The sequence below is a fragment of the Cornus florida genome, unplaced genomic scaffold, assembly GCF_030987335.1.
Source record: "Cornus florida cultivar Cherokee Brave unplaced genomic scaffold, ASM3098733v1 CherokeeBrave_3.0.0_Hap2_Chr01, whole genome shotgun sequence".
NCBI classification, from domain to species: Eukaryota; Viridiplantae; Streptophyta; class Magnoliopsida; order Cornales; family Cornaceae; genus Cornus; species Cornus florida.
The window spans coordinates 73,682,823-73,735,855 of NW_026775571.1; the positions used below are offsets into that span (position 1 = coordinate 73,682,823).

A 53,033-nucleotide genomic window follows, 5' to 3' on the forward strand; every position below is an offset into this window, starting at 1 on the left:
AATAAATAGAAAAAAAATTTGTTTTTTCTTTTTTTTTTAACAGGCGTGTTTTTTTGGTTTTGAATCATTAAAGGGAGAGTGGTGTGGTGGTTTGATTTGAAAATTATTTTACAATGTTTATTAAATAAGAATTTTGACTAAATTATCCTAAGCTGGTCACTAATTAAAAAACCAACTTTTGAGTTTTGCAACTACTTTCTGTATTTTTTTTCTTTTTAGAGGTCACTAAAAATCAAACAATTTTTTTATTTTAAATTTGGGTCACCAAAATCTAATTTTTCCAATAATAATACAAATTTAATATAGAAAAAAATAATAAAATTATATTTTGGTAACCAAAATTGAAAAACTTCTCTAGAGTGACTTAATTTCAGGAAAAAAATAAATAGTAACCAAATTAAAAAAAAAAAATCCACATCCTCACTTAGGACATAAAGAATGGATATAATGTGTAACAGATGCCACTAGAACACCAATTTGCTGGAAAAAAAAAAAAAAAAAAAAAAAAAAAAAAAAAAAAAAAAAAAAGGTTGACGACAAACAATTGTGGAATAATATATACACAAATAAAATATGAAATAAGAACCCGAATCTTCTGTGTACTAGACCTAACTATCAAGTAATTGTAACGACCCGAACTCGAAGGTCCGAACAGTTAATCTGATCCTTATCCGAACCCGAGGACACCTAAGTCAATCCACATCGTGGCTAGTGTCAACACATCTACATGGTGCCCAAAACATGATTCAACAGGATTTAAACAACTTGCCATAGCTCAGAGATAAACCAAACAAAAAATGAGGAACAATACACCACTACAGCAGCTAAACCGGCTGACCGAAGTGATGCTTCAGCCGACCGAAATAGCACCTGCACCGGTCGACCGAAGTGGCCATTTTGGTCGGCCGGTTGTGATGTAAATAGTCACTGAAGTTACAGGATGGATCAGTCGACCAAAGTGCTCATTTTGGTAGACTGAAATGGTCCCGCGAGCAATAAATTCTGCAAAAAATATACAACCTTCACCTAAGATTTATATCAACACGTGTATACATGATCCTTCACAATCTTTAACAAAACACAAAGCTTATAAAATTTACATTTCCCAAAAGTTACACTAGAACACTGCGAAGGACCTAAGCTCCACATACAATGTAACATCAACAAAAGTCCCAATCCCGTCTAAAATGGTGGTGGGTTGTCGTCCGCCATGTCTTTTCCCAAACCTGAAAAATGTTAAATAATGGGGTGAGTATAAGCTCAGTAAGAAGTGTCTAAGACACATTTCTTATAACCCCGTGAATCCACCCAAGGACTAGGCAAAAAAGAATGGAATCATACTATAAGGAATATATTTCAACAACTACAATATCGAGTGTAAAACAAATGTCGTCCTATCACAATCACACCACATATGCAAATAGGGTGCAATGTTATGGAAGTGCCGCTCCCTATTTCCGAAATAATTCCGTTTCAACTACCAAACCGTTAATGTAATCCAACCCAAGGCACCTCAAGGCGTCACGAAAGGAAGGTTGGCTAACTATCCACGACCATAAGGCACCTCCAAGGCGTCGCATTCGGCCTAGTTAACTCAACCACATTCCCTTCTAGACTACACTAATATCGCGAACCACTAGGCGCCTCCTAAGCGTCCAGTTTCGCAAACACTTCTAGAAAATCTTTTCTCAAAACAATTTTCATTTGTTTTAAAAAAAACACTTTTCATTTGTTTTAAAAAACACTTTTTCCCCATTTTCTTTCCCAATGAAATGCATGAATGCTTCATGCCTCAATTTATCAATTCAATCATAGAAGTTCACATATACTTTTACAAATAAATTACTAGAATACATAACTCATGCTTTCATTTCACATTATTCCAGCATATTAAGTATACAAAACACAAATTTCATTTCACATATGTATGCTTGATCACAACATATCAATTAACACCTTGTCACAACTTCATATATTACATTTAAGCAATTTCCAATAACTTATACCAACTAAGCATGCAATTTAACAATTTATAAGAAATTAATTCACAAAAGTATAAGAAGACCATATATTAGAGACTCCTACCTCGATAAATGAGAAAAGCCCCAAATCTCCCAACACCAAGCCCAAATTTCAAAATCTCAAGGTTGGCAAAAACGGTGCTCGGCTCCTATCAAGTCAACGGCCTCGACGAGCTCAACAATTTTGCTTCACAATGTTCTATCAAATTCTTAATAGAAGAAGCAAGATCAAGCCTTGAAAGCTTGAAGGGAAAAGAAAAAAAAAAAAAAAAATGAAGAGGGAGAGAGAGCTAGCCAGGGAGAGAGGAAGAGAATGAAGCCAATTTTGGTCTCTTAGCAACCTAAGTCAGAAAGAGCGGGAGCGGGAGTACGAGAGCGGCAAAGTTTAAAATTAGGTGAGAGCGGGAGCGCTGTGAGAGCGTGTGTATATTATATATTTTTATGTTTATATATTTATTTTTTGTGAAATATGAATATATTAATTTAAGGAAAAAAATATGACTATATTAATTTAATAAATATTTTTTTGTTGCTATTGTATTTCAAATATATTATTGTCTACTAACATTAATATAAAGAAATATAAATATAATATATGTTTTTAGGAAGGTTAGGCAGTTTTATAGATAGTTGGATAAATATATATTAGGCCATCAGGAGAATACATTTAGAACAAAACAAGGCCAACAATAAAGGCCTAGAAACAAGAGCCCAAACGACCCAAGAAAACTTCATCTATATGCATATATGCGTATAGCAATTTAGCACCAAACAAACCACTCAACCTCAATAGAGGCTAGGGCACAACGGCGGCAGAACAAAGGCTAGGGCACAACGGTAGCACAATAGAGGCTAGGGCGATTTTTGCTTCCATTCAAGTTCTCAAGCCTCTGGATTAGAGAGGTTCTTTGATGTCTTTATATACCTTAAGCTTTGCCAAGCCTGCAACAATCATTCTTCTTCTTCCTCCTCTCTCCAGATGCAAAAAAACTTTGTCTACTTCTCCATATGCGAACTTCAAATCTGAATTCGCGAACTTCAAATCTGAATTCGCGAATTGCAAAACTTGAATTCGCGAATTGCAGCCATATCCGCTCCCAAAGCGTTGATTCATGTTCGGAGCTTTGGAGTGGCACCCTATACAGCGAATCATGTGACTTAGTGGCCAACAAAGATCTTAGTGGTGGGTCCCACCACTAACTAAAATCCCACTTAATTGATTTTTCACCACAAAAATATATACACATATGTACCAAATACTACAACCACACAAATTAACTTACAACATTAAAATTATACACAAATAAATATGTATGATATGCAAATGGCCCAAGACACAACTTCCGAACACAACAATACCGGTAGCGGGTCCCACCCGGGACCGTCCGGCCTGAAAAACGAAAAAATGCCGAAATGGCAACCGGTACAATTCTAAGAATTCTAAACTCAAAAAAATGGCCCAACTAACTCTCGAACACTCCCGACACACTCCACGGTGCCCGGCACACAGAACGTGAAAGACGAAAATACCCATCCTAAAAAATGAAAAATGACGAAAATAAAAAATATTACAGTAATATTGTCATTCCATTGTATTTGGAGGGTTTTTTTTTTTTTAGTTGAGACTCACACACACTGCCTCCATTAAGGTTCGAACCATTGACCTCCCTTTGGGAAGTACCGTTAGATCACATGTCTGTTGTTTTATATTTGTTGGAAGTATTATAATCCATGAATTACTAAAAGTGAAAGGAAAAATATATATATATATATATATATATATATATATATATATATAAGTGTAAATATGGAATTTACCAAACAATTTTAATAAATTATTGAATTTTAATGGTTTATATAGCTATTAACTTGCAAAATTTTCGCTTCTAATTTTGCTTTGTGACTACGTTGATGATACATATTTTCAATAATTTAAATACAATAGATTATACAAAGTACTATTTGATCTTAAAATTACAAAGTACTTGAAAAGTCCTATAAAAATATGAAACAATTTTTGTTTTTTAATCACACATCACAACAATTTCTACAATAAAACTCAAAAAAATATAATAAAATCAAATCTTATTTCTAGCTAGGCTCGGGTTTGTTCACACTGGATAAAAGTTAAAAGTCAACTAAAGTTCAATACAAATTACAATATGCAAAAAAATGGCTAATCCAAAATTAGCTGGAGTAAAAAAATGTAGTTCAAACTCGTAAAAATCAAGATAGATTTTCTTTCAATTTTTTAAGAAATACATTCTCACTCTCATTCACAACACATTTTTTGCCCACACTCGGACTCAAACCCCTCTCCTTTTTTTTGAAGACGAAAAGTTATACTATTAAGCTACATACCTTTGGTAAATTTTTTATTTGAGCTGCACCCTTGTTACAAAATGTTATTATATTATCACCTCATGCAAAATTAAGAAAAAAAAAATATGAAAAAAATGTTATAATTTAGATGAGCATAAGAGCTTGGAAAGGAGTATATAAAGGGTTTTTATTTATTTTATTTTATTTTTTTATCATACAATATGGTTGTATTTGTAAACCATTAAATTTAACATAAACTTGGAGAGTTTTATATTCTTATAATCTCTGTATATAACACAATTACTAAGAGTATTTGGTGAGTTCCATTTTAGAGTTGTTTTTACGTTAGTTGGAAGTATAATCTTTCAATTACTAAAAGTGAAAAATAAAATATAAGATGCTTTCTTACCTCCTTCCGCGAACACACGTGTACATATATACAAACATTAAATTGACATATATCTTACGTTGTAAAACTGAATTGAAATTAGGCTTAGTGTGTGACAATGGAATAAATTATTGAGTTCTACTGGTTTTTATATTAGTAAGGAGCTACCAGAAAAGATTTACTGAAAAAAATTTCACTTTAAATTTTGCTTTGTGAATATGTTGATCAACATATTTTACATGATTATACAAAATACTAGTATTTTATCTTAAAATTACAAGGTACTTGAAAAACCTCTAAAAATATGAAACCATTTTTTTTTGGGTCAGGCATCACCACAATTTCAAGAATCAACTACGAACAACCTTTATAAAAAATAAAATAAAATAAAAATTGTTCTAATTAGGCTAGGGCTAGGGCTAGGGTTTGTTCACGTTGGCTAAAAATCAAGATAGGTTTGAATTTTTGGTTTAAGTTGGCTCATTCAAAAAGTTGCACCCTTAATACAAAAAGTTAATTTTATCACCTCCATAAAAATATATTTTTAGTAAATTTAGAAGGTTTAAAATATTTTATCTGCTTTTAATAGGTACATAAAGAAAAAAAAAAATTCATTTTTATCAAAAGCGAAACAGAATTTTTTTCTTTAAAAAGAAAAAACCCATCATCGCCGTTAAAAAATATTTATCTGCTTTTGATAGGTATAAATAGGAATAAAAAAAGATTTATTTTTATCAAAAGAGAAACAGAAAATTTTTAAAAAGAAAAAACCCATCACCGCTCTATAAAAACCCTCTCTTCTCTCTCTCTTATTTCTCCCACTCTCTAGAAATCGATAGGGTCATGGAGAAGGATTTCGATTCCGATACTTGACTCTGAGATCGAAGGAGGCACTCAACGCATCGTTGATGAGAAACCCTCCGATTTTCTCTCTCTAGAACAACCATCGTCTGCCATCGGTTCTTCGACGAAAGACGACGGAGAATCTCTCCGAAGCAGTTCTGATTTCGCCTCCGAATCTTGCAATGGCCTCCCGAAGAAGGACAAGTGTTCTTCGTCTGATGAATCTGAGACCTCCGCTGCTGTTCAAGAGAAGCAAGAAACGGTTCATGACGTCTTGGCTTTGGTCTCTGAAGGTGTGAAAGTGAATCAAGAAATTGATGAAGACAATTCGGGTACTGTTAACGATGTCGTTTCGAAGGTCAATGGTCATGAAGGTCGGTTGGTGAATGAAAAAGACAGAGATTTGGGCAAGTATGAATTGGGTTTTGCTGGTACTCGAGAACTTGATGAAGTCCATAAGAGTTCAAGTTCATCGTTTTGTGTCTTCACAGCCATTGAAGATCAGATGGACTCTGTTGTTCGACATTGCAACACGCGTTTGGTCACTTCTTGTACTGCTTTTGATGAAAATGAATCTGAACTGTTCTTGAGAAACAAAGAAAAGCAGTGTTTTGTGAATGAAAAAGACATAGATTTGGCCAGGTCTGAATTGGGTTTTTCTGGAACCCAAGAACTTGATGAAGTCCAGAAGAGTTCAAGTTCAAGATCGTCTTGGGTCTTCACAGCCGTTGAAGATCATATGGACTTTGCTGTTCAGGATAGCAATTAAGGGTTGGTCACTTCTTGTACTGCCTTTGATGAAAATGAATCTGAACTGTTCTTGAGAAACAAAGAACAGTGTTTGGTGAATGAAACAGACAGAGATTTGGCCAGGTCTGAAATGGGTTTTTCTGGAACTCAAGAACTTGATGAAGTCCAGAAGAGTTCTAGTGCAAGATCGTCTTGCGTCTTCACAGCCATAGAAGATCAGATGGAATTTGCTGTTGAGAATAGCAACAAAGGTTTGGTCACTTCTTGTACTGCTTTCGACGAAATTGAATCTGAACTGTTCTTGAGAAACAAAGAAAAGCAGTGTTTGGTTGAACCTGAAGTAGAAATCTTGTCTGATGCTAAGAACCATGTTCTAAAGCCTACCGATTCTGAGAGTTCAAGAACAGTCGTGGATGTTACTATGAAGATCAAAGAAGATTTTGAACATTCTTTAAATGAAGAGCCTGGAACTGAGAAAAGGGCGGATACTGATGAAAAGGGAAAGAGTTGTCAAGAAACACAGCAAATTGGGCAGAATGAGAAGTTAGCTGGTCTGAAAGGAATTGGTGGGGCTCTTAATCGTTCATTGAAGATCGAAGTAATTGATGAAACAGCGGTAATAGAGACTGTTCCTGCTTCTAAGGTTGGACTTGGCTGTGGAAAGGAGAAAAGATTTATGGGTTTCACCAACCATTCTGAGAGGAATGGAAACAAGAAAAATATGAAGAAGAAGCTGATGAAAGGAAGGAGAAACGGTCCAGAAGAAAGGGGAAAGGAGGGAAAAAGGCTTCAGGGGCCAATGAAAAGGAAAAGATTTTGACCCAGATTGCTGAAGCTCGAATTGCCTGTGAAATTTAAGAGTGGCAAAGCCAAGAGAGTGTACTCAAAGAAGCAAATGGAGTCCCTGAGGTTTGTAGATGTAGAAGCTCAACGGAAGCAGTGGATGGAGGTATACTGTGGGCTTGGACCTTCTTTGGCGAGGGAGTTTGATTCCCTGGTTGAGTGTAATCATCAGAAGCACATCCACGTCAAGTTTGATCCTCAGAGACAATTTGGGAAGAAGGCTGAGGGCTCTGGAATTCTCAGTACGTCTCTTCTTTCTGTGACATGCTTTTTTTAATTTTTTATTCTTTTGACCATTATTGTTTATTATTTTGATCTTAGCATAAAATTATCATGCTTGGATCGTTATGGAACATCATAATCTATGGCAGCTATACCAGGCTACCTATATGTTAATTCTGCAAACTTCCTGTTTGTTTTCACGCTATTGTAATCACATTTGAACAACAGATTATGGACTTACTTTTTTGAATATTTCCTGATGGTGCTGTACTATTGAAATGAATTGTGGAAGCTAATAGTCTGCAGTGACCAAAGACCAAAATCTAGGGCTGGCAATGTTACTCTTATTTCATGGTGTGTCAGGATTGTAGTTAAGCTTGTTTATTGATATGGCATATTAGGATCAACTTACTGTTTTTAAATACATCTCAAGCCTTCCGCATTCGAGGGGGGAAAGCAATTAGTTATTGTATAGGCAGATTATATTGGACTGAAAAATGATATTTTATTTTTTAAGGTATAGCAGAAATGCTTGCAATTTTTCCTTCAAACTGTTTAGATCTTCTTTACTGCTCTAAAAGCTCGTGTAAGAAATAAAATTTGGCATGTTGCCATCTTTGTTCTTAAATGCTTGTCAAGATCACATAATTGTACCTAATAACGCTTTGTTATTAATGTTTGAAATGTCAGATTCAGATTTAGAAATCTTCCCTATGTTTTGACCGACATTTGTTTCTCTGATCACCATGCATATTGTAGATTTTTACTATATTTCAACGTGGTTATAAAATTTCATTTCGAACGGCTGAAAACATATTCAACTATATTGTCAACATTTCTTGATTCCATTTTTATTATCAATAAGTTATTTATAAATAAAGAACCTACACTGAATTAGTGATGTGGGTTAACTTTTGTAGTGTGTACTGTGTTGTTTAACTTAATGTTTTAGTTGTCAATGTGGTTATATTACTGTTATGTACTGTGATGTGGCTCAGCACATCCTTTTCAATGGGCCTTTCTAGGACTGGGAGCCAGGAGATTGCAGATTTTTAACTATTTTGCATTCCGAGACTTTAGAGAGGAGTATTTTTGTTTGGGGGGGGGGGGGTGGGGGGGGATGGCTTTATGTTGAAGTTTTCTCTTCTGGGTTCTTCATATGTGGGTTGTCAACTTGTCATCGAACTTTGCGAGAGATATGTGGCAGAGGAAAGCTCCTCCCAGCTTTGCATTTGGATGTGCAGTATATTCTAGGTAAATACTGACTTTTGATAATCTTACGAAGAGGAAATATATCCGTCAATTGGTGTTGCCTGTGCAAACGGACGGAAAATTAGTTGGTCACTTGTTTTGCATTGCCATGGGGCCAAAGAATGGGGCATCATTCTATTTGCTTGGTTGACGAGGATGCTGGGTAGTTGGAGAGGCTGCAAGATATGGAGGAGGGTTAGAGATATGTGTCAGGTGGCACTCTTCTGCCTTTGGTTGGGCATTTGGGCTGAGAGGGATAGTACATTCTATTTACTCTTTCTTTGGGTTACTGGAAACTTTTCCTCCATGTTAGATTCCTTGGTTGAGGGTTTAGGTGAGATGTGAGTGTTGCCTTATGCAGATATGTTGTTGACTTCCTTTGTATATGTATTTGAATAAACAGCAGAAAGAACAACAACAACAAATCAAGCCTTTTTGAATACTTGTTATTATTATTATTTTTTAAAATTTATTCTTTTCTTGAATGATCAGTTGATCAATTTATATTTCTGCTATTCTGCTTTATCTTCTTTCCAAAAACTCATTCTTGATAACAAGGTTTGCTTCCTTTCAGATATTCTTTTGGGCTGGTTTCTTGATTTTGTTTATTGTTTCGCCATTTTTTGGATATAATCAACGTTTCTGTTATCAACTGATTATTTGAAAATTTAATACCATTTTAACAGCCCCCCTCCTCCTACTTCATTTTCTTGCTTTTCTGATTTTTAGTCTTCTTCTTCTTCACTCTCGTGGCCATTGTTATAACTTCAACGAGCTTCTTGTGAAGCCTTTCCGAAAGCTCTGTCATTATGGAAATAAACTCATTCATAATTTTGGAAAAATTGAGTCTATATTGTTTCTCAGTGTTTCTTCTCTCTTGGATGTTTGGTTCTGATTGTGTCAATTTGATGGGTTCAATTTCTGTGCACACAGGTGCATTTGCTGCAAAGGGAAGAGGGAACTATCTGAATATCTTTGTGCATTGAAGATTGGCTTAAAGGAATCTGTCAAAGGCATTATGTGCAATATACCCAAATTATCCCAAAATTTGACCCTTGATTTGTATACTTGGGCACATCATGGTTCAAGTTTCTGTGTGCTACTTGTATACAATCTCTGTACATGCATTTTATTGCTGTTAGTATAGATGCCTTCTGTGATTGCAATTGTAAATGGAAAGTAATTAGTTGATGATACTACAAATGAAACTCTATTAATGAAATTCAATATTAAAATTGTTGTACTTGAATCTGTGAAAATGCTCTTTCTCTTTTATCTACCAACTGCTTGGGCTTCCTGGATGGTGTGTATATTGTTTAAATATTTATGCTGGACTAGTACTTCAGGTTTTAAGACTGTCCGATTTTCTGGGACTAAATTTGCTGATACCTTTCAGGTGAAGAGTGTTCCCAAAATGGGGATAATGAAATTGAAAACATGAACCCCCGGGACCCTGCTTGTGGTCTTTGCGTGAGTGATTTAGATGGCTGCACTGTTGTAGAGGGAGAGTGCAGCGAAGATGAAAACGGTGATGAAGATTACAGTAGCATTCAGTGACCTGCTTTCTTTGTTACAGGAAAGCCCAATTTTGATTCTGGGTATCCAGAAGATGGATTTGAGTATCTTAGGCGTGTAAGGTATCATTCTATTTCTTGAAACTTTTTCCTCTTTTATCTTTTTCATTCACCAATGATTTTTTTTCCCTATGAAATTGATTTTGTATTCCTGCTTAGTTGCTTTCAGCAACTCTGGTATACAGTGTTATTCAAATCTTACATTTCAATTAGGAGATTGATGATGTAGTAACTAAGATTGGAGTAGGTTGGACAAGATGGAGGCAAGTTAGTTATATCCTATGTGTGACAAATGAATATCAAATAAATTAAAAGGAAAAATAATGTAGGACGATTATTAGGCCAGCTATATTATATGGAGTAGAGTGTTGAAAGTTGAAAGAACAATGCATCCATGTAGCGGAAATGAGGATGTTTAAAATTAGAGTAAGTAAATTGTTAATAAGAAGGGATAAAATTGTTAATAAATGAGTGAGGGAAAAAGTAGGAATAGTGCATATTAATGATAAAATTAGAGTAAGTAAACATAGGTGGTGTGGTCATATAAAACGTAGGTCTGAAGATGCACCAACTTGAAGAGAAAGGATTGTTTCTCTAGAAGGTAATCAACAAAGAAGCCAATCAAAACTTACAGGGAATGAATTAATTAAAAATAAATAAATATTAGAGGAGACATGGTATATAATAGGAAAGAATGGAAAAGGTGAATTCATGTGACCTACCCCATCCATATGGCACAAGGGCGAGGATGATGGTGATGAAATCAAAATTTGTCTTGTTTTAATAATTTTTTAAAATCTAAATGCTGACTTTTCAATTTTCAGTTATGACGATTGAAACCACCACCCCCCCCCCCGCACGCGCGCCACCACGTTACCTACCCCATCCATATGGCACAAGGGCAAGGATGACGGTGATGAAATCAAAATTTGTCTTGTTTTAATAAAATTTTAAAATCTAAATGCCGACTTTTCAATTTTTAACAACTTTTATTTTATTTTATAGTTTTCATGCCCATGAAATCCTCCAGATACCATATGTTTTTGGTGCCATATGCCAACATTGGATTTCTGTTCAACACCTTTTCATAGCATTTGGTATCTTGCGTTGTTGAAGGTCTCTTCTCTTGTATATCAACCTCAGTTCTCTGTTGTATTCACATGCTCAAACTTACCAATGATGTGGGCTTCCTTACCTTTATTTGCAATATATCGATTGCTGCACCAAAACTACCAGCAAATCTTAGTCAGATTCACTTCTCTTTTACCAATGCTGACATAAGCTTTTAACTTTGCTACTGCTCAAAAACCAACTGATTCAGGTCAAAGTTCCATCTCTTAGAAAATTTAGCAATTTAACATTTCATTTGCTCTTCATTAAATAAAGTAATTAAGTTATTCAAAACAACGGCTTTCAAACAACTAACAACATAAAATGAGTAACGAAAAAAAGAAGCGGCGACCATTGACTGCACAAATCCAAGAAAGTTCTATTATAAGTAGTAGCAGAAACAAGTTACAGTTAGGATGGAAAAGTTGATCCATGTTAATTTTAGTTGTATGATGGAGGTAGGGAAGTGGCTCTATTAATTTCTCCTCCAATAGCTAATTACAAATTTGAGTTAAAACATACTATTTTGTCAATGCAAAAATCAGAAATTTGAAGAGTTCTTAAATTTTGTGCGGATGGTAGCAAGTGTGAATAGCCATCGTATGTAAATTTTCCTCTCTACGTTGTCACTGCTATCATCATGTTACTGCCATTAGTATGCTGCATCCATTATAATCTTCCTCTTTCTATCAACGTTGTAACGTTGGTAAAGCCCTAGATTGTGTATGTAAGACTTGTTAGTTTGTGCTGTTGTCTCGCTTAGATAGAATTAGTGTGGCTATTCCTTCCCATTACTGCAAGCTATGTTATACTTGGTAAAATTTTGGTGTTAGGATATAAGGGGCATGATGGGTTAATTGGATAACCTGAATATGTTTCAATTACCTGAGGGTCATGGGTTCGAGACTGGAAATAGCTTCTCCATGCGGAGGTAAGGCTGCGTATATCTGACCCTCCCCAGACCCCGCAATGGTGGGAGCCTTGTGCATTGGGCTAGCCCTTTTTATACTTTGATCAATCTCAGGCCATAGCCTCATTCAAACCTCTGTTATCATCATATTTTTCCTTCCTAACTTTACCTATGGTAATTTTGATCTTCTCTTTCACTTTACATTACCCTCAATATGGAGCATGTCACTTTTCTTAGCTGGTGCATTTATAGTAATCTTATTTGTACATGTACAAACTATCTTACTCAATTATCTATCATTTTATCTTCAATGAGTGCCACTTCAACTGTCTCAGAGATGTGTTCCTTACCTGTCGTGGTGCTCATTTTTCTTCGCATTTTCGCCACCTTGTTTGTTTATATATTGTTTCTTGGCTGCTCAACATTTTGTCATATAAAGTATGACTGATTGACTGGTCCAATAGCTTTTTATTTTTATAACACTTCCCTATCATTCTTAAAGGGATTTACCAATCACAATTAAACCCACCATGCCTTGGTTCTATGATTAACATTTTATCCTATTTCTCCTTCTTGTGAAGAATTGAGCCTAAATAACGAAAATATTCACTTTTTGGTATCCCTTGATCCTTGATATTCGCATCATCTTCATGATTTACTAAAGTTACACCTTTTGCATTCAGTTTTATTCCTATGGGTTTAATGCTGATTCTTATATTCACATCATCTTAAATTCTTTTAATTTTAGAGTTTCCTTCCAAGCTGCCAACTTAGCACTTACTCCTCTAGTTTTAAAATAATATACATTATGAAATCTTACTTATCAAAAAAATATACATTATGAAATCTCATCCTGAATGTGTCTCATTAGTTTATCCAAAACTCATCATCAGCTGCCTTTATCCCGTATGAACGGGGTTGTCCACATGAATTGTCCTTTTCCATTCTTTTCTATCATAATTCATTTCATCTATTAGATTTAAATTTAAAAAAATCATTTTTCATTACTTCATTCCATGATAATTATGGTCTTCCTCTCTCTCTTACCATCTATCTAATTGTTGAGGTAAGCTTATTTTTTTTGATATGTAATTGTTGAGGTAAGCTTATAGTAATTGAAAATTCACTTGTCCCACCTAAGGCATTCTAACTTCTAACTATAGTCACATTCATTATTGTGGCCCTTTTTTTTTCTTCCCCCCAGCCCGCCAAAACCCTTCATATTAGATCTCTAGATACTCTCTATCCCACAAGCTTTCTCCAAAATTTTAAAAACCACATGAAGATCCTTGTTCTCTCTATATCTTTCTACTAGTCTCCTCAATAAATAAATAGCCTCCATCATTGACTTCCCAACATAGATCCAATTCAATTTTCCTACACTCAAGTTTTACATCTCAATTATTATTCAATCACGCTCTCCCAAAGCTTCATAGTATGAATCATACCACGGTATCTAGTTCAACTTTGTATATCCCCTTTATTTTTAGTTATAGCTACCCAAATACGTTTGTGCCACTCATTAGGCACTCTCTTAGTTGTTAATATCTTATTAAAGAAGCCGGTAGTAGGTTTAGGTGAGTATGCCCCACTAGCTGTATTAAACAATTTTGTTAATCATGACACATCATCATCCTGGAAACACTTCCAAATCTCAATAGGATTGCCATTTGGTCCTATAGCCCTTCCTCATGTAATTTTTTTAATATATATTTTTACCTTCCATTCTTGGATCTTACGAAATAATGTCTTCTCTATTCTCCCTGAGGTTATCTGAGTCTAAACTTCTTAAGTGGTTTTCATTCAACAATTTCTCAAAGTAATTTTTCATCTTTCTTTAATTTCAGCATCATTTACTGTTACTCATGATACATTTCATATGATTAAAATTCTTATTTTTCTCCCCCTTCGTTTAACAAGTTCATATATATTATTCCCCTCATCTTGTGATTCAGAATAGAAATCATCATATGGCTTTATTTAGTTTATCTCATTGTTTTTTTAACTTCCTTTTAGCTTCTCTGTATTTTTCAAAAGTTTCTCTATTTCAAGTTTTTGTTTACAGCATCCCCTTTTTGTTTTTATTATAGTTCGGACCTGTTCATTCCACCACGAAGTAACATAGATAATGGCCCTTTTTCTTTTGATGATTTAGAATGGGTGCTTGTTTTCCCTTTCTTTTTTCAAGGACGCCTTTTCCCTTTTTCTATGGATTCCTGAAGGACATCTTTCCCTTTTTCTTTTGATTCTTCAAGGACATCTTTTGATACTCGTTTAATACATTCACTCATATTACATTAAATTAGTTTCATCTTTTATACTCCATTTGCTCCTTTTAGCATACTGTTCTTAAATAATTCTACTTTCTCCCATCTTAAATTCCACCATCTATTTCTTAAGTTTATAATATCCTTTCTCCATTTTGGTTGTCCTTATACACACACACACACACACACACACACACACAGAAGTATTAGTCTTTCTTGTGAAGTTAGGCTCTCTCCTAAGATGTCCTTACAATCTTTGCATGTTAATCAATCTACCTTTCTAGTTAGAAGAAAAATCTTTTTTACTCATTTTGACTATTAATTTTTCATCTCTCTTCTTTTTTTATTTTTTATTTTTTTATTATTATAAAAATATTCATTCCCAATTATAAAATTATTGTGACCACAGAGTCTAAGATATAATCCCAGCCTCATTTTTACTTCCAAATCCATGTCCAACATGTACCATCTCATACCCTCTACAATGTTTGCCTACATGACAATTAAAGTCTCCTCACATGTAAACACTTTCTAATTCGGGTATCATTTAAATTAATTCATCATATGTTCCCAAAATAGCGCTTTAGTGTGTTCATCTAGTTCTTCTTGGGGTGCATAGGTATTAACTATATTTTCTCCCATACAAGTTTTACTAATATTATCTTATCATTTATTTAATAACAGCTACAACATCTTCTATAAATTCCTACAACAATTATCCATACTCTATTTCTATGTCCATCATTTCCGGTGTAATAAACTTTTTAAATCCTGTGTTCTCTCAATTTCTCTAGTTTTTTTTTTCCTACCCAAATAGTTTTTTTTAGATATGCTATGTTAACATTCCATCTATATATCGTGTCTACCAACTCCTTTTCTTTACCTGTCAATGCTCCTATATTCTAAGTCCCTAGCCTAGTCTTACAATACTGGACTAACTTCTTTATCCGTGCTCGTCCAAAAAAACAGAACTGTTGCCTACTTTTTACCACATCCAGATGACGATGTCCCTTTCCAATTTTTTGAGTATAGGAAGCTGATGTAACACGTTGCTTAAGGGAAGACCAACCATCATGACCTGAATATGTATATGGATTTATATACTGACTGAAACTCAGGGTCCTTCTGATGAAGTATCTCTTGATTATAATGGAAACTTTTTTCTGTGAAGGTTTCTCTTTTGGTCATCCCCACAGGCAAGACTTCTGAATTTGAAAATTTACATTTTTGACATTTATAGATATGATTTGAAATTCACCAGCATGTGTGCATCTATTGCCTTTGTCAAGTATGAAAGAGAGGCCCAGGCTCTTAGTCACACGCACATGTCAAACAGGGATTGTGGAGAGCTTGGTTTGAATAAATATTAGAATTGAAACAGCCTGTTCAGTTTATGACATGATCTGTTGATGCTTATTGACAAACCATTGCTTCAAATCAGCACCAACTGGAGCATTAGCTTGTTTTTGTATTTAAATTTTATAACTGATTGAGTGACAAAGTCTATATACATAAAGTTGTGGCATGGTGAATGCCAATCATTTTGAATTATATTATTTTCATTTGGCTTTCTGATTGTCATTTGTTGTTTCTATAATTGATTTGTTCTGAAATGCCATGAATCCTTGATTTAGTAATGACTCATAAAGTGTTTTATTCTGCATTGGTGGGAAGCTGCACGCATTCCCAAGGTGAAGGTTGCCAAGCTTGAAAGAAAGAAATTAGACAAAGAACAGACTGTTTATATGCCCGAAATTCCCGATATTGCAAAGTGCCCAGAGCACTTACTGCCACTGAAACAGTGGGAGGATGGATTTCTTGCTGATTTTTCAGAGCTAAGGCTGGTATGTTTTTCTTCAACCACCTTCTATGGTTTTTAAAATTTGTTGAGGGGAAGAAAAAAAAAGGGAACAGATATAATGAGCATATATCTTATCAAGATATTAAACTCTTATGAAATTTTGAAAAGAATGATATATTATTCTTAAATTATTTTAGTGTTCTATTTTCTGAGCCATTTTCCAATGGCATATAATGATATAATGTCCTCTGAAATGAGAAGGTTTTACTGCTTTCCCCATTTATATTACATGAAAAATCTGAAAAACCAAGGCTGATACAGGAAATTGGAGTACCAAAATGGTGATCCTTACATGGTGTGATTAGGTCAGTTAAAAATGTAGAATGTTACTTGTTGAAACTGTGCAAGGAAGGAACCTCTCACCCTTAACGTGTCTGTACAGATGCACCAAAAGCTGCCGCATATCCTGATCCATGTTGCACCTCACGTATATCATTTTTGTTCAGTTGACCATTGGTATGCGGCATGCGAATGATTAAATGCCAGTAGTTTGGTCCTTTTTTTGTGTTCTTAGAACCTATAGTTTAAATATTTGGATTAAAAATTGTGTATAAAAGAACTTTTTAAAAAAAAAAAGGTTGAGGAAAAGAGTTAACCATAGGAACATTTTGTCATATACATATAAACTTTCTCAACAACATTCAAGTGTGCCGCTGGGGGTAATTGATTATAAGAAAATGATTAAACAGTGAAACATAAGGATCAGAGTCCTAGTCCCTGGCAAATGACTTAAATATCTGATAAGAAACATGAATTTAATCAGACTTTTCATAGCTCTTTGTTAGTCAATTGACTTTTCAAATCATTGGCATGTGCTCATTTCCTAGTCACAGGCATAAATATACACATGACAGGTGGTGGAGCAAGGTAGGACGACATCCTCTTGCTCGGTTAGAAGCCACCAGCCATCAGCCAAGTATTGTCCTTATGTTATCGTAAGCATTAAAGGATCTGAGTTTTGTCTCTGGGTTTTCCTGTACAGGCTCTGTCACGTTATGAGGGTTCTTGCGCTAAAATTTCTGATAAGGTGCAATCATTGTCCATTGTTCATGATGAAGAAAACTCACAGCGGCTTCCTGACAGTATGATTCTTGAAAATTTTGATAATTTAACCAGCTGACAGAGTTGACTCCTGTCAAGCTCTTGACTGCTCCGTTCCTGAATGCCTTAGTGACCCTCTATTGCTCTCAAATGCTGATGCAAAATGATACCTCCTCTCACACTCCTGAAAATTCCAGTCATAAATCAATTCCCGATGGATGTTTCAGCAACAGTCCTACCTTGTCTGCGATTCTAAGGATGGACTCAGTAGGTCGAATTTCAATGTTGAGAAGACGCAATAATGACAATGAGCTCTCTGTCAAGGAATGATTGCGCATGGCTATATGCTCTGTGTGAAGCAGTAGACACTCCACTAGATGGCGACACATCTGCAGCCCTTCGTTGTCTGCTCAGGAAGTCTGCAAGCTTACGAGCTGAAAAGTCTGAACCGGACGATGAAGTTATAATGCTTAATATTCTGGCAACAATCTCGGGCAGGTACTTTGGGCAGTCAGATAACTGAAGGTTTTCATTTGCATCGAACGACTTCAAGGACAATGGACGAATTATTTTGCAGTTTTCCCTGTTATGTTTGTGCCGGAGCCATGAACATGTTCCAGGCTTCAATGTGGAGTCACTCTTGTGTTTTTGGAAGTGGTTATGAGAGGAATGAACATGTTTGATATGGAACATTTCATATTGCAAAGAAGTCTACACTATATAGTATGGTCATGCAAGCAGGTCTCTTACAAGATTATTTATGTGTTGTAACGTAAATTACCTCTGAAAGGACCTTTTTGTCATTATCAGGAACGTTTTTACCCTACTTTATTTATTTGTGTTTCTACAAAAGTGAATGCATATTTTTAAAGAAGTATAAACTACCTTATAAAAAGTGGACAGTTCTACAACATAATCAATACAAAAGTTAACGTTTTTACATGTTTCAGCACTAAACCAACTGTTACTGTAACAAAAAAAAAAAAAAAAAAAATTCTTAAATGACATTTTTAAACTAACCATTACATTTTTCAAGTTTGCAACATTTTTTTTACCAAATATGTTTTCATGTTTTTGTTTCAAAAAATCTTGCAACAAATGATCGTAATCAAACATACTTTATTGATGTCAAGAAAAGCTTAGATTATGATTCAATTAATAAGAGGTAACCAAATTTCAATTACCACCATACTAGTTTCAAAACGGTATTCATACTAGTCCTCACAATTTGAAAATAGGACTAATTTTGTAAAATTTTCAATGAACTTAAAAGGTTAGTCCTATTTTGTAAAATTTTCAATGAACTTAAAAGGTAAAACTCTGTTAAGAACAGGGCAATAAAATGTATAAGGAAAAATGTATATATTTATATAAGGAAAAATGGGGCTGAAGGGGCAAAAGCCCAAACAGAACAAGGAGAAAAAGCCCAAACAGAACAAGGCACGGGCCCATACAAATCCTAAGAGCCCAAGCCCATTTTGTTGAAATTCTGTTGAGAAGAGTAACGGTAACAAAAATTCAAACAAGCCTCTTTTGAGGTTCTTCAGAACGGAGAGTTCCATCTGTGATCACTCACAATCTCTTTAGCGAATGGGTAAATATCACCAAACTCAAATCCGATTAAACCAACAACAAAACTTATAAAACAAAAAGTTATCTATGTAATTATTGATTCTGTTGAGGAGAGTAACGGTAACAAAAATTCTGTTGAACTCTCTGTTGAGAACAGAGACTTCCATCTGTGATCACACACAATCTCATTACAAAACTTAAACTTGATACAACAAAAAGTATTTTGTAGAAACAACATCTGTGATCACACACAATCTCATTACATAATAAGCATTTGACTGTGTGGAAACAATTACATTGAATTATATACATAAATCATTAGAACCCTAAATTTGCAGATAAGAATTGAAATTGACCGGAATCGACAGCCGATTGTTGCCCTTTTTAAGGTCGGTGGCGAACAACCCCTTCTGTATCACCACAACTATACCGGAACCACCCATGTGTTGGATACGATTCCTCATGCGTGAAGGCAGTGGTGGTGGGTTCAGACCAATTTCTGCGTTCTTGGCATTTTTCTTGGAGTTATTCTTGGTTTGATGATGATCAGAGCCTGCAAGAGTTTCCATGTTGGGCAGGTTCAGGAAGTGATTAATGGCCGGCTTCTTGAGAGATGGGGATCGTTTCTTCATCGGCCATGGCGGCTGTCGGAGCGAAGAAGAAAGGGGAGAAATACAGCTATTGTTATGAGAGAGAGAGAGAGAGAGTAGGGAATGTTTGGAAGGCTAATTACGAGTTGTCTTAATTGGGATTATCAAGTATTGTCTAATAATACAAAGTAACCTGGACACAGAATTGACAACACTAATACTACTGTAGATAGAGCAAAAGCAACAGCACGAGATATTATTCATAGAAAATAATGGCAACATATTAAGCCTTTAAAGGGGGCTCAACTTTCATAACTTGCAAAACAACTGAATCTCCAGATTACCATTTACAATTAGAAGCAACAAACTAATATAAAGCACAATTTACAAGTGATAGACAAATGACTTCGACATAACCAGTAACTATACAAAGGTCATGTTAATTAATATAGCCAAAAGTTTTCTTGGAGTTGATCGATGTTGCCGATTGAAAGTGATGGCTCATCATCATTCATAAGAAATTCAGATAAAGCATTGAGTTGCTCCTGCATTTCTGGATCAGTGTCCTCCAAAAACGAGTCTTCTGCTGCTATTGTATATGCATGAGTCTCACCATCATCATGTGGTAGCAGCGGCTGATTATTGGAGGTTGCAGTTGCATCTAAGTCGTCAAAAAATGAGTCTATCTGCTGCATATCACAAGAGTTGATTGTGATGTTGGATAGATCAAAGACTGTTGCAGTCTCATCATCATCATGTGTTGGCAGTGGCTGAATATCAAAGGGTGTATTCTTGGGTAGTTTCGGTGGAAGCAACTGATCAGGATGACTGTCCATGATTGTTACTGTGGACACAGATTGATCAATGTTTTGTGGAGTTGTAGAGACCTCACCATGATCATATCTCATCTTCTTACGACATCTGGGGTTTTCTTCTTTGGATACTTCATGAGCATGATGCTTTGGTGCTCTCTTGAGATGTTTAGAATCATCTCTTTTGATTTTGCAAACTACATAATCATGAGTGCCTTCTTCTAACCCATTCAAACTCACTCCGCCCAATGAATACTCGTGCATAGTCCAATGACCTTTTGGCATGATCAAGAACTCATCTTTCTTCACATCTACTTCAAAACTCAACATCTTGTTGAATCCAATAAGCTCTTTCTCTTTATTGTAAATGTTCTTGATACCGGTTTGGCCATCCCATGTCCCACATCCGGCTCTCCGAACAATTCTCTTCTTTTCGCGGTCAATTTTCTTCAATTGGGTAAAGACGTAGATAACAAATTCATTGGATTTCAATGAATGCCATGGATCTTCAGCCGTAAATATATTCCAAGGTGCCTCGCCATAAACATCGCGCTCCAAAATTACACCCTCGTAAGGCAACGATTCTTGCTTCAGTTTTCTTCTGAGAAAGTGTGTGAGGAGTTCTTCTTCTGTGGGGATAAACCGAAATCCTAGAGGCACAAACATATTTGTGCTAGATAAAAGAGGCGGTGATAAGGATTAAGAAAAAGGAGGCCGAAACCCTGGAGGCTGAGGCGCTGCGCTGATAAAAGAGGCCGGAAAAGAGACGCGGCGATGATGAAAAGAGGGCTGAGACGCGGCGATGATTGGTGAATAAAAATGGAAACAGAAGAAGTGGGACAGACTTAGCGAAGAAGAAGACGAAGAGGAGGAGCGTGATTGAGGCGGTACGTTTTTGGAAAGTGGGTTGGGAAGAAGGAAATATATAGATGGAGGCGGCGGCTAGTAACTTGGAAGGAAAGTAAAACAGATATTGTAATCATTGAAAAAAATCTAAAAAGATATGATCAAACATATCTTTTTACAATTTAGTTAAGAGAGAGAGAGAGAGTAGGGAATGTTTGGAAGGGTAATTACGAGTTGGGTAATTACGAGTTGGGTTGATGTCTGCAGATTCGGGTAATTAAATTGGGGTTATTAAGTAATGTGTAATACAAAGTAAGTTATGTAACCTGGAATAGACTTATTATACATATATCATCTATATATGGATAATCTTGTTGTTTTCTTCAATTTCAGTGATAAATGCTCAACTGCCCAAGGAAATTAGCACACTTTTATTGAACTCAAGCAAGAGCTTTGAATCTGATTCAACTAACAATTAATTGGTGGTCATCAAATTTAATATTAGTGTGTGAATTAATCCCATAAAAACTGGTTATTAAGTAATATTATAGTGAATTAATAATCCCATAAAATTGGGTAAACTTCCAATAAAAGAGCCATTACAACTTCTTGAAACTCCTTTTCCCACAACATAGATACAATGATTGTACTTAGAATTTGCAATGAAACATGTCCTTTTACACATTTAACTACTGAATCATACCAAATAATTAAACTCTGTTGAAAAAAGTAGTTGCTTTTTCTGCAGCAAATTAGACCAGTTGACAATGCATTATGGTAAAGATTCATACACTCTATACAGCAAATATCTGGTATAATCAAACATTCTCTGGTGAAAAAAAAAAAAAAAAAAAAAAAAATAATTCCTTAATGGAATTTAAGAATTTCATCAGTGCAGCAATGGAAAAAAGTGTCTGACTTTCTGAGTTCCTTGTGTCACAAATCTTCTTTGCTACCAGAGGAGAATTAGGAAAAGCTGCAGTACTCATTCAAGGATTTGATTGATTGTCCAGTTGCTAAGAAATGTACACATCCAGAATTCAGGTAAGGCTAGCAGCCCCCGTTCATTGAGTCAAGAGGTTGTGAGTGTTTTGTGGGCGTCTCATGATGCAACGGATAAAGGCATGAGTTCTTGCTGAGACCACCACCATTATAAACTAATTAATTTTGAAATTAATTTGTTAAACCGTAGTTAAAAATAGATCTCAATTGACAACATAGAAGATGCAGCTCTTAGGAATCTTGGTGGAGCTTTATCATGGATGAAATCTATGGCTGAAGCCTCCTACAACTTTGTGCGAAAAAAAGATAAGTGAAGAAATACAATCTGAATACAGTCTATCTGCAACTTATTTGATATAATCAAACAAGTTCTAATGGAATTTAAGAACTTTATGGGCACAGCAATGGAAAAGTGTAAAAGGGTCACTTACAAAATAATGAAGGTGTTAACACACCAATTACAAAATACAGTCTACACTTCTCTGCAATCAATAGGATAGAACTGTCAAATCAATATGCAGCTTCACTTGATGAACAAACTAGGTTTCCAAAGCCTTGTCACAGCCAAATACACTTGCTTGAATGGAGTACACAGTTAGATAAGAAAGGTAACTCAAGAACAGCTCCCAATAGGCTTAAACCCTAAATTTAAGGGTAAAAGGGTCACTTCACAATGCAGCTCCAAGAATGATCTGCAATTGCCTTCCACAGCTCTATATAGCTAAGATACGCTTTCTTACGAGATAAACTCAGTGAAACCAGCAAGATATAGCAATGTCAGAACACAACAACCTTATAATCTTCAAAACCCTAATTTTAGCTTCTCAAGGGTAAAACTGGAATTTCACCTGAACCTGAAGTTAAACCTGGTTTCCACAGCCTTGATAACTTAATACATACTTGCTCAGCAGGTTGAAACAGTGGATGGAGCAAAATAAAATAATCTCAGTTCACAATAGGCTTGAAACACTAGCTTTCAAGCTCTTCAAGGGTAAATCTGTCAAAACACATGAAACATGTGCTAATACAGGTTCTCACAGCTCCACACAATCATTTTACTTTTTCACAGATGATGTTCTCAATTAACTCAGCAAGGATGGAACAATGTACCATAAAACTATAACCAAAAATAGCTCTCAGCAGGTTATGTTTTGCAGCTCCTGTAAAGCCTCTGATCCGAGGGTATAAAAGTAATTCTGTGATGTATCAGGCCTAAACAATGCTCTATTAGTCTTGAATCATCATTATAAAAATGGTCAGATAATCATTATAATGATTCAAACATGATATCTCAGGCTTAGTTCACATATCACAGAGATTAGGCTTAAAACCCTACTTTATGAGGTTCACTATACCAGAACTTGAATGGGCCACTTTCTTGGTCAAGTATCAGATTTATTAGCTTCAAATCAACAATGTATTCATGCTCAGATTGTGTACATGATGTTCACAGCATGAATTCAACATGTTATACATATTTCAGTTGTCTTTGCACCAGAAAACACATTATACCGAGGTTAGAGACTTGTAAAACAAATGCGGCTAGGATGTGAAGATAAACATGATTTCTGCAATGTAAATAGATGAAACGAACTTGCCTCAACCTTCACTTGGCACTAGAAATGAACCAAACCAGAGTTGCCCTTTCAATCCAGAATTCTGCACCAGAAAATCAGCAACAACTGTCCCCTTCTTGATCTTCATATGAAGCACTCAAGATAGATTATTTCTGGGATTAATTTTTGTTCTCTAGGTTAATTAAAATCCCAGAAATACTTGAGACCTTTTTCATTCGAGAGGAGCTTAAAATCATTTTACTTGAGGTACTGAATTTTTTTTTTTTCAATCAAATGTTATGAAATGGTAGCTGATCTGAAATATGACTTTCCCTCAAAGAAAAATATATAAGGCTATGTGAGAGATCATAAAAAACATAGCCTTCAAGCGAATATGACTTTCCCTGAAAGAAAAATATAGAGGAGTATTTAAGTGCAAACAATAACTTCCCAAAATTGTTAGAGGGACGCACTTCTTTGTTTGAAAATTTTACTTAGTGACACAATCGAAAGTCTTTTGAAAGGAAAAACTAATCATATGAAGATTTCTGTAAGACTAGCACCCCTCGTTCATCGAATCAAGAGGCTTTGTTGCATGCGTCTCATGATCCAACGAATGAAGGTGCAAGCTCTTGGTAAGACCGCCACCATTATAAACAAATTTGTTTTGAAATTATTTAAAACCTTATCCAATTAGACTCCATCTGTACTAGCTCATTCCAACAACATACTTAGACCAATTGACTATAAACTATTGCAAAGATTCTTGATGACCCTTCAATTCACTAACCTTAGCATTTCCCCACTCAAGAACAATATTTGATGTGACAGTGACACTTCTATGTGCTAATTAATTATGGGACCTTAGTCTTTCCCAACTACAACTATATATAGGACGTCTCACATAAACCAAATTCATCAATCTGTTGCTTAATCAGTACCTCTCAATGGACAACCTAAAAGATGCAGTTCTTAGGAAGCTTGGTGATGTCTAAGGTTGCAACCTCTTACAACTATGTGCAAGTTCAAATGAAGATAAGTGAAGCAACAAAATCTGCATACAGTCCACTATACTACAAATTATCTGTAATGAGGAGAGGAGAGGAGTGCAGAAGAAATTTTCTGCTCAATTGTTTTAGCATTCAGTGGATTAAACCCTAGTTAAATCCTCATCCTATTGGACTCCATCTGTACTAGCTCATTCCTACAAGTTAGACCAATTGACTATGCATTATAGTAAAGATTCATTATTCATGCTGACCCTTCAATTCACTAACCATCACATTCCCCACCCAAAAACAACTATGTGCTAATATTTAACTATGTGCCTTCCCAATTACAACTGTATATAGGTCTCACATAAACCAATTTGAACAATCTGTTTGATTAATAGTACCTCCCAATGGACAACATAAAAGATGCAGTTATTGGGAAGCTTGGTGATGGTTGGATTGCTAATTGTGAGGCCTAATAATCCCTTGCAGCCTGGCTTGAGTGTCTTTGAGGCCTATGCCAAAATGAATAAGCTATGATCAATTACTGATATGAATGTTGTTTTCCTTAGTATGCTTTCGGATTTGGTTATTAATTATTGGTGTGCTACAAAGTAAGTTGTGTAAACTAGAATGAACTTATTACTATATATCAACTATGTATGGATTAAGTGTTTGACTTTCTGAGTTCTTTGTGTCGCAAATCTTCTTCTCTACCAGGGGAGAATAAGGAAGAGCTGCAGTACTCATTCAAGGGTTTGATTGATTGTCCAGTTGATAAGTTTTGGGAACTGTTAAGTGGCATGAATTTTTTTTTTCAGAGTGCTATGAAATGGTAGCTGATCTGAAGGGGAGTGAAAAATAAAATTTCATCTCAGTATACTCAAAGGTTGGAGAATTACTTTGATTATTAATGATGGTTGGATTGCTAATACTCCCTTGAATAAGCTATGATAAATAGCTTATATGAATGTTGTTTTCCTTAGTATGCATTTGGATTTGGTTATTAATTATTGGTGTGCTAAAAAGTAAGTTATGTAAACTGGAATGAACTAACCAATTATACCAACAAAACTCAACACAATGCACACATGCACTCCCCCTGTCCCAAGCACCCTTGCTTGGACTCAATGAGCTCTCATAGCTCTCTCAACAAAAGAATGAAGGTGTTACCACACCAATTAAAAAGTACTTAAGCTATTACACAAATGATCAAAATAATTGTGCAGCTCAAAACTCCAATCTACAGCCTCTGCTGCCCTTTCTGCAGAAGCTAGGGGTTGAGGGGTAAATCTAGAAATCTGAGACCCAAAAATCTGAAATCACAATACAGCTTCAATGGTAGCTCAAATTAGGTTTCCAAAGCCTAGTCTCAGTCAAATACACTTGCTTGAATGGAGTACTCACTTGGATAAGCAAGGTAACACAAGAACAACTCCCAATAGGCTTAAACTCTAAATTCAAGGGTAAAAAGGTCACTTCACAATGCAGCTTCAAGATTGACCTGCAATTGCGTTCCACAACTCTATATAGCTAAGATACACTTGCTTAAGAGATAAACTCAGTGAAGCCAGCAAGGTATAGCAATGTATGAACACAACAGCTTTATATTCTTCAAACCCTAGATTTAGCCTCTCAAGGGTAAAACTGGAATTTCACCTGAACCTGAAGGTAAAGCTGGTTTCCACAGCCTTGATAACTCAATACATACTTTCTTCACAGATTGAAACAGTGGATAGAGCAAGATAAAATAATCTTAGTTCACAATAGGCTTGAAACACATTAAACCCTAGCTTTCAGGCTCTTCAAGGGTAAATTAGGAAATTCACCTGAAACTGAAGTAGAACTTGCTTCCAACAGTATTTATATAGATAAAAAATCTTGCTTATATGATGAGAATCAAGTGTTCAGCATGGTATCAACAAGTAGAGAGCAAAACAGCAATATTAGGGTTAAAACCCTAGTTTTCAGCATATGCCAAACACATCCTTAAGATAATTCAAATTCTCCTCAACCAAAGGCTCCCTCAGCTTGAAATCAATGGATTACACTTGGTCTGAAGCGTGTACAAGGTACACCAACAAGGACTCAACAATGTAGCTCACAAAGCATCAAATAATAGCTTACAGCAGGCTTATTTTACTGCTACAGTAATATTATGGTAAAAGGGCAGTTCTGTAAATCCGTGACTGGACCTCCTTGAATTTAGTTCTCACAAATTTCTTTCATCACATTACACTCAATCAAACCACCACTTCTCAGTATATGGAAAGATAATATCAATTTTCCACTCAATATCAGCCACTCAAAAGTTTTCTCACTTTTCTGCAATAGTGCTGTTCTTAGGGACAGAATTGTAATTCTGCAGCAGCACAGCTCAGTTCATGGTTCTCCCATTCATATATTATCAATTTACATATGCTCAGATGAAAGTCACAGAAATAACTTGGTGATATTGTACTCACAGTACACACAGCAGGCTGGTGAACATTAATAAGCCTAACTAATGAGGGCTACTATACCAAAAACTGAAATGGTCAGTTTCTTGACCTTGTCTCCTCTTAATTAGCTTTATATCACCAAATTAAACATGGTCAGAAGACAGACAATCAATAAATAGCTTGAGTCTAACAAGTTAAACTCAGATATAAAGTACTTAAACCAGAAAATCAAGTCATACTAGAGGTTTGAGATGTGAAGATTGATACCAGCTTCAATGGGTACAAGCTTATATAGAAGGCTATGTGTGAGCTAGGCTTAGCCTTTGAGCAAATATGACTTTGTTTTCATATCGGTTATGTTCAAAGGTTGGAAAATTCATGGGATTAATAATAATGTTTTGATTGCTAATAATCCTTTGAAGCTTGGCTTCAAAATGAATAAAACATGATCAATTGCTGATATGAATGTTGTTTTCCTTAGTATGCTTTTGGATTTGGTTATTAATTATTGGTGTGCTACAAAGTAAGTTGTGTAAACTAGAATGAACTTATTACTATATATCAACTATATATGGATTATCTTGTTGTTTTGGAATGAATGTTAAGGTTTGTTTATGTGAAACTCTGTTACTTTTCTTCAATTTCAGTGCTTAATTCAAAACTGCCAGAGGAAATGAAGCACCCTTTATATTGAACTCAACCAAGAGCTTAGAATCTGATTCAAGTTTTCAGTTAACATTATCAAATATAATTTATTGATTTTTTTTCTTGGTACAAAAAATGAATTTCAATCTGTTGAAGAAAGTAGTAGTTTCCTTATGTATTGATTATTAAATATTGGTGTGCTACAAGGTTTGGAACCAGGCTAAAGGCCATATTTCCTCTGCTGTTGACCCTATGAATCCTGAGTTGATCATGCAAGAAAAGGCTGCAAAAGAGCAGCTGGAGGATGCCCTTCTCTGTGAGGAAATTCTTTGGGCCCAGAAGGCTAGACTAAAGTGGTGGCAAGAAAATGATACTGAGACAGTCTGGTCCTGGTTCCATGGCCTTAAAGGTGGATCTTCAGAAGGCATATGATTCAATATCTTGGTTTTGGTGACAAATGGATTGGCTGCGCCAAGAGTTGTATCTCTTCTGCAAGGTTTTCTATACTGGATAAATGGTGTTCCTGCAGGCTTCGTCAAGGATGTCCTCTATCTCCTCTGCTATTCAGCCTAGTTACAAGTGTACCATGCAGGGATGTCAAGAAAATTGCCAAGTGAATTTGTTTATACAGACTCTAAAGGTATAGAATTTTGAGTAGATGCATATTCAGAGCAAATAATGGTAACATATTACGCATTTAAAAAAATAGAGGGGCTCAACTTTCATCATAACTGGCAAAACAACTGAATCTCCATATTACCATTTACAATTAGAAGCAACAAACTAATGTAAAGCACAGTTTACAAGTGACAGACAAATGACTGTACAAAGGTCATGTTAACTAATATAGCCAAAAGTTTTCTTGGATTTGATCAATGTTGCCGACTGAAAGTGATGGCTCATCATCAGTCATAAGAAATTCAGATAAAGCATTGAGTTGCGCCTGCGATTCTGGATCAATGTCCTCCGAAAACAAGTCTTCTGCTGCTATTGTATAAGAAGAGTTCATTAATGTGATGTTGGGCAGATCATCAAACACTAGTCCTGCATGAGTCTCATCATCATCATGTGCTGGCAGTGGCTGAATATCAAAGGATGTATTGTTGGGTAGTAACGAAAATGATTTTTGGCATGAAGAAGGGCCTCTCTCTTTAAATCATGAGCATCCAGCCTTAGTAGTAAGGCCATACTCTCATAATCTCTTTCCAGTGGTCAGTGGCAAATGCAGCTCATTCTTCATATTTATCACTAGGGAATCTTCCCCCACTGCTTGCACCTTGTGTAACAAGAACGCGGAGTCACATTGTCATCTCTTCTTCAATTGTCCGTACTCTTACTCATACTTTGCCCAAAAACTGAACCCGGAATTGGACAGGATTGGAAAGCTTATACCCTGTTTCAAAAGGTTCGGAAACTCACTCTTGCAGCCATGGTTTACTGCACTTGGAAGGAGAGAATCTAGAATTTTCGATCGGTCACTCTTCCAGGGAAGCCACAGAGAACACAGCAGATATAGAAGGCTATGTGACTTTGTTTTAACTTGGAAAGAGCTCTGGATGAATTTTCAAACCAGCAGAATAGAAGTTGATCACAACCCAAAGCCATTTCCGTGGGAGGCTGAAATAGGTGAAAGCTGCTAGCATGAAGTTGGAAACCTTGCCTTTCTTTTTCTTTTTTTTAACCTGGTAGGTAAATCACACACACACAAACACACACACAACTCATTCATATTATGTATATTTAAATCCCAGAGACAGATTTAATAGAAAATGAGAATAGACTTAGAGGCTCTTCAAGTCTAATGATGGCTATGTATAATTGTGGAAGTTCTTGCAGCGTGATTTGTTCTTGATAAAATCAATTCTTAGAGAGCAAAATGGCCTTCCCCTCAAGATGGAACATCTCATGAAATTACTGTGTCATACTTTGGAACAAAAAAACAAAGAAAAGGAAAAACAATAAGGCTAGCCCAGGCTCCCGCCACTACGAGTCTAGAGAGGGTTGGGTTTACGCAGCCGCCTTACCTCTTAACAGTATCTGCAAACTACAAGCTCTTTACAAACACTTAATGGATGCACACCTTCAGGTAAATTGATATGAGATAGATACTATATTGAGTTTAAGTTGAGAGTTTCAAAATCCTGTACAAGATAAAACTAAAATACAAAACTGAGAGAGAAATGAAAATTGTTGAAGGCTAACTTTGGCCGGCAACTTATTTTTTAAAATTCGATTTCCATCAGGAACTCAGCACAGGAGATTTAAAGTAAATCTGGCTCCTCGAGTTCACCAAGAGTCCTCATTTTTTTCCGGCGCGACTGTGGAAACAAGAGCTGCTGGATCTGTTTTTTGGCAGAATCCTCAGTTTTTGCCTGCAGAGAAACACATATCGAAGCCTTCATTAGAGTTTTTAGAGCCATTTTCAGTGATGAGTTTTCTTTTGATGGTTAAATAATTATGGATAGACAACAAGATGTGCATAACAGTGCAAACACTAGTTCCGGCAACTATGGAAATGTCCACTTTATTTGGTTCTAAATCTAGAAAGTCATTCATAATCTTTTGACAATGCCAATAAAAAGAAAAGAATATGTTATAAGGTGCACATAAATTCTCATTAGAAGACTAAATTTACCATAATCCGGAGCACAATAATCAATATTCGTACCATATTGAAGTCAAGGTAGAAATGGGCATTAAAAAATATAAGTTGTGGGAAGATCTCATTATTTTGGAATGGGAAGTTTCTGCTGGTTTTGAAAACCTTGGGGGAGGTCTGTCCGTTTTACCTTACTTCATATCAGGGCGTTTATTGAATATTGCTTCATATATAAATACGTACACATAGCATGCATTTATAAGACAAAGTAGGATTAGTCCAGAAACAATTGTGACAAGAAGGCAATAGACCGTGCACTGGGTAGAAAAACCAATGGTTGACATGTGAAATAAGTATCAATATCAAGCAAGCAGACAAGGATGGATAAAAAAATTGCCACTTTACTCAGATTCCCTTAGCATAATTAGAAGCACATTAATCAATCTTTCTACCATATTGAGTCAAAAGATGATGAGCATTTGAAAGCACAAGTTGTGTAGAGATGTCATTTGGATTCCCAGGAGGTTTATGCTGACTTGGAAATTTTAAGGGACTTCTGTCCATTTTACCAAACCTTATATCAGCCCATCTATTAAATGTTGCTTCACATATGAATATATATACACATATATACATACATATATAAGACAAACGTACATTACTCTAGAAACAATTATGACACATGAAAGAAACCAATGGGTTGACATATGGATCAAGTATTAATATTAAGCAAGAAGATAAGGAGGGTTATCAACATTAAGTAAGCAGATAAGTGGGGTTAAAAATTTTCCACTTGTGAGGATTAGAATCTGGTATTGACAAATTTCGTAACAAAAGCCGGAGTCTGTATTTTTATGTTTAGGTTTTAATTAGATTTTCAAAAGTCAGTTTAGTTAGTTAGTGGTGGTACCTATGTTTGATGGTAGAATCAGAAAGTAAAATCACCTCATGAATAACTAACTTACCAATTAAGGTTCATAATCATGAATTCTTAAACTCATTTTAGGACACAATACGTACACGAATCAATTCATGAAAAAAATGTTTTAAATGCATGAAATTGTTTTTAGATAGAATACATACAAACAATAGATAAATTTAAAAAACAGTAATTAATCAAAAATTTCCAGAAAAGTTTTAGCGAGGTCAAGAATGCTTCAACCAAAGGCTCAATCGATTCAAGCAATACATTAATCAATGAATGTATGCGCGAATTGTTGTGGAAACTGGAAACTCTCTTAAATCAGAATTCTAAAAGTTAATCTTTTTCCCTGATTACAACTAAGAAACTCTAATTCTTTTAGATCCAGAGCACAATATATACACCCCTTTGGCTATCATAATAGACATAGAGATCCCTCTACATATTCTTGAAAGAATACATATACATCCAGAGAGAGATTTTTATATAGAGCATCGACGCACATAGAGTGTATAGTTTTTTTTTCATCATCTCAAATCTTGCATTAGATAATGAGTTATTATTCAAAATCTTGATCATCATAATGCTTTTGCTATACAGAAAGTTCGAGACCGAAGTATTTCTACACAATGAACACGGAACCTGGACAACTAGACAAGGAGATTAAAGTTTTTGTTGTGAAGTGGATCTGTTGACAGATCAGATGGCCTGGAGACTCAAGTGAGAGTCTGGCTTCAGTCTAGGGATCTGTTGACGGATCAGATGGCCCGGAGACTCAAGTGAGAGTTTGGCTTCAGTCTATGTCAAGAGGTAACTAGGGGTTTTCTAAGATTCGGAAAATTAGTAACCTATCTCTTTTTAATAGTTGATCTGATCACCAACAGGCCAGTGGCCTAGCGGTACCATACCCCTACTTCCCAAAGGGAGGTTACGGGTTCGAGTCTCAGTGGAGGCATGTGTATGTGAGTACCAACTAAGAAAAATAGCGGATCTGATCATCCTGGACTAGCATCACATGATTTTTCCTCGTTTGGGTTTTCCACATAAAATCGTGTACTTGTGTGATTCCTTAATATGTATGTTTTTGCTCTCGATACTTAACTGATTGATATTGTTGTGTTTTAAATATAATTGATAGATTTAAAAATCTGTTATTGGTAGTTAAAATCAGATAGATCTATTCACCCCTCCTCTAGATCTATTTTGGGCTTTGCGCACTCCAGCCAACAAAACTTGCGTTACAGTCCCAGATTTCTCACCACTTTTTGCTCAGAACCCCCCATAAACAACTGTGAAAAGAAAAATAAAAAAAGAATTATATAAGAGTATAAATTGGTCCTTTTTGTAAAAAGAAAAAGAAAAGAATGAACATTATGGTTGCTAAATTCTGGACAATGTTTCCTTTGTAGGTTTTATAAACAACACTTGCAAATCTGTCATATACTCGAACTGGAAAGTTGGGCGAGGATAAATTTGGACACGACAGACTCAACAGTACCTCAATTAAGAATAAAACCAATATAGGGAGCATAGATATCTCATGACGAAAAGTATTGAGGATCCACAAAGTTTCATCACATAAGAAATGAGGGTGCTATAAGGAGGTGGAAGGCTTCCAAAAGAAAAGATGATGATTGAAGGGAACATTGATGGAAGATTGTCAGAGGAATTGAAATTTTATAAGTTAATCAAAGGCGTGACTCCAAGTACAGTATATATGGGCAAGCTGATGTCCGAAATTTGCACCCAACGGAACCCTAGGATTATGATAAAAGTAACCAAATTAGGATGCAATAATAACTACCTCCAGAATAAGCTGATGACACTGTATCACTAAAAGAACAACAATGTACGAGAACGATAACAGAGGAGAGAGATAATATCCAAAGCCTCCTATTATCAATCGAGAAGTATGAGTCTTATAATAATCCGGGTAACTTGCAGCACATAAAAAAGTCAAAGAGTCATAGACTGCCAGCATTCCTCTAGTACCATCAGCCGATTTTCTGGGCGAACAGATCAACATAACAAGAAATTCAACCGCCCAATGCATGGGAACAAATTTTGGGCCTTTCAACTTTTAAAATGATAATTAAGAATCAGGTGGGTCAAACAGTCAAAATTATAGAAAGGCCTAGCCCAGTGCTAAAAGCTCCCACCATTGCGGAGTCTAGAGAGGGTTAGATGTACGCAACCTTACCTCCGCATTTGGATAGACTGTTTTCTATTTCAAACCTGTGACATCCAGGTCAAAATGGAGCAAACAAAACATTGCATCAAAGCCCAAAAAGTCACAATTATATTAGATTGGTTTTCAGGAAAGGAAATCTTGTAGATAAAATTTTACAGATTGAGCCAGATCCCACAACTGGGGGAAATGGTCCTTACTTTGTGGTTATACGGGAATCAAACAGACATACTGAGATGCTAGAATATCATTTAACTCAATAAATAAGTTTCTGACGTATGATTCGACACTTGATTAATCTAACCAAATTACGAATGTGATAATATTCCGAAAGCCAGAAACAGAATGCATTATGAATTTCACAAGTCAGTGACATTACATTCATTGCTTACCCTGACTTTGAAGGGAAAACGGAAGGTTCGTACTTCAATCCCAGAGCAAACTCTAACATCCATGCCAAGACTGTCGACTCCAATCAGATTAGCTCCCTACAAGAGCAAACTGAATCAAATATGGCGTACAACAAAAATACACAAAGAAACAGTAGGTGCGTTGTGCATGCCCATCCAAAGTGTTTAAGAAAGCAAACCTTGCTGCACATAATGTTTCATTCTTTTTAGATCAGGCACTTACATTTCAACTTTGTGTAGAACCATATTTCCGGTATTTCAAAATTGTCATAAAATTATTAAAAGCTCATTTCCTTTTGAAAAAATCAAGTAATAATTGCCAAAAGTGACAATTAACAGCATTTAGGTATTCAATCAAAAAAATTACTATTCCATTGCATTACCACAGGTACAAGTAAATCATATGCCATCCCAGTTTCAAAATACTTACTAATTCCCAATTCCTAAAAATTTGCTAATAAACATATCAGTGCACATGACATGTTTTGGTTCTAGCTGTCTGTCCAGATCTACATTTGGCTGACTAGCTACAAACTTTCCTGGAAATAATATTAGTATCAGAAAGAGTCCAAATAGTATTTATGCAAGCAGCACAAATCCTCCAAAGTCCAAACTCACTTTTTACTCTTTCAAATCAAATACTTTCACCAATCAGGTCCTGTAGACTTGGTTATGTGTGCACATGTGCAAGAACTATTAACATTAAACCTACATGCTTTTCTTTGTTTGAGTTTTTGTTCAAGGAAAAGATCAATACAGTATAGTAAAAATATTTTGAAAGTTCAGCAAATGTGAGGTGCTAATTTAGAGTACATCAGTGTTACACCTCATCAACAATTCTGGTTTAAACCAACAGTTTAAGGCAAAAAAAAAAAAAAAAAGGTAGAAAAATATTTTGAAGGTGACTACAACTTCAATATGACATGTATTTAACTATTGCCTTTTTTTCTCTTTCCCTTAGTTTTCTAGTTTTAGGTGCTCAGTGACCATTTAAAGAAAGAGCAGATGATGGCATTTCCTTGCCTGCAGAGATCACCCGAGCCACCATTTTTGTAGCCTCCCTCTCCCCCATTTCATTGAATTCTACAGCATGCATAGAACCACTTAATCACCTTCTATTTTGAGCCATTAAATCATTAAAAAAAACCTACCTCCTAAAGCCGCAAACCATTATCCATCAGGCCATCACCTTTACCCATCATTATTTTGTGATGGCAACCATATAGAATTACTACTTCTCATAGCTGATCAAACATCAAACCTGTCAAAACCACATCATCATCTTCACCCATTCACCCTGAAGTTTATTGGATTTCAATTTGGTTATAAATATATGCCCTATTACATGATTACTGTGCACTGCTAACACTATAGGGTGCTGGAAACAAGCCTACTAATAAGATCCTTATGAAATCAAACTCAAGGAATTTTATAACAAGTTGTGTCTAGAAGCCATATTGCATTGTGTTTCACATCTTATATGCATTAATGTAAATGAAGGTGAACACTTCTGCTAGTATCCAAATTAGTGCTTAAACCAGTTTCAGATTGTTGAAAAGTCTCTGATAAAGCATTGGTCGTGGCCTGTGGGTATAACCTGTATAGGTGTCCCATAGAGCACAACAAAGGTGTACTGAAAAAATTATTTGATTCAACCCATCAATCAATTATCACCTCAACATGGAGTCCCTTCTTGTTGCAGAGATCTTTAAGAGCACAGCTGCAGCTCACTCCCTTCTCACAGAATCGCTCTACAATTGCTGGAGTAGAGTGTACAAGAGCATCAGGCACAGCATCTTGAAATTCATCCACATTTATTGCTGACTGCATGATATTAAAAGATATGGAGTTAAATTCTGAGGAGGTTGATTCTTGTACAACAAGAATATATATATATATATATATTAAGTACTTCCCAATGTTAAGAATAGTCACACCTATTCCAACAAGATATTTCTTAAGCTTTTCACACTTCTATAAAACCGACAATTTTAAAGAGATATGATGTTTGTGTTGGACACCATTAGAGTTTTTCAGTGAACATTTTTTGGCACAGGTCATAAGCAATGACCACAAGTAGATGCTGTTTCCTTTTCATATAGAAATAAAATATTGTTGTAGGAAAGGAATAATACCATAACAGGAGTATAGATGATATATACTTAAATTTATATATGATACCATATATAATTTTCTTTTTTGTTGATACGCTGAGTATTTCACTAACAAAGGCGCCAATATAGTGGCAACCCCTTTACAAATACTCATAAATACACAAAATAATTATATAAAAAAAAATTAAAGAATATATTTGAATACATGTTCTAGCATTTAGTAATCTATATTTTATGAAAATCTACCATATGACCTCATACCATATCATATTCGTGTATCTGTTCGTATCAACGCATTAGATTTTAGTGTATTTGTCAAAAGAAAAAAGAAAAATACTCCATAAAGCCCAACCCAAACATATGACCACTGCAAGTGCAATGTACATGCCTGAACACCGTACACAGAGAACAGCTCTACTGTCATGATCTCCAACCTGTAAACAGTTGAACTAGTGCAGTTTCTGTCATCTTTGGAACTAAAGCTCAGCATTCCGCCATCTACATAAAATTAAGATGTGTGAAACGAGTGAATCCCACAGATAATTGAACATAGTAACTTGCAACTACAACAAAAACTAATTCAAGTTAGTAACAATAGCATCAGGAAAAAAATTTATATTTGCCAAGAGTTTAACAATCATAAGAGGTGGAATCTAGAAGGGTCGTCTACCCTACAGTTTAGGAGCAGCTCAGTTTCAAGCAGATGGAAGCAATGTAGCTAAATAAATAAGCCCCTTATCACCATCTTGCATGGATTCAACTCGACCAATTTCCACCATGCGGAAGGAAATATCAAAATGAATGGAAATTCTTAATCAGAATTTTGAAATTGAAGGGGCTTCTAATTAATAGAAAAGAACTTGGTGGCGAAAGCCACTTTTAAAAAGTGGTTAAATACCAGAAAAGGGAGGAATGAGGACAGGTGTTTAATTCTTACCATTGATCAAAACTAGGAAAGAAGCTGGGCAGTTCTGTGTGTGTAGTCAGAAATGCCATGAATAAGATGGAATATGTCTGAACTGGACAAGTCGTCCCATTTGTGGCTAAAAAACAGCTTGGACACTCCACTGAAGAGCACTAGCTATGAAATGAAGGAAGACGAAAGAATGACTTGATGGATATCTAAAATTAAAAGGCACTAATTGGTAAAAGGCATATAAGCCCTAACTCGAAGACAACTCCATCAGGGATCATCAAGGATTGCGCACTTCAAATTTATGAAACACAAGGACATTCACCATTCATCAAAAACTATTTTTTAATCTAAAATCAGCTGATTGTAATGTTTGGCTTTCTGGTGTGATTCACTTAATTTGATGAACCCCAAAAGGCCCAATAACTTGATTCTGTGAAAGATCTAGATCCTGACTTTAAGAAAAGGAAAATATAAAGGGGACAAAAAAGAAATGGAAAGATTTAGCTCCATTATGTCAATTCAATACTAAAGCATTCCCCATACCTTTCCAGTCGGAGGTGTAGCTATCACTATTTTCACTGCTGAAGAGCCTTCGTATATGTAATTCATCATCAATAAAGGCAGGACTGAGGCATCCCAGAATTGAGACACCATTTGAAGGATGGTCCATTTTTTTAGCATATTCCATATTAACGGACTACAGAAGAACACATATCAATAAATTATTGCAATATGGAACTATTAGTATTTGAAGCATTTGCAAATCAGAAATGAGTAATTTGTTTAAAGCTTTACACTTGCAGTTGAATATACTAAAGCATAAAGAAAGAAATACAATTGAACATTGATCCTGTAATAGATGCTACATCAAATAAAGATGGATGTGCTGCTTTTTAAAATGTAGTAGAATTTTCCGAATAAAAAAAGGTGGAGAAAAATCAATGCATTCCTTGAATTCAATCATAAGTTGGCAAGATTTCAATTTCATAAAATTTATATACATGATCCTGCAGCAATCTAAATAAAAATAATAATAATAATAATAATAATTTATGCCTTTAAATTCAATGGACAGAAGAACGAATAAAATCATATTGATGCCATAGAAGGTTAAATCTTAGTTGTGGTAATGCGGATGTGGGTGTAATGAACATTAGTAACGACATGTGAACAATGGGAGAATGTGTGTGCTTTCCCCGGTTAAACAACTCCCTCAAATAAATATTAGGAAGACACACACTTCAACCAACATCCCATGAATCAATATTTTTAATGATTTTTTTGTGAATTTTATGCAACTTATAACATTGTAGTTAAGAATTAAGAATGCCCTTACACTAAGATACTATATTACCCTAGGAGCTAGGCAACAAAGAGTAATTAATAAATAAAGTAGACATTTAAAGTCTAAGTTAAAGGAATCTTCAGTCATCATAATAATTCTCATGTAAGTAATTGATAATTCCCCTAGCACAATCATCATAATTACCATAATTGGTCAAAGAGCACCATAACCAATATAATTTGAACATTCAACTTAGTCGGCCATAAATAAAAAGGAATAATGAAAATTTACCTTAAATCTAATAAAATCTGAAACAGATAAGACTACTAATTTGTTAATACAAATATATAAGACGGACTGGAAAGAATTCTGAACAAACTTTAAAGCATGTAATTTTTAGATAGGCACTTGGGTTTCAGATGAAAAAGACATAATAGAGGAGCTCAAATATCCTCTCAACAGCAGCAAAACAAAGAGATAGAGAACCTTCAACTAATTAACAAAACTGTCCAGACAAAAAATAACACTTTTAAAGTAGCAAGATCCACTTACATGGGGGTGTTGAAATAACATAATCCCTCTATCCCATAACTCTTGTTCATCTTTCCATTTATGGTTGTCCCAAAATTTTTGTCCCATTTGAAAGTCAACGTAAAAAGATTATAATTCCCAAGATATCCTCAACTTTTGAAAATCATCCCAACTTACCCTGTATTTTAAATAGGTAGTTTTGGATTGTAGAAGGGGACAATGCATTAAATGCATGTCCCCTGAAAAAGTTGGAATTTCAACAAGGGATAAAAAATTTAGGAAGCAGGGAGTATCTTTTAAATGAAGAGGCACTAGCCACATCATCTGCCACTGCAATTGAGGTGCTCACTTAGGCGATGCCTCAGCAAACTCACCTAACTAAGGTCTTCCAAGGCTCTAGGAGTAATCTTTGCTATGCTTTAGGGAGTAGCGAGTGTCTGGGAAGTTTTCACTAAATTGTCCCATGAAGATGATTTAGTTTAAAAAAAGGGCTAGCCTGGTGCATGAGGCTCCCGTCATTGCAGGCTTAAGGAGAGTCAGATATACGCAGCCTTACCCCCACATGAGAAGAGGTTGTTTCCCATTTCAAACCTCTGACCTCCGGGTTCCAATCGAGAAACCTTACCGTTGCGCCAAGGCCTGCCCTCGTGATTTAGCATTACAAATAATTCTTTAATTGCTTTTCTAGCCGCTTCACGTGTCAAAAGCTATTTTACCTTTGGAACCTCGAGTACTTTTAGGTACTTTTAGCAGCCATAAATGCTCTAGATATATAATATATATATATATATATTTATATTTGAAACCAGATGCAATAAATGTTTCAATATAGAAAAGTCTTAATCTAATGAGATAGACTAAAAAAAAGGGCTAGCTTGGTGAATGAGGCTCCTGCCATTGCAGGCTCAAAGGAGAGTCAGATGTACGCAGTCTTACCCCTGCATGCGAAGAGGCTGTTTCCCGTTTCGAACCTCTGACCTCCTAGTTCCAATTGAGAAACCTTACCGTTGCGCCAAGGCCCGCCCTCATGATTTAGCATCAGGAATAATTCTTTCATTACATTCCTAGTCGTTGTAGGTGTCAAAATCGATTTTTCCTTTGAAACCTTGGGTACTTTTAGTAACCATAAAAGCTATAGAAATTTCTTTTTTTTTTTTTGGAAAGAAGATGCAATAAATATTTCCGTATAGAAAAGTTCTAATATAATGACATAGACTGAAAAAAAGGAATAGCCTGGTGCACGAGGCTCCCGCCATTGCACGTTCAGAGAAGGGTCAGATGTACGCAGCCTTACCCCCCACATGCGAAGAGGCTGTTTCCCGTTTCAAACCTCTGACCTCCGGATTACAATCGAGAACCCTTACCGTTGCGCCAAAGCCTGCCCTCATGATTTAGCGTAAAAATAATTCATAGATACTTTTTCTGAAAGAAGATGCAATAAATATTTCAATATAGAAAAGTCTTTATCTAATAAGATAGACCGGATATAATAATAAAAAATAAAAAAAGGCTAGCTTCCAAGGCTCCCACCATTGCACACTCAGAGGAGGGTCAGATGTATGTAGTCTTATTCCAGCATGCGAAGAGGCTATTTCCTGTTTTGAACCTTTAACTTCCAGGTTCCAATTGAGAAACCTTACCCTTTGCGCCAAGGCCCACCTCATGATTTGGTGTAATAAATACTCCCTCCGTCCCAATTTAGCCATCCATCTTTCCTTTTTGGGTTGTCCCAAGTCCAATTAAAAGGTTCAAACAACCTATTTCACATCTTTCCATAAAATACCCTTGAAGTTTTTAAAATTTTCAAACTTGATTATATATATATATATATATATATATATATATATATATATATATATATATTCAAACTTAAAAGGGTAACTTACAAAGGGACAATGCAATAATTATATGTCCCCTTAAAAAGTTCTAATCCCCAAAAAGGATATATAATATAGGACAGATAAAGTAATTCTTTTATTACTTTTCTATCTGTTGTAGGTTAAGCTTTTGGGTCAGAAGGCAAGCGTACAACCCGTTACAGTTGGTATCAGAGCCAAATCCAATCCTTGATCCGGTGTCACGCCAACGCTACTCGAGAGGTTCTCAGGTTTTCACTAGGTAGGTAGGGTGGTCCGACCGCAACGAGGACATTGCGAGTTCGAGTGAGGGAGAATATTAGGGGTGTCCCTCGGATCCGGATGAAAACGTGAAATGGATATATATGGATTAGTATGCAACACTACCCAATAGATTAAACATTTGGGTTAGAGGGCAAGCGCCCAACTGATTACAGTTGAAGCTCAAAGGAGGGTCAAATGTACGCAACCTTAAAACCAAGGGGTTGGCTCCAGTGGTGAAGCCATGGGACTTAGTGCCTCAAGAAGCATTAAGTCTCAGGTTCAAATCCTCTCAAGTTCGATCAATTCTTTAGGGGCCACGACTGTGGACATAGTCCGAGCTTTGTCCAATTCGTGTGGAGGGGTCACTTTGCACGGGTCCCGTGGATTAGTCGGGCCAAAGTCCCAGAACCCCGATTATAGGAAAAAAAAATGTACGCAACCTTACCACCGCACGTGAAGCGGCTCTTTCCTGTTTCAAACTTCTCACCTTCAGCTTTCAATTGAGAAATCTTGCGCCAAGGCTCACCATCATGATTTAGCGTAGAAAATAAATTTTTTATTGCTTTATACCCGTTGTAGGTGTGAAAAGTGCTTTTCCCTTTGAAACCTTAAGTACTTTTAATAACCATAAATGCTATAGATATTTTTTTTAAAGAGGATAGCAATAAATATTTCAATATAGAAAAGTTTTAATCTAATGAGATAGACTGAAAAAAGGGCTAGCCTAGTGCACGAGGCTCCCGCCATTCCAAGCTCAAAGGAGGGTCAGATGTACGCAGCCTTACCCCCGCATGTAAAGAGGCTGTTTCTCGTTTCGAACCTGTGACCTTCGGGTTCGAATCGAGAAACCTTACCGTTACTCCAAGGCCCACCCTCAAGATTTAGCATAAGAAATAATTCTTTTATTGCTTTTCTAGCCGCTTCAGGTGTCAAAAGCTATTTTTCCTTTCAAACTTTAAGTACTTTTAGTAGTCATAAATGCTATAGATATTTTTTCTGAAAGAATATGCAATAAATATTTCAATATAGAAAAGTTTTAATCTATTGACATAAACTAAAAAAAAGGGCTAGCCTGGTGCACGAGGCTCCTGCCATTGCAAGTTCAAGGAGGGTCAGATGTACGCAACCTTACCCCCGCATGCGAAGAGGTTGTTTCCCGTTTCGAACCTCTAACCTCCGGGTTCCAATTGAGAAACCTTATCGTTGCGCCAAAGCCCACCCTCATGATTTAGCATAACAAATAATTCTTTTATTGCTTTTCTAGCCAATTCAGGTGTCAAAAGCTATTTTTCCTTTGAAACCGTAAGTACTTTTAGTAGCCATAAATGCTTCTGAAAGAAGATGCAATAAATATTTCAATATAGAAAAATTTTAATCTAATGAGATAGATTGAAAAAAAAAAAAACACAAAAAGGGCTAGCCTGGTGCACGAGGCTCCCACCATTGCAGGCTTATAGGAGGGTCAGATGTACACAGCCTTACCTCCGCATGCGAAGAGGCTGTTTCCCGTTTCGAACCTCTGACCTCCGGGTTCCAATTGAGAAACCTTACCGTTGCGCCAAGGCCCGCCCTCATGATTTAGCATAACAAATAATTCTTTTATTACTTTTCTAGTCGCTTCGGGTGTCAAAAGCTATTTTTCCTTTAAAACCCTAAGTACTTTTAGTAGCCACAAATGCTATAGATAATTTTTCCTTAAAGAAGATGCAATAAATATTTCAAATAGAAAAGTTTAAATCTAATGAGATAGACCCAAAAAAAGGGCTAGCCCGGTGCACGAGGCTCCCACCATTGCAGGCTTATAGGAGGGTCAGATGTACACAGCCTTACCTCCGCATGCGAAGAGGCTGTTTCCCGTTTCGAACCTCTGACCTCCGGGTTCCAATTGAGAAACCTTACCGTTGCGCCAAGGCCCGCCCTCATGATTTAGCATAACAAATAATTCTTTTATTACTTTTCTAGTCGCTTCGGGTGTCAAAAGCTATTTTTCCTTTAAAACCCCAAGTACTTTTAGTAGCCACAAATGCTATAGATAATTTTTCCTTAAAGAAGATGCAATAAATATTTCAAATAGAAAAGTTTAAATCTAATGAGATAGACCCAAAAAAAGGGCTAGCCCGGTGCACGAGGCTCCCACCATTGCAGGCTTATAGGAGGGTCAGATGTACACAGCCTTACCTCCGCATGCGAAGAGGCTGTTTCCCGTTTCGAACCTCTGACCTCCGGGTTCCAATTGAGAAACCTTACCGTTGCGCCAAGGCCCGCCCTCATGATTTAGCATAACAAATAATTCTTTTATTACTTTTCTAGTCGCTTCGGGTGTCAAAAGCTATTTTTCCTTTAAAACCCTAAGTACTTTTAGTAGCCACAAATGCTATAGATAATTTTTCCTTAAAGAAGATGCAATAAATATTTCAAATAAAAAAGTTTAAATCTAATGAGATAGACCCAAAAAAAGGGCTAGCCCGGTGCACGAGGCTCTCGCCATTGCAGGCTTAGAGGAGGGTCAGATGTACGCAGCCTTACCTCCGCATGCGAAGAGGTTGTTTCCCGTTTCGAACCTCTGACCTCCGGGTTCCAATCGAGAAACCTTACCGTTGCGCCAAGGCCCGCCCTCATTATTTAGCATAACAAATAATTCTTTTATTGCTTTTCTAGCCGTTGTAGGTGTCAAAGCGATTTTCCCTTTGAAACCTTAAGTACTTTAAGTAACCATAAATGCTATAGATATTTTTTTAAAGAAGATGTAATAAATATTTCAATATAGAAAAGTATTAATCTAATGGGATAGATTGGAAAAAATAAATAAATAAAAATAAAATAAAATAAAAAAACAAGCTAGCCTAGTTCACGAGACTTCTGCCATTGTAGGCTCGGAGGAGGGTCAGATGTACGCAGCCTCACCCCCGCTTGCGAAGAGGTTGTTTTCGTTTTGAACCTCTGACCTCTAGGTTTCAATTGAGAAACCTTAGCGTTGTGCCAAAGCTCGCCATCATGATTTAGCATAATTAATAATTTTTTATTGCTTTTTTAGCCATTGTAGGTGTCAAAGCGACTTTTCCTTTGGAACCCTAAGTACTTTTAGTAAACATAAATGCTACATATAATTTTTGGAAAGAAGATGCAATGTATATTTCAATATAGAAATTTTTTAATCTAATGAGATACACTGAAATTTATTATAACCATTTGTTGATCTGAGAAATGCATACTTGAACCTCATCAACAGCACTTGATTTTCAAACTCTAAAGTAGAATTTATTTTAGAAATAAAAATCTAATCCCATTCTAGTAATAACAAAATTTGAGTACAAAAAAAGTGATCCACCTCGGATGCATTCAATTCACAATTCCTTTCAGATCTTCCTTGAAAATTTGAACTCTAACACTTTCTTTTTAAAATTTTCTAAATTCAGTATGTCAAAATAGGAATGCATTTTCTAAATCTAGAAAATATTATTGAAAAAAAAAAAAAATTGGATTGGCTTAAGAATGGACTTCTTGAATTCATGTGTTAGCAGGAAGCTATTGCAGCATGTGTTGACTATGCTGTATTACTTTACAATTGAGGGTGTAAGGCCACTATGTATGTGAAACGGCCTTCAAAATCATGCAAGGGTATTGGGGTTCTTTGAAACAGTAACATAATGGCATTATATATTGGTCATCTATGCTATAGATTCTTCAAAAAGGAGGAAATTACTCGTATCGGACACATGACACTTGAAGATTGGTATGGGATACGGGTTTGACACTATAATGGTTGCTTTCATGACAAATGAAGTACCTATGTTAAGTAGTTGAATTGTGACTGTTACATATAAACATCACTTTGAACTTGTATTCATGTTTTCCGGTTTTGGATTTTAATGAACCCAACATTAAGACACACATTGAAGTTGAACCCTGATACACATGCCCTAGTCCATGTAATGTAGACTGTCAAGGCCATTTTCTTTTTAAATCATTCGCAGTGTGTCCTCAAAATAGCAATGTCATTAATTAGTGACCTAGGAATCATTAATTAGGAATTTGCAGTTGACTGATGAGATATTTTTAGTTATTCTCTTCAATGTTTCTCTACTTGGTATACGAGTAAAAGCTTGGCCAGCCAAGTGCAGAAACATGAATTTAAGTCAAAAGACAACCATACTGTGGAAACAATGTCAGTCTACCCATCCCAACATACCACATTGGCAGGACCAGTTATGGCCTTTTCTTTATTTGTTTCTCACTTTGTTGATTCATTTATAGATATATATCATAATAGAAATTACTTTTTCTTAAACATAGAGGGACAGGAATTTTAATGGATTGCCTTAATGTATTAATATATCTAAATGTTAAAAGGTTTTCTGGAGGCTAATGTCAATCTTACCACTAACATATTGGGTTTGTTCTGTGATATATTACACGAATAAGATGTCCAGAAAACTATAGTAAATTAGGTCACTTAATTTTGTGGAAGATAAGTTCAAGAAACAAAATGAGTTCAAGCTAATAATGACTGAACAGCATTAAGATTGTATAGACAGCTATCTTACTGAAGATTTAACAGACGCTAATGAAGCCGTTTACACAGCTTATTCCTTAAAAATGGCATCTGTAAAGTTAGAAAAGGATTCCATCATTTGAAAATGTTATTAACAAAGTACTTATTGCGTTTATTGCAAGATCAGTATGGAAATTCCAATATGATTTCTAATATCTACTTTGCTGAACACGAAATGGAACTTTAATAAACAATTCCTATTCATAACAAGCAAATCAAATCATTTCCCTTGGCAATTTCATATTAGCACCAATTTCATCATGCAACTTAAGCTACGAACTATGGGACTTAAAACAAGCAATCATCCACCAGCCAGGAGTGACTTGCATAAAAAGTAAAAAAGAGAATCAATTTTTCAGATTAAGAATGCATATTAGCCATGTTATAGCAATGGCCTTTTAGTTAGATATCAAAGAGAGTTACTTCAGCACCTTTTAAGAATCAATTGATAACAATGAAGATATTAATACAACAATCACTAGTTTGTTCTGTAGTTAATTTTCATGTTCCCAGACAGTTAAATAGTCTTATCTTCATGATTAGAAACAACATCTACAAAGTTTGTCACCTAAAATATAGGTTACTAGACCAGGCATTAATCACCTTGGTAAGGCACTTGGCAAAATAGATTGGATGAACTGAGCTGAAAGTATCTGGCATCCCCCAGTAAACCGAAATATCAGACATTTCAGAACCCTCAACCTGTTTGGAAGTGCATGCCACATAAAAAATAAAATATCAACAAATTAAAAGGTGAACACCAAATGTGAAAAAAGCTATCAAGCTCAACTTGGTTCCTCACCTCAAATAAATCACCATTGGAAGGAAGAATACCATCACTGCTGTCACTGTCTAAAACATCAAATTCAACAGCAGCTACTCTTCTGTGCTCATATATTGGGATATCCATCCCGAATAAAGCATTCTGAAGGTATACAACCATATTAATGATCAATAAAGGATAGCGCAACTAAAAGTACAGTATCAATATTACTCTATTTACTATCAAACAGAGCTACAGTGTTGATGTGGTGACTAATGACACAAGTTTAATGTCCTAAAACCACATTGTATAACTGATTTCCATCATGCTATGCATCTCCATTCACGATTTTGCTGTTCAGCATCTATCTTAAGTCAATAGCAGTTGAGATGGAGTCCAAAGCAAAAAGAAAAATATGGATTCAGTAAATTACATTAAAAAGATTATCAAATTCAATGACTTGTCAGCCCAAGAGAAGAGATCCAATGTACAATTCATTGAATCAGTGATCATTTCAGTGATTTGTTGGACTATTAAAGTAAAGAGGTAAGTCACGGATTGTATATTGCCTGGATTAATATTCCTTGACACATTTGTCTATAATACATTCCTTAAGAAAAATAAAAGGTTAACAAAAATAAAAACACAGATCTATTGTAGTGAAAACATATTTTAAACATTTGCAATACCTATCTATTGAGATTAAGAACAGAACAAACATAACAAAATAAATTTCAAAAATTGATTACTTATTTGGGAAAATGATGAATGCTAATTAAAATAAGGAAGAAAAAAAAGGGAATTCAAAAGTATATAAATTCTATAACTGAATTTTGATACAAACTCAAATTAACTTTAAAAGGTATCAGGAACATGTAAGGCATAATGAGGTTTCAAGGTGTAATTTTCTGACACCAATTTTTTCCAAGATACGAATTGATCTTCAACACACACATGGTTCTTGATCTTACAGAATTTCCACGTCGAAGGAGGAAACATTAAAAGAGAATGCACGTCCTCACCACAGGGTTACTTGCTCCACGATCTTGCAAGATGTTTTCATCATCAGAAATTTCAAAAAATATATCTGAAAAATAAAGGAGGAAAATAATTAGGAAGCAGATTTATTTTATATACTCAAATTATTGTGCATATTAAAGATGTGAAGAAGCAAAACCTCCATATTCATCAACAACATACTGAAATTCAGCCCATGAGATGTTTTCATGTGGTTCATTATGTACTGTGCCAGGGAAGATCAACAAAGCACTTTTGTTGGCCTACAATAGAAACAAAATTAGACCAAATACACCATAAAAGAAAAGTAAACATCCTAGCTAAAGCAACACAAAGTATAGTGACAATTCTTAGGTTCCATTTCATATTATAATATAAAACATTGCTATTTACGTGTCAAGAAAATTACTTTCTAGCTTTATAATTAAAAAGAAAAGAATTGAGGAGGGAAAACACCTCAACAGTAGTCCTTGCTATCTCAGCATAGGGGAGCCTAGTTTCACGAACTCTTTTGCGATCTTTCAGTTCTTCAAGGGGATGATAGCCATGGTTACCCATATGATTAGACGAATCAGGAACTGAATCTGAATAATCTGCAGCAACTGAAACTTTTGAAAGGCAAATGTCATGTCCCACAGGCAACCTATGCTTAACTCCAAAAAGTGGACTCCTGCATCTAAAACTGGAGATAGAAAGACACATATTTTATTAATATCCAGGAGTGTAACTTCATAAGAAGTACATCAACTTTGAAAAACAGTAATTGGTCTAGAGCATTCAGCCATATAAAGGTATTAGCACCAGGGGGACTTGATCTTCAGATTGAAATATTAAGTACACTCTTGTATTTATAGCAAGATACATAACAGTTCCCCCCACCGCCCCCCAAACAACTGTGTGGGAGAAAAGATGTAAATTAATGGATAAAATTAACTTAAGGTGTTATTTGATAACTCAACCAATAATTAGTAATTACTTCTGAATAAGTTGAGCAATAAACCAATTAAGCAATTTGGAAATCACATAAAGGAATAAGTTTCATTTACTTCAATTTCAAACAAGTATCAGAGAAGCTCTCAACCACATTGTTTACCTAGCCCCCCATCCCCCTCCAAAAAAAAGGGACGCAATTATCAATTACAATTCAGCTCTTAAAGATTTCTGCTTTTAATTTTCAGTTTTATCAAACAGCACCTAAGTTTTTAGTCTCACTCATGTCTTCCAAATTTTTTCATACCATCTTCAGTTGAAGTTCAAGGTTCAAAAGCATTTCTGTCTACACTTTCATGAAGAGATCTATGACGTTTCCTCTGAGAGCATAAGTAACAATTAATATTGCTCAAAAACATGAAAGAAAAGAAAATTCATAAACAAACCTTAAAATAATACTCATACAGACTCTATGTTCTGGGTTTGCATGTACGTTAAAACCTCAGTAAAAGAAAAGATTCAGAATATTGTTTGATTTTGAATTTCAAATGTTAATCAAGATGTTACATTTCCCATTGAGCAAGACTACATTTCCCTGAAGTCTTTTTTTAAATTTTTAAATATTTTTTTTAGATAAAAAATATATTTTACCTGAAAAATGAAAATCTTTTCCGAGAAAAATATTTTACGTTGAAACAAACGGAGCCTAAATGTATACTTTTTAAATGGCAAGGAACATTCCAACTTCTTTTCTCTTTCTTATATGGTTCTACTTTATCAGCAACCGAAGGGAGTGCTAGTGTCATAGAAATCAACAAGGAACAACAGAATTTGGTCCAATAAAATCTAGACAAGATTGCCAAATTTCCAGTCTAAATTAGATTTTCAATTTGTGAACTTCAGTGCAACTCATTTACCAAAAATAAATATGAATATAAATATAAATAAAAAAAAGAACTTCAGTACACCTTATGGCTGAGAGGTCAGAAACTCTTTGACCATCGAGAGGAGGTTTGATCCAACTGCTAGTGATTCCATATGCTGTTGACGAACCAATCCCTTCTGCAAGAAAGAAAAAAAAAAAAACAAAACAATGCAAATGTCCTAAAAACATCTTCGAATGTGGAGGGAGGGGGTGGGAATACAAACACACAAAAAAAGGCCTAGTCCATTGCATAATGCTCCCGCTATTTTAAACCCGTGACCTCCATGTCTCAGTGGAGCAACCTTACTGTTGGTCTAAGACCCGCCCACAAAATACACACACAGATATGTAGTATACTGCAACGAAATTGACAATGAAAGAACGCAAGGCAAGTTTGTGGAAATTCATGCATAAGTTTGGGGCAACAAGAAAAAATAATACATATACATGGTCAATGAAACTCTGATAAGTTGCTGACAGAACTCGAAAACTGTAAAGAATAAAATTTTGAAAATTGTTCTGTTTTATCTGGTTCGAATTATTCATTAAATTTTTTTTTTTTAACAGATTACCTCAAGAAGTATCTGTAGAGTAAATGTTCCTACTGAAACAATTAACATATAAATGAATGAACAAGAAATGTAGAACGGGAGGACTAATTGGCTAATTGCAAAACAAACATTGAGAGGCAGCAAAATAAATACACAAGTATCCACACAGTTGCCGAAAAATGTAGAAAGAAAATCAATTGAGAAAACCCAAAGCTTCAATAAATTCAGCCTAAAACAGCTACATATATATGTTCATTACTTCATACCCTTTTCTTTTCTTCTGTTTTCTCAGCAACCGAACTGAACAGCATTAAGAATTTTCAGCCAAAAACGGCAAATCACTATACGATAAACAGTAAAAATCAACAATTTTGCCGGTGGGAAATTGAGAGGAGACTAAAACATGCAGAAACAAGTAAAGCTATATATGCATATATACAACTTAATTACTTCCCCTTCAACTAAATTTTACTCAGAAACGCAGAGATCGAAGTGGGTTTTTCAGAATTTCTCAGACAACTCGAGGTTTATCTTTTCATGCATATTATGTGTTTGTGTGTGCGCGCGTGTTTGTGTGTTTGTGTGCTTGTATGCTTGTGTGCTTGTGTGTGTGCATATATATATATATATATATGAAATTGAAAAGGGAAAACAAATAGAAATTAATGCATGTAATGGTGAGAAAAAAGCAGGGCTTTGAACAGTTACCAAGGAAGATTGATGCAGCTGCTGCGATCACCATAGATAGATAGAGAGAGAGAGAAATGATCAGAGAGAGAGTTCAGAGGTGAAGCTTCAGTTCTGCTGAGAGAATCGACTGCGAAAGCTGTGTTTTTGGTTTCTTCGAATTGGGACATCACAAAAATTTGTCTCCGAGCCAGGTTGCGTTTGATCTGTGGATGCGATACTCAAAAGAAGGTGCAGAACTGTCTTTTTCCCACCAGAAGCACGTGAGGGGTTCTTCCTTCTTTATCCGCATCGTCTCGCTCATTTTGCGCCCCTCTTGCTCACGTGTTCCTCTCCGGTGCTATTTTTATGTGCGTCATCTCTACATCATATGGTTTCATACTTTTATGTAATAATTGACATTGTTTATTATGTAATTAATACACGATGTAATGTCCATGTAATTAATAGGATGTAAAATAAAAAATAAAAATATTGTGATTAATAGGTTACATTGTTATTTTATGGCACTACATGAATGAAGTACGTTGCAAAAGCAATATAGGACAGAGGGGATTCGAATTTCTTTCTCAAAACTCTTGTACATTGATTGCAAATGAATTTGGATTATTAGATTCGACTTGAAACTTCAATTAAACTCATTTATTTGAATTTAGACTTATTTTTAAACTCGATTATACACAAGGTGAGTCCAAATAATATAGAACTCAACTTGTTACCAATTTTGAAAATATTTAGGTAAAATAAATAAATAAATAAAACTAGAAAACATTACTAGTTTATTGGGTTGTCTGTCTATTTATAATCAAAGTTTCTCATTTTCAATCTTGGTTTCAAATTTGAGTTTGGGAGCTTGTTCTTGAAGTTGAAATTGAATTTTTGAGTCAAACAAGCTTCATAGTCTAAGCTAGCAATGTTTGAGTTGAATTTGAACAATCACAAGGGAACTTGACTCAAACTCAAGCTTAGTACAATGGTGGATTTTGAAGTCGAACATAGTTCACTTCAAATTGAATTGGGTTTAATTAATCCCACATAGTTTAAATCATGGCTAAAATTGAATCTTAAATAACGTCGCAAATCAAATGAGATCAAATCTTATGTGTTGCTCAAACAATGACCCATGAGAGAGGATGAATTGAGTCTTTTCATAAATGATAGGAAATTTTGATTAACTTAATTAAAATGAAACTTCAGTAACATAAATAAGAAATATAATAAATAGGCTAATATATATATAATATATATAATTATGAAAATATATATATATATGAAAGGATAGAGAGATGCAAACGCAAAGAACACCGAGTTGTAAAGTGGTTTGGCGCCCCGCTTAGGTCCATGCGTCAAGAATACCTCTGGGAATTTCAAATTCGTTGTAGCACTCTCCTTTACGGGTAAAGAGGAAATATTTACAAAACTTCACAAACTTGTCTCTGTTACACAAAAGTAGTATTTACCCGCACAAAAACAGTGCCCAAAGATACTAAGAATAGTTTGGGGCAATAAAATATATTTTTTCATATTCATATTTAGATTTTGATCAAAATTCATAAATTTAAAAAGTGTTAATTTTAACTCCAATATCTAAATAATAAACCTCCCAAAGTTCACTTTTTGCAAAGTCCAAATTTGTACCATTGGAATATAGAAGAGAATGTCTAGTCTTGGGGAATGTGTCTTGTAATATATATATATATTACACGATAATTCTCTCGTTGTAGAAAAGGAAATGAAATTTGGGGATTAAATACATCCATGAATTTGTGTGCTTATGTAATACTATTATTTGTATAATTGTATATTTGAAATTTAGATTTGAACTAAAAAATCTTATTTGGATGTGTTTTCATATATTTTTTCATAAGTTCTTCTATGATTAAAATTCTTTGAATCTCGAGCGAAAAACACTCCTATAATATTTTATAATATACATATAGAGTATATAATTTCTTATATGTTCTAAAAAATTCTTAACATTTTGAGCAAATAAGGATCTAAATGCTAAAAAGACTAAAGTGTTCCTCTATGAAGGAATAAAAAAAGTCAAAAAAACTTAATAAAATATGAAATGACTAAAATGTTCTTTATTTTATTCTTCTTATATAATAAGGGCATTATTAGAAGAGAAAAAATTATTTTTGAAATTTTATATCTTAAAAATATTATGCGACTAAATTTGTAACGAAGCAGTGACCTCAAGCCCTTCTTTGATCATTTTTTCGAACTTAACGTACTTATATACGAAAAAAAAAAAAAAAAAAGTTTAGAGTGATATTTGCCCAAAATTTAAACATTTTGAGTTTTTTTCTCACTTGATCCAAACCCTTATCTCAAAAGTGACTCTGTTAGAAATAATGAAAAGAAGTAAAAATTACAAGTTAGTCCTATTTTTGCATTCTAAAGAGAAATATTTTCTTATAACTAGTATTATTTTTTTTAAGAAATTTATAATTAATACAATCCCTCTTTTATCTTTTAAATATATCATATTCTTTAACTACATTTTTTTTTTCAAATGCTAAAAATTTGATTGAATAAGAAGAATTTAAGGAAAAAAAAAAAAATGAAGAAGCTTTCTTTCAAATTCACATTATATTTAATTAGCACTTATATATATAGAGAGAGAGGGATTTATAAACACCTTCTCAATTTTATAGAGAT

The 53,033-nt window shown here is 35.1% G+C and overlaps 3 protein-coding genes across 6 annotated transcripts; 1 reads left to right on the forward strand and 2 right to left on the reverse strand.

Moving 5' to 3' along the window:
* The first annotated feature begins 5,325 nt into the window (after window positions 1-5,325).
* On the forward strand, window positions 5,326-18,095 carry LOC132300779 (uncharacterized). 2 transcript variants are annotated; one of them, XM_059798017.1, is made up of 4 exons: window positions 5,326-7,409; window positions 10,037-10,277; window positions 16,176-16,345; window positions 17,345-18,095. In XM_059798017.1, exon 1 carries the CDS (start codon window positions 6,455-6,457, stop codon window positions 7,142-7,144), a length of 690 nt encoding a protein of 229 aa, XP_059654000.1. In that variant the 5' UTR covers window positions 5,326-6,454; the 3' UTR covers window positions 7,145-7,409; window positions 10,037-10,277; window positions 16,176-16,345; window positions 17,345-18,095. The 2 variants fall into 2 exon arrangements, with proteins under 2 accessions (XP_059654000.1, XP_059654007.1); XM_059798024.1 differs by lacking the exons at window positions 10,037-10,277; window positions 16,176-16,345; window positions 17,345-18,095 and adding an exon at window positions 9,574-9,883.
* Window positions 18,096-20,008: 1,913 nt separating this feature from the next.
* On the reverse strand, window positions 20,009-21,043 carry LOC132274808 (NAC domain-containing protein 41-like). Its single transcript, XM_059776146.1, has one exon. It carries the CDS (start codon window positions 21,041-21,043, stop codon window positions 20,009-20,011), a length of 1,035 nt encoding a protein of 344 aa, XP_059632129.1.
* An 8,897-nt stretch (window positions 21,044-29,940) lies between these two features.
* On the reverse strand, window positions 29,941-50,641 carry LOC132300793 (uncharacterized protein At3g49140). 3 transcript variants are annotated; one of them, XM_059798045.1, is made up of 13 exons: window positions 50,391-50,638; window positions 49,949-50,023; window positions 49,175-49,268; window positions 47,733-47,958; window positions 47,437-47,539; window positions 47,282-47,346; window positions 46,299-46,421; window positions 46,100-46,198; window positions 37,552-37,705; window positions 36,481-36,590; window positions 35,653-35,802; window positions 33,961-34,056; window positions 29,941-30,231 (listed from the first exon to the last, which is right to left on the reverse strand). In XM_059798045.1, the coding sequence occupies exons 4-13, from the start codon at window positions 47,832-47,834 to the stop codon at window positions 30,121-30,123; spliced, it is 1,113 nt and encodes a 370-aa protein (XP_059654028.1). In that variant the 5' UTR covers window positions 47,835-47,958; window positions 49,175-49,268; window positions 49,949-50,023; window positions 50,391-50,638; the 3' UTR covers window positions 29,941-30,120. The 3 variants fall into 3 exon arrangements, with proteins under 3 accessions (XP_059654028.1, XP_059654020.1, XP_059654015.1); XM_059798037.1 differs by lacking the exon at window positions 49,949-50,023 and having other exon boundaries at window positions 33,948-34,056; window positions 50,391-50,641; XM_059798032.1 differs by lacking the exon at window positions 49,949-50,023 and having other exon boundaries at window positions 50,391-50,640.
* Window positions 50,642-53,033: the final 2,392 nt, after the last annotated feature.

Bases quoted from the DNA above. Each gene is read 5' to 3' on its own strand.
- LOC132300779 (XM_059798017.1), top strand. From the start codon at position 6,455: ATGGGTTTTTCTGGAACTCAAGAACTTGATGAAGTCCAGAAGAGTTCT.
- LOC132274808 (XM_059776146.1), bottom strand. From the start codon at position 21,043: ATGTTTGTGCCTCTAGGATTTCGGTTTATCCCCACAGAAGAAGAACTC.
- LOC132300793 (XM_059798032.1), bottom strand. From the start codon at position 50,424: ATGGTGATCGCAGCAGCTGCATCAATCTTCCTTG. The intron at 46,199-46,298 runs GTGAGGAACCAA...ACTTCCAAACAG, and splicing joins CCAATGGTGATTTATTTGAG to GTTGAGGGTTCTGAAATGTC. The intron at 35,803-36,480 runs GCATGTACATTG...AATATCATGCAG, and splicing joins TCTCTGTGTACGGTGTTCAG to TCAGCAATAAATGTGGATGA.